Source organism: Adiantum capillus-veneris, chromosome 2, assembly GCF_014529385.1.
Source record: "Adiantum capillus-veneris isolate H3 chromosome 2, ASM1452938v2, whole genome shotgun sequence".
NCBI lineage: Eukaryota > Viridiplantae > Streptophyta > Polypodiopsida > Polypodiales > Pteridaceae > Adiantum > Adiantum capillus-veneris.
Genome location: NC_140932.1, coordinates 168694730 through 168766818, shown reverse-complemented (window position 1 = coordinate 168766818; position 72089 = coordinate 168694730). Strand labels below are relative to the sequence as shown.

The window sequence follows — 72089 nt, the reverse complement described above, 5'->3', positions numbered from 1 at the left end:
CCATAACTAGGTGGTGCCCCTATCTTGTTTTGGTTTGGCTGTGGGTTTGTTGTTGTGTTGTGTTTGCTTGTGGTTGCCCCAGCCCCAATTGAGCAGCACGGGAGCCTTGAGGGGTGTTTAGAGGTCGCCTCTCTTGTTGCCCGCCCGGACCGCCTCAATTTTGGTGCCCCCACTGAGGAAAGGCTTGTGTATCTTTTTGTGTAGGTTCAACCTTTAGCATAGTCAAGTAGGTTGCATGAATCACGAGAATTTGTATGATCCTTTCATTCCCATTGCAAGGCAAAAGGTACACATAATTGTTAGTACTAAGTTGCAATTTCAGCGAGTAATTCGTAGGATTTTAGGTCCTCTTAGGTTGGCCGAGATAAACGCTTCAGTAAACCCTTTTATTTTGCCTCTGATTAGGTACGACCTTAGTTTGGACGTCTATATTTTTGTTTTGTTTTGAGTATTAGGTCATGCATAGACCATGGATAATGGCCCAGGAATAGAGGTTTTCCCCTTCCATTTCACTCCACACATTAGAATAAACATTGCAATTAGTAGAAAAATCCATTTTCAACAACGTATGGTATTCATGTTTGGTGCCCAAAGAGTAGGAGAAATTCTCGCATCACCAAACCCTGTCATTCTACCTCTTATTGATTATCATAGGTCATTTGATGTGAATATTTTTATTTTGTTGTAGAATAGATTGCAATTTAGAAAATATTATTGTGTAAATATTTTAAAGAAAGAAAAAACAAAAACGCGTCACTTTGAAATTAATTCAATGAAGAGCCAACGCCAAATGTCTGGATATCCTCTTTTCTTTGGAGAGCCTGGAGAGGATGCAGAATTATTTCTAGCGAATTTCAAGATGTCTTGCCGTATCAAGAGGATAGTAACTGATCAAGAACGTGTAGAAATGTTTGAGGTGGTCCTTAGGAAAGATGCTAGCACTTGGTTTGACTCTTTGCCTGAGGAATTTAAAGGGAATTACACGGAAGTTTTGAATCGTTTCAAGAAATACTTCTTGGATCCCCAAAACACTCAGAAATTATGGCAAGACATTGTTTCTCATAAGCAAAAAGACTTAGATGACTACTACTTGTACAAGCAAGAGTTCCTACGTCTTTGGGCTCTATGGATACGAAATGTTGCTAACCCTGGTGATGGTGCAGAATTTCTAAAGAAGGAGAGGTTCATAGCCGGACTCTTTCCTGACCTTAAGGTAAAAGTTGAGGCGGGTGCACCTGCTACCTTTGATGCAGCTGAAACTAGGGCTGCTGAGAAATATAGGAAACTCAAGTGCTTAAGGGGGGAGGTTCCAATAGAAGGTCTTAGACCCAAAGGTAAGTCACAAGCATCAACATCTAAGGAGCTTCCTGAGGTAACGGTTGAAGTGATTGAGAAGTTAAATGAATCCTTAAGCAGCCTGTCAATTCACCTTGCACAAGCCGTAGGTCCAAAGGGACAAGCAAAGAAGTCTGAAGAGCGAGACCCACGACCTAGGAGAGTCTTGCAATGTTGGAATTGCGGAGAGTCTGGACATGGGATGTATAATTGTCCTTGGCCCCGTGGAGAGCCAGGGAGACCTAACTTGAATTACCCAGTGATGAATGCAGGAGAAGGAGCTGGTCAACAACCAAGGCTTCTACAAAGGCCAAATGGACCAAGACCACCTCCACAAGGGGTAGAAGGAGTTCCACCTTTGCCAGATCCAAATGTGCATGTGGTAGAGGTGACAAATTCAAATGAGGTTGACATGGAAGCCAATGGCATTAAGCGTGGCCGACGAAAAGGTAAAGAGAAAGAAGGAGTCACATCACAGAGTGACCATGGACAAGGCAAGAAGGCAAAGGAAACCAAGGAAACCAAGAGGACTCGACGTCGTATCAACCTCCAAGACTTCCCTCTTGGACTTGGTATGGCTCCGTACAACTTGTTGGAAGACATGAGAGGTAAGGGTCTTGATATTTCATGGCCTCAATTTCTTGCATTATGTCTACAAGTTAGGAGGGATTTAACAAGGGCAGTTAGCACTAGGAGAAAGGTAAAAGAGAGTGTGCCTGTTGTAAAAATTGCACAAGCTGAAATGAATGAGGACATTACACCAGTGCTAGACTGTTACATCAAAGGAAGATTGGTTAGGAAAGGTCTAGTGGATGGGGGTGCACAAATTTGCATCATGACAGAGGGACTCATGCAAAGACTAGGCATGCACATCCATGAGACACCTGAAATCAAAGTGAAAATGGCAAACAATAGCAAGGCTAGGTGCGTAGGAATTTGTAAAAACGTTTTTGTGGAGGCCTTTGGCATTAAGAAGGCAGTGGATTTTTATGTTATGTCGACCAAGGGAAGTGGTTATCCATTTATCCTAGGAAGACCATGGCTAATGAAAATGCGAGCTTTGCAGGATTGGGAGAGTGGGAAATTAATTTGCAGGAATGACAATAATAAGAAGGTTGCCTTTGACATGAAGGAGCAACGCCAAGAGGAGCTCCATGAAGAATCATCTCAAAGTGAGACGGAAGAAGGTTGGACCGATAGCACTTCAGAAGAAGAAAGTAGCGGCAGCATTACTGAAGAGGAGTCTTCCATCGAAGTCATGGGGGTAAGGTTTAAGCCAAGCAACCAAGAGACCTCTTGTCAAGGCTTGGAGGAGGTAGGTCCTCAAGAGAACGAAGGTGAATATCAAGATGAAGGGATGCTGGAAGGTATGCTATCAACAATACTTACAAAGGATGAAAGAGGGAGTTCAAATGTGTGCTAAGGAAGTTTCCTAGGCTTTTTGCTAAAGACTACACCGATGTGCGTGGAGTAGATGCTGTTCAACACAAAATTGAGTTGAAGCCAGAGGCCACACCTAAGGCTCAGAAGCTACGAAGGCTAGGAGTCATCAAGGAGCAGGCTTTACTCAAGGAGGTAAGAAAGCTTCTAGCAGCAGGGTTCATTTATCCAGTGGAGAATTCGGAGTGGGTCTCTCCTGTTGTTGTCACTCCTAAGAAGAACGGCAAGTGGAGGGTGTGTGTGGATTACCGTCCCCTCAATGAGGCAACAAAGAGAGATCACTTTCCCCTCCCATTCCAGGATGAGATACTAAATGAGGTAGCTGGTCATGAGAAGTACACTGTGTGCGATGGTTACTCAGGTTACTTTCAAATAGGGATTGCACTGGAGGATCAATTGAAAACAACCTTTATCACTCCTTGGGGTTGTTATGCTTTTAGAGTCATGCCATTTGGTCTGACAAATGCTCCTGCAACATTCCAACGTTTCATGAATATGGTGTTTCAAGCATTCTTTGGAAAGTCAATTAGGGTGTTCATTGATGATTTCTGTATTTATAGCTCAAAATCATTGCATCTACAAAGGGTAGAAGAAGGTTTAAAGAAGCTCTACGACATGGGAGGTCAACTCAACCCCGACAAGTGCCATATAGGTGAGGATGAAGTAATCTTGCTTGGTCATAAAGTTTCTTACAAAGGCATTGAAGTGGATCCTTCGAAGGCAAAGGCTCTTATTGAGCTACCATCACCCAAGAGTCTTAAGGAGGTCATCTCATTCATTCAAAAGGTGAAGTATATGTCACGCTTCATTCACTTAGCCTCGGAGTTACTTCACCCTTTGCAAAAGTTGACACAACAAGTAGAATTTGCATGGTCTGATGAGCTTGAAGAGTACTTTTGTAAAATTAAAGTCATTTTGTCAGAGCTACCAACACTCATGCCTCCTTGTTGGGAGTACACATTCTTTGTTAGCTCTAGTGCTGGGAAAGAAACAATTGCTGCTGTGTTGCTACAACAAGATCCCCACAGTACAAGGATGCGACCCATCTACTTTGCTAGTAGGGTCATGAATGCTTTGGAGAGAGACTACACAGAAGCAGAAATCATGATGCTTTCTCTCATGTTTGCGGTGAGAAAGTTTAGATCCTACCTGCTACCAAAACCTTTTGTAATTCTCACTGCAGAAAATTTGTTCCCTTGGGTGTCATCTCAAATGAATCTTAGTACTAGGATCTCAAAGTGGATTATGGAGTTGCAAGAGTTTCAATACTCTTTCAAGGTAGAAGATAGTGTGCGTGCACAATTGGCAGGGATTCTCACTTATAGGGTGCACGAAAAGGAGATTAAGGTGCCTGAAGTAAAGACCCTACCATTGCCACCACCAAAAAGTATTCCTAATGCTTTTACCTTGTTCTTTGATGGAGCTTTTCGTCGAGCCACAGGAAAAGCAGGGGGAGGGCTAGTGTTGCTCAACCCAAGTGGAGAGGTGGTCATGAAAGAGAAGGTCAATCTACCAGGCTCAACTAGCAACAATGAAGCAGAATACGACACACTACTTCATGGTTTGAAAATGTGCATTGGCCAAGGGATAAAACGTCTCATGGTAAAGGGAGATGCACTTCTCATTGTTAAACAGATTTTAGGCATTTGGGCATGCAAGAATGAAAGCTTAAGGACAAAAGTTCATGCCATTCGTAGGATGTTTAATCAGTTTGAAGAAGTGCAACTATATCATATTCCGAGGAAACAAAATGAAGATGCCGATTTACTTGCACAACAAGCAGTTACATGTGTTGAGAGAGAAGTGCAGGTCATCATGGTGGCAGCAGCTGTCAAGCAACCGAGATACCAGGGATTGGAGTCATTGACTCCCATTATTGGCTACATTTTGGAGGGTGAGTTTCCACAAGACTTCACGAAGGCTCAGAAGAGGAGACTCATGAAGAAGGAAAGTTTCTATCTCTTCCTAGAAGGCTCCCTCTATCAAAGAGGGAAGGATCAAGTGTGCAGAAGAGTACCAACTATCGAGGAAATTCCAGCCATTCTAAAAGGTTTGCATGAAGAGGCATGTGGTGGTCATTTTGCCCATGAATCAACTGTGAAGAAGATATTGCTTGCGGGGTATGTTTGGCCAAGCTTGCATGTGGATGTTCAACATTGGTGTAAAAGCTGTCACAATTGTCAGATAAATGGAAATAGAAGGTTGGTGCATGGCCGAGGCAAATAGTGCTTGCAAATGGACCCTTTGAAAAGTGGGGCATTGATGCTATGGGTCCTCTGCCTAGGACAAAAAATGGTAAACTCTACATTCTAGTGGCTGTAGACTATATGACTAGGTGGGTGGAAGCTCAAGTGTGGCAAGAGTGAATGAGAGGACAGTTAGCAAGTTTGTGTACACTCACATTTGTTGCAGATTTGGCACACCTTTGGAGATTGTTTTTGATAATGGTCCAGGGTTTAGGAAGGGCTTGCTCACAGAAGTTTGTGAAGAGCTTCACATTCTACATCGTCATAGCACACCATACTACCCACAGTCAAATGGTTTGGTGGAGAAGGCTAATGGTGTCATTGCAGGAATCATTAGAAAGATGGTGCAAAACAAGACAAAATTATGGGATGACTTCTTGGATGGTGCCTTGTGGGCATATCGAACCACATATAGGGAAGCCACGGAGTTCACACCATTTCACTTGGTCTATGGTCAAGAGGCTTTGCAGCCTATCGAGCTCAACATTCCAACAATGCGACTTCATGGCAAAGGAGCACAAGATGATCAAGAGGTATGGATGGATCGACTTCTTACGTTAGTGGAGCTTGAGTGGAAAAGAGAAGCAGCATACGAGTGCTACAAGAGGAAAGCCACACAAGCGAAAGAATCGCACGACAAGAAACTGAAGGACAAAGGCATCAAGGAAGGAGAGCTTGTGCTAAGGTATGACAATCGACTTGACAATCGTTTTGATGCCAAGTTTGAAACTAGATGGCAAGGGCCATACATAGTCAAGAAGGCTTTCAATTCTAGTTACTATCAGCTTATGGACTTGAATGGTAAAGAGCACTCCAGGAAGGTAAACGGGTATCGCTTGAAGCCCTATTTGAGTCGCCTTCTACCAAAGGATCTACCAAAGATCTGTCCAAAGGCCTCTGTCTCATGTAAGTATTGTTACATGAAGCATGAGTGTAACTCCAGCCAAAATTCTGAGGGGCAAACAATGAAGATCTCGTCAAGGACTCTGAAGCACTCTCTTTGGAAAAGATGCTCTATGATGGTACATGAATATACCATCATCCTGGGGAGAGGGCTATTGATAGCCGTTTTTCGGCTCTCCATAATTGCCATAGTAAGCTATCTCACCCTACCAAAATCACCCAAACACTATGGCTATCCCTACCATTTCACCGCAAATAGGCGTATGTGAGTTAGGGGCTTTTCCTATATTTTCTTAAAAACCTCAGCTAGCTAGTCACTGGGCTAGGTGAGCCAAAAAAAATAAAAAAAAATAAAAATAAAAGTATATTATGGCCTCTTTGTGTGTAAATATTTCATTGTATATATGGCCTAAATATAGGGATTTTTTATAATTATTTTGGTATTTTATTTAAATATTTCTACTTAGGTGTGTGTTTTATGAAACCTATGTACACCTTCTTTCATCCTCTTACACCATAATTATATTTTTTGCCAATATGTACATACTCTAACCTCATATTTTTCCTTTATACAAATCACTCCCACATTTTCACCCTCACCTCGTGAAAACAAAAAATTGATTTCTACTCATTGGTTACTTTTATTATATTATTTACTTGCATACCTTTTCCTCTTTCACCAAAATAATTCAAGGAGGGATCATATCATATGATTCCAATATCTTTCCATATCCATAACTTCTCCATATTTTTATTATTATTTTTACTCATTATTCTAACCATGTGCTCATTGAGCTAAAGTCCATGAATAGTCCATACACTAGTCCCACCATGTATATATTTCTTATTTCACCAATAATCCTCCTCCATGCATGGGTCAAGGGCAACTTGAATGCTTTGTATTATAATATGACAAAGGAGGGGCTCACTCTTGGATGCATTGTACAAATTCAACAAAGGAGGGGGCCACTAAAAGACTTTTGCAGGCATAAAAAACAGGCATTTTGGTGAGAATTTTGGCACCTATCTCCACTCCGAATTTGGAGCGGTGGTCAAAAGAGAAAATGTAGCCCACGCTCTGAATAATCACCTCAAATTTTTTCATGATTTTTGGAGCTACCAGCGGTGAGCTATGATTTTTTGAGTGGACCCCAGTTTGCCCACTTTTCTCACAAGTAACCCTTAGTCTTCTCTCACCCTTCCACACACCTACTCACTCTTACACATCCCTCCCTCTCCTTCCCTCACTCAAACCTGCAATTTCCATGGCTTCTCCCACCCTCTTCACCATTACCCTTCTCTCTCATCCCTATAGTTCTTTTATGAACCTCTACATACATACACCCTCTCCATGTCTCTCTCTATTGCTTCTATGTTACAATTTCATTTACCTCTCCTAAAATATCTAAAATTCAGCATCTTAACCATGATAACTTCTGCAAATTGAGGATTTTTCATCAACAAATCATCTTTTCATCGTGGTGGTCAACCGTGGCGGCGGCGTAAAGAAGCGAAGAAGAAGAAGAAGACCAACGGTCATTTTTTCCACAATCTACACAAGGGTGAGTTCAAGCTTCTTCAAAGCTTCACCATCTCAATGATTCTCTTTTAATTCACCCCTCTTCCTTCATCAAATCAACTCACTCTACCCATTGTAAATGTAACATTAACTTTCTAGTGATTACTAACGACTAACATACTAACACAAAATAGCATTGACCTAACCATAAAAGACACCTCACCTCAAGACATGTACAAAGTAACTTTCTCTCTCTCCCTCTCTCTCTCTCGTTTTCCTTAAAACTCTACTTTCACCTTATTCACCATCAATAATGCTCTCTTTTGAGCCCACACCCATGACTCAAGCAGACAAAGAAGGCCCGCAATGTTTTGATATTCAAAAAAATAATAATCCTGATTTGTTAGCTTGTAAATTAGGATTTCCAATAATCTTTATGAGGGGTCTCCAACCTATAAATAGGCCCCTCTCCTTCTTGTAAAACAACCTCCAACATCTCACATAGCACCCCAACACTCTATGCGTGAGGAGAGACTTAGGTGTAGCAACCACTTGTGAGCTTCACTCTTGGTGTGAGAGAAGCCTTCAAGCTACACATTGCAAGTGAGAGAGCATGAGTTCCACAAATCTCAAAACCACTATTTTACATGCTCCTTCATCATCAATAAATTGAGGTTTGGTGCATCAAAGGCGTGATTCGACGTTTTTTAATCTTCGTCCTTCATTTGTGCAATACGGTTTGGTAAATTCAAGGTGACTTGTGTATTTTGAGTTTTATCGGTTGATCTTGATTTTAGAAAGTGTTTTAGTGTGTTTTCCATTGCCAGTTTTGTGTCCATTGTAAGAGGGTATTGTGGTGAGAGGTCTCCCCACACCCTAAGACAGTGTGTGTGTGTTTTGGCAATGATTAGCAATCACTAAGCATTGAGTGAGTTTTGTACAAGTTCTACGATAGCATCATAACGAACCATCTCCATTTGCAAGTCACAAATAAGGTATTACGCAAGATCCTTCCCTCTCTCTCTTCCCTTTGCTCTAGCTCTCTCTGGTCCATTTCATGTGTGTTTTGGTGAGGTTGTTTGTTGTGTGTGTTGTGTGGTGCATCTTCTTGGTTGTGCCAAAATCTCTCTTGCGTCCTAGTTCGCATACCATAACTAGGTGGTGCCCCTATCTTGTTTTGGTTTGGCTGTGGGTTTGTTGTTGTGTTGTGCTTGTGGTTGCCCCAGCCCCAATTGAGCAGCACGGGAGCCTTGAGGGGTGTTTAGAGGTCGCCTCTCTTGTTGCCCGCCCCGGACCGCCTCACTACGTCACAAATGGAAGCTTTCCATAGTTGCACGACCTGTCTCCCCCTTTCATCCACACCATCCATTTGAACTACTCTTCTCCCCTTTGTTCCCTTTTAACCATTCATTCTCATTTCATTCCTAAAACAACATGCCTCTCTCTCTAACACCATAGCTCTTCTTCTTCTGGGGCTTCCATTTCAACCCCCTCTACTTCAAGGAATCCAAAGGATGAGATAGAGGCATTTTGCTTGCATAACACTAGGGACTTTGATGGGGAATGTGTGTCGCAGGTGTAAGTTTTAAAGGATCTTGGATCTTCATGCAACCTGCAGCTATTGGGCCACATCGAGTTTGAAACCGTGGCAACCTTGACGAACATTGGAAGGGGAGAATTCTTGGTTTCAAAAACCATAGAGTCAATGGCACAGTGGCCATTGTTCAACAGGTGTACTTCTTGGCGTTCCATGCGCTAATGAGAAAGAAATGGAAGCTCAAGAGATTTCCCAATACATTGTAAATCGTAAAACATTGTTGGTTTTTGCTGATTGTAAATGTAACATTTAATGGCCTAATAACTTGTGTGTAGCGGAAATTAGCATGAACATAGTGGGCATTTCATTAGAATAGATTCCTAATGAGAATTACAAGAGTGCTTGGGTGGAGAGAGCAACAAAAAGCATAACACCTAGTTAGATAGCATGAACAATACTTTCAAAAGAGAGAGAAATTAAACAATTGACAACAGTTGAGGACCGGATTTGCATGGAGCCGGTCCCCCCTCCAAAAGGCTTTGTATTATGGTTTCTCCCATCAAGAGAGACATTGTACAATACAATTCTTTGTGTTCCTTCAAGACTAGCTAGTGCAATGAAGATGAAAGCTTCATGAACCAAGCAAAACACTTAGCAAACACAACTTTAATTATCCCCGGTCTCAGACCCAAGACCTCACACACCTTCGAAGATGGTGAGAGCTAGCAAGGTATGAGAGTAGATTGAGAGGAAGGAGTATCTTACGAGAAAGATGTACATCTCCTCACATAATCACTCATATTAGCATAGCTTAGCTTAGTAATTAGCATGGTAGAGGAGATGAGCATGGTAGTAATTAGCATGGTAGAGGAGATGAGCATGCATTGAAGCTTGGCTCTTGGTTGGATTTGCATCCACATGCCAAGAGTGTGTCGATGTAGGCTTCTATCTCACAAGCTTGGAGTAGGTGATGAGCTCTCCATTAGTCTTCTTTACTTCTCACATAGGCTGTGTGAGAGTGTGTGTGTGATAATGCCTTGCAAAAATCAGCCCCCTCTCTCTCTTGGGCGAGCCCTCTTGCTATTTGCTCTTTCTATCTCCCCATTGGCCCTCCCCAAGTTAAGCCAATGATTATTAAGCAGCATAAGTGATAGACTATTGACATGTGTCCCCCTTTCCCCTTTTGTGAGAGATTTAGGTAATTTAATAATTAAACTAAACTCTCATTGTACCCCTTTGCCTCCTGGCCAATAGGAATTAGGCAAGCCATTGGGCTGCTAAATGCTCAATAGACCCCTTGGGAGACTGTCCAATAGTCTTCTAGAGGACTTAATTCTCATTGGTTATTTTATTAAGTGTTTTTAAATTAATTAAACTAGATTTACTCTAGCCTAAATCTCATTGGTCCACCTCCAAGGCCATCCAATAGGAATTGGGCACACCTTGTGGGCATCTGGGCTAGCGAGCTCACATGTGTCCTTAATTCCCTTTGTGTAAAGGGAGCCTGTGTGTGTGTGTGTGAAATTCTCTCTCATCCCCTACTCCCAAGGCTCGCCCCCTCCTATGTAGGGATTTGAAAAGACTTTTTGGTCACACACAAAGCATCCAATTTCCCTAGGTTGACCTTTGGACACAACCTTTGATTTTGGAACCTTAGCATTTTGGAAGTCTTAATGGGCTGAACCTTAGGGTCTTTTTAGCCCATGTTGCACATGGATCTTTTGCAGATGGCCCCCTTTGGATCCCTATTTTCCCTCCTTTGGATCCCTACTGTGCGGTCTGCTAGCTTAACCAATATTCTAGCTTTTTCTTCCCCTGGCACTTCCCCACATTAAATGAATAATCAGTTTAATATGAGAAAATCATTTAGGAGAATTAGATATTGATTATTATGACAGTAAACCCTTGTTATTTGTTTTTTTATTTAATAGTTTTTTGGTGTTATTATAGATATATTCCCATCCGACCTTGTTGAGGAACAACAATCAAGAGTTCAACAGGAACCTTCAATGCTCTTCATGCGGACATTGGTGTTATGATGCTTCCCAACTCGCCACCTTCGATTCGGCTGCAACGCAAAATCTTCTTCTACTCACAGACGTATGTAGTGCCGGCCTCAAAGGATGGATATGGTAAGATCATTGTTGTTGACAAACCTTCATTACGAGTCTGCAATGGCCACAACCCGATGCGCTGGTCACTTTTCTTAGTGAAGGAGAAGATGATTCTGATATTTGCTCCTCATTAAAATTTGGGAAGGCTTCCAGATCAATAGGGCTTAGTTGGTGCTTGTCCCGTTCATGTTTTTGTACAACATGTTCAAGACATTGCCATTCTGTGTCACACCTACTATGTTTTGTAGCAAGAATGTAATGTATGAGCACTAAAACTGATATTTGGAGATAATTGGAGAATGGTTGAGAGAGTGCACCAAGGAGATAAATACAAGTGTAAGGTGGGCGCGCTTCACATATAGGGATACGATATTTGAAAGTGCACACTACTTTGTACTTACGTTTTCACTATGAGTGGTGGATGTGAAAGAGTGAAAAGTGGATTTCAATCTAGTGTTGCTAATTTTGGTGAAATTTGACATGCCCGTTACTTTGTCAAATGGTGTTTCTGAGATTGTGCAATTCAGTGAACACTAAACACTCACAACATACGGGAACACTTGATTATCTTTGGCTACGAAGAAATCAAAGATGCTTACTTTTCGTCTCAATCGGCAAAGGTCAGTTTAGTATATATGTGCAATTGTTAGTCTGATTAAAATCATATTTTGTTGTTTCAGATTGGTAGGTGGATGGAGGCAACCATGAATGTTCAAGAGGAGTGGAGGGTTGGCAGCACACTATCTTTAAGTTGATCTAATAGATCAATGTAACCGGCTCTAAAGCCACGTAAAGCCTTCTATTTAATGGAAATTCAAAATTTTTTTGTCATTATAGTATCACTTCGTTGATTAATTTTTTTAGATTTTGTTTGGGTGTTTGTGTGCGCACCCATGTGTGTTTGTACGTATATCAAGAGCTTTGGGATGGTGTCTTTCTTTGCAGCAAGCAGGGGGGTGGGGAGGTATATGAAGGAGAGGGGGCTTCTTATTATTCTGTCAACACTTGAGAGAGACAGAAAGAAGACACACACACACACACACACACACACACACACACACACACACACACACACACACACACCACACACACACACCCACACACACACACACACAACACACACACACACACACACACACGCACACACACACAAAGAGCCATGGCAGCACATGCTAGTGCATCCTCCTCCCACGCAGCAGAGCAGTAGCATCGGAAGAGACACACACACCCCTTTCGGGGTCTCTTCTTTCTTTGAGGACACCGAATATGTTGAACGGAGTGATCTTCACGGCTTTTTACCCGCACAGTGGACTTTGCAAAAAACCATGCAACTCCACAATGACACTTTTCACGACATCATAGAGTATATACGTGCACATACTCAAGTATGCTGTGAGCTTTTGAAGACAACGCCATGCTGTGGTTACCATGCGATCTGCTTCGCACATCCACAAGGATGACACACATTTTCAAAAGAGACTAGCTCGCTTTGAATCGATTGCAAAAGAGGCATACCACTTCCGTCAAGCGACAAAGGAAGTTGCAGACTCCTTCAAGAAGGGAAAAAAATGGGCATCTTTCTTGTCCAATATTTCCACTCTCTTCTTCCTCCTCAATGAGGAGCCTCCTCGGAGGAGATGGAGATCCCCATTGGCAGTGGTGTGTGGGTGCTGGCGGATCGTATAGATCCCAAGGCTGCGCCTATAGTCTCCAAAGTGAGCGAAGACTGCAAGCTTCCAAATATCTCCATGGCTTGGAAAGAAGCAGTTGCAATGAGAGAGCAGATTGCTGGCATCACCTTTGAGGTGTCCGACCCCGAGTGCCGTGACCCTGCTGCAATGCTTGAAGTGGAGATTTGCCGTCTCAGAAACATAATTATAGAAGATGAGGAGTATATATTCTCATGATCTTGAAAAGGCTTCTGGTGTCCGACTAGATGAGTGTCTTAGCTTCATATGCACCAAGATGGAGTTCCCCCTTGATCCTACACCAGAAGCTCTGGATGACAAGCTGCTTCCATTGGGGGACTCTGTTGCTGACACAATTGCGCTTGTGATAGCGGACATTCTCACTGCAGAGCAGCGAGAAAAGTCACGGACGAGGAGTGTGTTGCCACACAAGCCAAATTTTTTGCCAAACAAACTCCTATCTGCTCTGATTCGCCTGGTTCGCAGAGCCCCCGCAAGGTGGATGAGAGAAAATCCTCTATCAACCTTGAAGACACACCAACAATGGATGATGAGGATAAGCAACAAGAGGTAATACTAAGCATCTTCTACGTTGATTTCAACCTTTCTTCTTTGCTTTTGGTTAATTAAAATTTTGCAAGATGTTTTGGACATGGACCTTTGGGCTAGCTGGAAGGGGGGAGAGCGCATGGTGTTTGGCCCTCAAGATGCCCTAGCACACTACCTACATAAGCAAACTACCAATGCAAGAGGTGTGCATAATTCACAAGGATTTCTCCATGAATGGCCATTTTGTTTGTTGGTGCTGAAGGCCGCAAGTAAACTCCTATGTTTAGCCATCATCCCTCAAACAGCCCATGTAATTATTCTTGCACGAAAAAATCACTGGCAACTGCCACTTCTTGCACTGGCTTCTGCGGGCAAGGTCATAACACGCACAACTCTTTGTCAAGCTTTGGGGGTTGACAATGCCTAAGCTATAGCTGCTTCTGTACTGACATCCATTCTACCCAATGTTATAGAACATCGTAGAGAGGTTGCAAAGCGCCTCTTGTCAAAAGATCGTTAAGCAAGATGTACAAGATTTTAAATGAAAATTATCTCTGTTCTCCATGATCTTTGCAAAGTTCAATTTCTTGTTTTGTTCATGTTCAGTGAATGACAAGGAAACTGTTTGAAATTTGATTTTGTACATTGAAAAATCTTTGTCAAAAAATTTGCATACAATAGCTTTTTTTGTACAAGTGTGCCCTGAATTTGACATTTCATGCAATTTCCACTGTGTCCACAAGGCAGCGAGAATTGGCCCTGCAAGACTGCTATCTAGCCAATTCTCGTTGTCTTGTGGACAACACAAATTTCTCAAGCTTTGGAAGTTTTTGGCATATACAAAGCAATATATTTACATAATGGACAATTTCAAGCCAAACAAAATAATTTGTTAGCTTTGGTTGCAGTTGATTATCCTTTTGTACAACTGATTAGCATCTCACCTTCAACCATTTAACAAAATAAATGTAGACAAATGGACAATAAAATTGGACAAAAAGAGCAGATTGTATTTGTCGCAAAGTGAAAATATATTGAGTTCTCAAGAAAACTTGAATCTAGTACAAGGGTTCCAAAGTAGATTGATTCCAATACAAAAGTTAGTTACAAAAAAAAGGTTTTGACATCAAAGGTATCAGTCCTGCCTTAGGCGACGTACAAGTTGCATGTCCTTGGCAATGATTGTTACACGCTTGGCATGGATAGCACATAAGAATGTGTCTTCAAAGAGACTGACCAAATAAACCTCTGCAGCCTCCGAATTGATCGAGGGCAATTGCAGACATCCGAAGCTCTCTGTTGTAGCTTTGTAGCACTTCTTTACATGTCCGTGCAAAAGGTGCTTTCCTAATAAGCAGGTCTGCTGTCTTCTGGTAATGCCGGATCTCAGCAATACGCTCCACAAAATCATCTTGTTTTTTGAGGTCGATGTTGTGGGGGCCTCTGAGCTCCTTGTGGCTTTGCTCTTTGCAGCTTCCTATAGAATTTAGACTTTCAACGGCGCTTGGGAGGTGGCTGGGGGGCATCTTCATCTGGATCATAATTCTCATCTTCACTGCTATGCTCATCATCGTTGTGTTGATCAGAAGGCCTGGCACCCATTCCACTAGGTAGTGACTTGCCGGCCATGGTGGGGCGACCTGGGTCAAATGGCCTCGGGCCCATTTCGCCTCGCAATGTCTTCCCGCCCACCCTATGGTTCACTGGAATGTCCTCCCCTTCCCATGGTGCACATTCATCCGACGTGTCCGTCTCATGATCTGAGTCAGCTAGCTCTTCAGGTTGTCAATTTGCATGCATCTTCTGCTTTTTGCGCACCTCAATGGTCTTAGGATTCTTCTTTACAGTTTGTTTTGTCCTTGCCATCGTGAAAGTAAGTTTGGGGGCCTTCTTAGAGCTTGTGGTGTTCGGTGAGGGAAGGAGTGTTATGTGTTTGAAAGGGGGGGGGGGGGGGGGGTATCTCTTTATATAGGGTGGCCATATAAGGGTGGGTTCACATGGTGGAAAAGAGCCGCTAAAAGCACGACAAAATAATCTTTTGAATTTTAAAACCACATGAAATTGGAGAACTATTCAAAAACATAGAACGAAACATACACTTCTAAAATTTCATAAACAATCAAACAATGAAAACAATCTCTAGCATTATGAGGGACGAACTTGGGCCAGTCAACGGGTTTCTTTTGCCAAGCGCGATGACTTTGCACGTTCAATCGACATTTTGTGTCCAAATGTGGTGCGATAAAACCACTTGAACATTTCCTAAAGATAGCATGAGTGCACTAAACCTCCTCCATGTCTTGTATTCTTGAAGTAGACACCTTTGGCACGATAGTGTGACTTTTCTATACCTTGCCTGCTCCAAAGATCCAATGTACCATACATGTTCATAAAGTATGCACCATGGGTATCGAGGATGTGCTGTCCAAAAAGCCACAACACATCGATGATCAAAACTAAAGCATAGTACAGACCAAGTCGGAATAGCAAGCACTCACCATATAGTGTGTAATGTACAACTATCTTTGTGAACTCCACCACCAAATTTTGGAATTCTTGTCGTTGCTCACTGGTTGTGCTTGCAAGTTGTACTATCTTCATCATCTTTTGAATACCGCCCAAACATGTTGTCGGCTAAGCACAACACTTGCATTGCTATCATTGTCCATTGTATACTTGTAGAGATCCTTCCACAACTCCCATCCACCTTCAGATGTTGATGTTCCGGTAGCAACACCCCTTTCCTTGGACCGAAACCTCTTCAAAAAATGCCTTGTCTTTAGTACACTCATGGACACTGGTTGGGCCACTTCCTAAGCGCTTGCATTGTTCTTCTGTGCAACAATGGAGGTGTTGGTCCCATGACAACCTATTGAATTTAAGAGCCCTTCCACTTTTGAGATAGCATCAAACGACCTCTCCATAGGATTCTTTGTAAAGGCATAATCAATATGAAGTTTTAATAAACGATCAAAGATGCGCATAAAAGCATGAAGTGTGGCACATTTTTGAGAGGGAAGTTAATTATAGGGTTCCATTCATTGTCTTTTGTAGCACGATTGGGATCCTCCAGCATAGGACATCGTAGAACCGAATGCTCCCACACACGTGTAATTTGTGAATTATCATCTTCCTCTGTTTCATCGACCATTGCGATCTTGCGTGCATTCCCCTTATAGCCCTTAATGTAAAATGGACAAGGAAATAGAGCTCCTGCCTCTTGTTTGCACTCAAGAATGCACTTGATTGTTTTCAAATCGCCACCTAAGTGCCAATCAACTTCAAACTCCCCTATGCCATCTACTTGGAGTTTTTCCCCAGTTAGTTGTGCCTTAATGACATCTATTATCCACGGAATGCATTCAAAAATACAAGCAAGGACTCCATGGGTCTCCTTGGGAACCTCAATAGCACCAAGCAACCAAATTTCTTTCTCCGACTGCACACTGAAAGATGGTGCACAATCCTCGTTTATAGCTATACGTTTTGCATGAAATAATGCCTCATTCATGAGAGTAATACTTATCCTTTCTAATCTTCGTTTATTCACAATCTGACACTCGTCTAGCTTCAGCACAAACACCAACCTTGAGCATAGCACTGAAAAATGTCCAAAATAACATAAGAAAAATCATAATTGAAAAAAAAGACTGCATTACTGTAGGCTCACCATTAGGTGGTACACCATAAAATGTATCATTACCATTTGAAGTCTTTTCAAATCAACAAAAATGTTATTTGACATTGAGTAAGGAAATCCCTTCTTGTAAGATACTCCTTCTTCCTCTCAATCTACTCTCATACCCTGCTAGCTCTCACCATCTTCGAAGGTGTGTGAGGTCTTGGGTCTGAGACCGGGGATAATTGATGTTGTGTTTGCTAAAGTGTTTTGCTTAGTGCATGAAGCTTTTATCTTCATTGCACTAGCTAGTCTTGAAGGAACACAAAGAATTGTATTGTACAATGTCTCTCTTGATGGTAGAAACCATAATACAAAGCCTTTTGGAGGGGGGACCGGCTCCATGAAAATCCGGTCCTCAATTGTTGTCAATAGCTTAATTTCTCTCTCTTTTGAAAGTATTGTTCATGCTATCCAACTAGGTGTTATGATTTTTGTTGCTCTCTCCACCCAAGCACTCTTGTAATTCTCATTACGAATCTATTCTAATGAAATGCCCACTATGTTCATGTTAATTTCCGCTACACACAAGTTTTTAGGCCATTAAATGCTACAAAGGAGGTAGGTGTGAACTGAAAATTAGGAGAGAGAAGAGATAGAGAGGAGTGAGAGACAAAAGAGTGACTTTGGAGGAAAATAAAAAAAGGTGGGAAGTTTCATATTTTGCAGGTCTAGCTGTGATATTTTGAGCTCGGGGGGTGCACTATGTAATCATGTTAATGTATAACGTGAGTTCAAAAGGAGGAGTTTGAAAATGCAAAAAATTTAGGCAATTTAACAGAAATACATTAAAATAAGGGGTTTTTATATTCAATTTTGGGAAAATTTACTGAAATAAGGGGTCATTTTATTCATTCACACACGTTAAAAGAGGGATTTTTTTAATACCCCACGAACGCACGTTATATAGTCGGGTACTAAATGGTGAACCCCCCGAGATTTTGAGAGAGAAAATTGATTTTTGAGTAAATATATAGTTTGGGGAGAAGTTTGACTAAAAGTGAGGTTTTTTTGGATTTTTTTGAAAAAAAGTGTTTTTTTGGGTTGAGGCTATGGACCCCCTTGATGATGTGACAAAAGAAAGGGGAGAGGGTAGTTATTGTCATAAAGACCACCACTCTTTTGGGTAGAGAGAGAATGTACCTATCCTCCCTCCTTAGCCTCTATTTCAACCTACAAAAAGCCTATGAAAGCCTAAAAAAAAACCTATGAGAATACCCTCATTCAATGGCCTTGTCTCAACCACACACATTTTTAACTTTAATCCCTTAAAATTAGGGATCCTTACAAGGCCCTTTTGAGATTTATATTTTTCCTAATGAGTTGAGAGCCTACACCAACACTCTTGGCTATGAAATGCAAATCCAACCAAGAGCCATGCTTCAATGCTTAAGCTTGTCATCCTCTCCATCTTCATTATTATGATATTATGCTATGCTAAGCAAGAAGAGGGATGATAAGTGAGTAACTATTTCTTTGTCCTATGAATGATTCTTCTTCCTCTTCCCTACCCTCGTAGGCTCGCTAGCTCTCTTCACCTTGGAAGGTGTTTGAGGCCTTGAGACTGAGGTCGGGGATGGTTAATGCTTATACAAAGTTTATGTTATGCTTGTGATGCATGAAGATTTCCATCTTCATAGCATCACCAAGGTCACAAGGAACACAAAGATTGTATTATACCAAGTCTCTCTTTATCATGAGAGAATCTATAATACAAAAAGGCTACTGGAGGGGGGACCCGCTCCACATAAATCCAGTCCTCAATTGTTGTCAAGTTCTCTAATTCTCTCTCTCTCTCTTGAAAAATTATTATTCATGCCCAGTTAATTAATTATAATGGTTACGTTGCTACCGCTAATTAAGTTTACTTCTATGTTCTCAAAGTAGTCTCACAAAAATGCTCTCTTAATTCTCCTAATTCTGCTATTCTCAAAGTTCATGGGCCATTTCCATTACACTTCTTATCAATCATATATCTAAACTAATCTATACCTTACTACCTAGTCATGAATATACTAGCTCTCTCATCCAAGAATGTGCCTTACTCCCAAATGTGTCTATTAATACCACTCAAAGAGACAACACAACTCTGTTCTATATGCACACACAAGTACATGTATTTTTAAATAGTGTATATCCTCCACAAATGTACATAGAATACATCACTACTCTTTTTCATATTTTGTTTGTTTGTATTATCTTATACGCTATGAAATCAAACATTCCTCACATGTTGGCTCCTACTTACATTGAATGACATTTTTTGTGGAAATGATTTGTAATTAAGCCCTGTAGCTCCTCACATCAGCTCAGGTATTTTGGATTCATGAACAACAGTTTGTAAGTACTTTGCTATACTCCAAGGTGGTGTCAAACAGATAGTACATATTTTTCTCTTTTATGTCTTGTGTGGTACACTGGTCACATGTATACATATTTTCCAATTTAGGCAATGTGCCAATGCTCATTTTGGTGTAGGTTCGCCGATTAGGCAACACCACGTCACTGCAGATCTGTCAATTTAGGCAACACAACAACAAACTACAAATTCACAATTTTTAAACAATACCAAATGCAAATTCGCCGATTTAGACAGTATTAGTGCAGATTCTTGCTGATTAACTAGGCAGACATCTTATTGGTGTAGATTCGTCGATTTAGGCAACACCGATCACGAAATCATGCTGCACTGGCTGGCCACCACTGTCCCTAGCATGGTTTTGTTACTTGGGTATACAAAATGACGGATATTCGGATTTGGATTTCAAATGGTTATATGTTGACGGATATTTGGATTTGGACTTGGTATATAACAACTTCCTGTCGTAGCAGTTTTTATTAAATTGGACTTGATATTGATGCAAATTGATTATTGGATGATAAGTGTGACCAATGATATCTTGATACATTAGGGTATAACATATATGTAAGGTCTCTGACCCCGACCAAAAAGAGCACCATTGTACCATGGAATGAACATAATGGAAAAAGTTACTATTTTTAGCAGTTTTCCAAATTCTGACAGTGCCATGATATTTAGAATAATTTAAAGATTCAAAATGTGAGTTAAAATATTTTTTGTGAAAATTTTCTAAAAATAGTAAGTTTTTGGTCACCTGACCACCTGTCTACTTTTGACCGTTTCGAAAAGATGCACCCGTACCTCGAATTTGAAAAAAAATGCATTTTCTGACCCCAGGGACTGCTAAACATGGTAGGTACTCGGACAAATACACCTTAGTTAGAGCTTAGTATAGCAATTTACGGCATTAAAATCCGACTCGTATGGCCCGTTTTAGCCTAAAACCAGAATTTCCTAAGGTTGTGCGGGGAGGCACCGGGGGTGGGAACAGGTCCCAGGCCACGCAGAGCTTGCTTTAGCAGCTAGGGGGCGCCCTCTCTTCTTTTGGGAGTTGTCGGAGAGTTTCCATTCTTGAGAGTGAGTGTGAGAGTCAGTTACACTAGCTAATTGGACACTTGGTATGCATGTAACTGGACTTGCCATGCATAAGTGGAGTAGCTCTCAGATGCAAATAGCAAGCCAAGTCGATTTTCAGCATGGAGAGGCCTATTTAAGAGTGTGCTCTCACACACACAGACACATGCTCACACACCCACTCAGTACACACACACTTGCACACACACCTTGGGGAGGTGTTGCCGACACATAGTTTTTGGAGAAGAAGCAAAAGAGGGAAGTGCTGCCCAATTTTTGTGTTGAGAACTCCATTGGACCAGAAATTTGAGTAGATTTCAGCCCCTAATCACGGTAATATCGATTTAATTTATGTTTTGCTGCAAATCTGTCCATCATTCTCTTAACTCCTCAATTATTATGCTTAATCATAGCTATATTTCTTAATAGCTGCTCTCTAATTCTCCATATCATTATTCTATTACATAATCATCATCCAATAGTTAATTATGCAAGCCATCAATCTCTCCTAATCATAGATTAATGCATGATTAATAAGAAGAAATCTCCCGCTAGTCAGCATAGTAATTAATTGTCAAGCCGGTAATGATGTGGATTTGGTCAATTTCATTCTATTACCACACAATATTGGAGTAACTAAGTTGGATTCAATTTATTCATAGATTAGGATGTAATTAAGAAAATTAATCTGTCATTAATCCACTAGGAAGGGAATATCCTCTTACCTATGTATATGATGATTCTACATTTCTCTACTTACTCTAGGAAGGTGATTGAGTATGTTTAATTCACCTCTCTAGTAATTTAATTAGTAAAAATCTGAAATTCTTAATTACCTAGGCTAAGTATTTAAATTTTAGAGCCAGTTCCCATAGAACAAGTAAGGTGTTATCCCTAAAATTGCTATGTCTTAAAGAAAATCTAGCCCCTCGTACAAGAGGGATTGTTCAGTGATTCTAATCTGTCATCTTGATTATTATGGCACTCTCGGACATTAGTTCTTTTCTCCAAGTTGTCAATTAATTAGTGAGTATAAAATGGCCCCGGTAAAGAGAACTCGCTTCGTTGGTACCCACGACGGCGAGGCGGGAATAAGAAACATGAATGGGAAAAGGAAAAGCTCCCATGGACGACCAAGTACCGGCCATCTCACGGTCCATTGACGAGGAAGTGGAGAAGGTAGGTCACATTTTCATTCAAGTTGTTTAATTTAACATTGCATACGATAAGTTAGGAAAGAACATATCCCTCACATGTTGGAGAATCCGACGAAAACTTCGGCATTTTAATTCAATTGTATATTAAAGTCTAAGTAGGAAAGAATGGTTGATGGATATATTCTTTGAAATAGGAAAGAATGTCTGCTAGGGAAAATTTAGCTCGGCATGTTCATTCTATTTCCAATGTTGAACTAATCCTGATCCCCCTACTGATCACAGGGGTCGGCTCGCGACGATTTCACAGTAGCTAGAGTTACTGCTTAGGGCCTCTACCCATGAGTTTCTTTCTATGCGGTGGGAACCCACGTCTTGCTTTCTATACAGTGGGAATGTCCATGTCGTATTGTCTATGCGATCGACATACCTAGTTGTATGGGCAGCTAGGCGACAACAGGAGGACTAAACTCCCGCTGGAGGGGGGATGTTGTACCTCCAAAACATTGGAATTTTAATGAATAAGTTTGAGTAGAATTTTTACTAGAATTACTGTCTTGGTGCCGCTTTGCAATATTGATTGAAGGGCTGTCTTAACGAACCTTGTGATTCAGAAGCTAATCAAGGAACTTTTATGTTGAACAACCATTGTGGTAGTAATTAGGATACACAAGGAAGTGTGAGTGTGGGATGGAAAGTGGGGGATTAACTGAGGTTGTGAATGCCTATGAGAAGGGTGGTCCCGATTGGTCGGTAACTCTCCGTCCCCATAATGTTTAAATTGACACTAGTATTACTCATTGTCCCTAGAGTGGCGAAGTCTTAAGTGTACGTGCCTCTGAAACATGGGGAAAAAGGCACTCGGAATTTCTCTCCTCTTGGAAGGTGGGTCTTAGGATCGCTAGATAAGTTAAACATGCTTCCCCTGCGAGGTGGAGCTAGATCTCGTTGCTGGTAGGCTCGAACTCGACTCACTTTGTGATGAGAGATCGTCTGCGAGATGAACCCTCGACCACTTTGTTTGCTTCCGCTATAGATCTAGTGGACACCAGGTTTACCATCAGATCCACCGTTTGAGACGGCGGGGTGGGGACCTCACACCTGGTATCAGAGCCAAGGTTAGGTTAGACTGAGAAATAAAGTCGTATTGTTCAAATATTTAAAGGAACTAAGGGTATATAGGTATCTGATCCGAATTCCTTGCATTGGTTTTGCAGGAAGACCCCGTGCTAGAATATAGAAAGTTCCATGTGTTTGAGCTTATTTACGAACAAGCTCGACGATCCCCAATTTACCAATTCAGGCGAGATGTCATGGAGATGTTTCTAAAGGCTCATACACCGCACTCCACTCGCATCGATCAAGGATGGGGGCTTGACTGGACACTTGCAGGAGGGGTTTACTATATCAACGCTCAAAAGCTAGGATGCATGGCTACCGATTTGAAGAAGATACATTGGGGAGAAGAATTGAGGGTGTTGCAGATATTCTACTTGCTACCTACACGAATGGACATGACTGTCTCTGACAACACCAATCAAAACCTCAACGAGTGGCTTTTGGAGAAGGTCACCAATGTAATCCCAACAAACATAGTTAGAACTTTTGGAGTACGTGGAAGGATGAAGAGAGGGCAAGGGCATGAAGCTACCGCTAGAGTGAATGCCGCAGTGGTACAACCAACTGTAGGTGATGAAGCAGTGGAGAGAGCAACCTTGCATGCTGCAATTGATAACCCCAATGGTTGCGAGCAATACGAAGTCATTCATACGCCACGATCTCTCAGAGGTGAACAAGTTAACTTCCTTATAGATTGTGGTAGCACTCTTTCATTTCTTTCACCCAGATGCATGAGGAAGCTAAAGCTAGACAAGTATCCAACAAGCAAGCTAGTTGTAGAGTTAGCAAACGGCAAGGAAGTAGTATTCAACACTCTGCAGGAAAAATCGACTTTGATTTAGGGGGACACCCAACCTCTGCCCAATTTCGAACCCACTCTTAGGATTCTTTGATGGGATACTAGGGATGGACCGGTTAAAGCAAAATAAGGCCCACATCCATTGTGCACAAGGGAACTTTATCTTTACAGATAACTTGGGTAATGAAGTCTTAATCCAGGGGGGAAATGGGAGACCTAGGGCTACTCTAGTTAAGGCCAGCAAACTTTTGAAGGGATTGAGAAAGGGGCAGCAAATTTATGCAATAAAGCTCAACAAGGTGGACCAATCAGATACCTCACTTTGACCAAATTGGTTGAGGGAGTATGATGATGTATTCCCTGAAGACCTCACCAATCTTCCTCCACATAGAGAGGTAGATCATGAGATTGAGACTATCCCTGGATGTGAACCTATCTCAAAAAGACCTTATAAAATGTCACTTCCAGAGGCCATCGAACTCAAGGAACAACTAAGGCAACTCATTGAGCAAGGATTCATTCGACCCAGTACTTCTCCTTGGGGTGCACCAGTTCTTTTTCAGAAGAAGAAGGATGGAACCTTAAGGCGATGCATAGATTACCGTGGACTGAACCAGATAACTGTCAAAAATAAGTATCCAATTCCAAGCATTGACAAACTCTTGGACAGGCTCCACGGTGCCAAAATGTTTACAAAGATTGATCTAACGTCAGTACCATATCAGGATCAAGGAATCAGATATTCCAAAGACAGCTTTCAAGACTAGGTATGGACCCTACGAATTCACAGTAATGTCTTTTGGTCTAACAAATGCTCCTGCAAGCTTCAATCGACTTATGTAGGATATTTTCAGACCTTATCTGGATGATTTTGTCCTGGTTTTCTTTGATGACATTTTGATCTATTCTAAGAACGAGGCAGATCATGAAGAACATGTTTGTAAAGTATGATCTTTTTTGAGAACACCAACTTTACGCTAAAGCGAGCAAGTGTACCTTCTGCTCACCTAAGGTCATTATCTTGGATTTGTCATATCGGCCGAAGGGATTTCAATGGACCCAGATAAAGTCAAGGATATCATTGATTTGCCTCAACCATCTACCGTCAGCGAAGTAAGAGGATTTCTTGGGATAACGGGATGGTACAGGATTTTTGTCAATGACTATGCACGTATTGCTGCGCCTTTAACGGAACTCCTGAAGAAAGGAATGAGGATCAAATGGAAGACCGAGCATGAGTTTAGTTTTGCTAAGCTAAAAGAATTCTTGGTCTCGGCTCCTATCTTAAAGCTTCTCGTTTTCAGTAAAGAATTTGAAGTAGCGACCGATGCTAGCAAGTTTGCCTTAGGTGGAGTTCTTACTCAAGAAGGAAGACCGGTGGCGTATACTTCACGAAAGTTGAGGGATCATGAGAAGAATTATCCTACTCATGATTTGGAACTATTAGCGGTTATTCATGCGCTGAAGTTATGGAGACATTATCTTCTCGGGCGCAAGTTGCAGCTAGTAACAGACCACAAGAGCTTAAAATGGATTTTTACTCAACCTGTTCTCAATATGCGACAACGGTGATGGATAGAGCTTTTACAAGAATATGACCTTGACATAAAGTATAGACCAGGGAAGAAAAATGCAGTTGTAGATGGACTTAGCCGAAAATCTTTTCTCGGAGCTATCTCTATTCCAAATAACCCTATCTGGGATAAAATCAAAGAAGCATCTTTGGTAGATCTAGAGTACCAATGTATAGCATCAATAGTCTAGAAAAATAAGATGCCTGAAGCTAAGGATTACTCTCTTATGGAAGGGGTGTCTTTACTACAGACATAGACTCTGTGTACCCACAGACCCAGCTCTAAAGAAGGCTATTCTGTATGAAGCACACGATAGCCCTACATCTGGACATCCAGGCTATGCTAAGACTCTTCATGCTGTCAGGAGGAGTTTTTTTGGTCTTGAATGAAAGGAGACATACTTCGCTATGTGAGGCAATGTCTTTCTTGTCAACGGATAAAAGATGAAAGGATCAAGTTACCAGGGCAACTTCAACCTCTTGACATACCCCAGATGTCACGTGACATATCCCAACCCTATGTGTCCGTGGGCAAGCTACACCACAGCAGGGTTCAGTCAGTTTATTCAAGTCTAGATTAGCAGTGATCTGGCACTTTTGTGAGTCTATTCGTAGACCGTACATGCCCAATCACTTAGCATAGATGCATATCCGCCGGTTTCACACAGCATGATCATCTGAATTTCCATCAGAATCCATTAGCATCAGTTAGGGAAATTTTCCAGTGTTTAGCCTATATTTCCTATTTATTGGTATTTTCACTTATTATTTTTAAGTGACTTTCCAACAAAAATAGGTAGGCCAAATTTTCTAAGTTAATCTATAAGAAAACCCAAGTTAGCACTTTCTGGCAGAAGAGGCAGCAAGAGCTTCCCGCTCAACAGGCAACTTCTCAGCAGTACCCTCCCTCAGCATCAGATACATCGCCATCACCACCCCTCCCTTGGCGTTTTTCATAGGATCAGTCTCGTCTTGAAGCTCCCCCTTCTGGCGACAGTTCCCCTTGAACATCAGCCCTATCCTCGATGTTTTCCCATGACAGAATCACCTCAGCCTTCAACATTTTTGTCATAGCCTTGCAGCGTTTTACTAACGCTAGGCCTTTGCATCAGATTAGCCGATTTCAGCCCTTCCAGAGCAGCGTTATTCAATAGGTGTTCCTCAGCTTGGGCATCGTTTTCAGCAGGTGCAATTCAGTATAAAAACGTAGCTTAGCAGACATAGCACTTCAGCGTTTTTGTCTCTAGCATGACCCCCGACACAAACAATCATTTTCAGCCAGTAAAGCAACAAGAAAAATAGTCATTTTCAGCCTCGAAAAAGCCACCGAATTCAGCCCATAGAAGATCACAGTTTCCAGCCGTGAAGTCTTCGTCGTCGTCGTCGTCATCGGCATAGCCCCATTGCATCAGTCCATTGCATACGCATTGTAGACCTTTGTGCAATCAAAGTTAGACCACTCTCGCCGACGATAGTGGGGCCTTCGGAGGAGGGTTTTACAACCTCTCGGTGTCGTATCTCTTCTCTCTCCTTCTCTAAGTCTCATTCACTTGCACACACAATATCCACTCACTTTATTCGTGACCACAACACTCTACAAGACGGAAAGATCTCTCTTTACCTAAAGAACTAAACGGAACCTTGAGCAATAAAGATCACTAATCTTGAGAAAATACAACATTCATTCCGCTACACCTAACACTGGATGAAATGGGAATACATCAGTATGGACGTTGTTAGAGGATTACCTTCTACAAGAGCTTATGACTCTGTTTTTGTGGTTGTTGATATGCTCACAAAAGTGGCTTATCTAATACCTGTAAAGACAACCTTTACTGCTTTCAATATTAGCCGGGTATTCATTAAGGAGATTTTTAGGTTACATGGTTTACCCAAGCGTATGGTCAGTGATAGAGATACCAAGTTTACATCAAAATTTTGGACTTCGCTTTTCCAATCTATTGGGTCACAATTAACCTTCAGTACAACGTATCATCCGCAGACAGATGGGCAGACTGAAAGAGTTAATCAAGTTATTGAGGACATTCTCAGGGTCTATTGTTCGCAAGAGCCAAAGAAGTGGTTACAATATCTTCCTTTGGTAGAATATGCTTATAATTCTTCCGAACACAGAAGCATTGGAATGTCACCCTTTAAAGCTCTTTATGGACAGGACTGTTTAGCACCATTGAACTTCTCGAATCCAACCATCAGGATAGAAGCCTCTAGGAAGATGTTAGAAGATATGGAAGCTTAGACTAGAGCTTTTCGCCAAGACATTCGGGCAGCTCAGGATAGAAAAAAGCACCTTGCAGATAAGAACCGTTCGGAAAGAACTTTCAAAGAAGGAGAAAGGTTTTTCTGCGAGTCCGACCGAAGAAAATCAACTTATCACTAGGCATATACAACTTATCACGAGGAAGATACAAGAAGCTAAGCCCAAGGTATTGTGGACCATTCAAGATCGTTAAGGTTGTGAGTGACCAGGCCTACAAGCTAAAGTTACCTACAAACTTGAAGGTTCATGATGTATTCCACGTCAGTTTACTCAAACCCTACATCCCTAATCCTGATCAACTCTTGGATTCAAATCAGATAGTCATGCCAGCACAAGGAGTTCTCGAGCTCCAACTGGACTATGTACTCGAAACAAGGGAAAGGAAGTTACACAACAGAACAATCACGTAGCATCTAGTAAAGTGGAAGGATTACCCAGAAGAAGATGCAACTTGGGAGGACGAACCAACGCTCATAAAAGATTACCCAAGCACATTCTTGAAATGAGGACATCTCAAATTCTTCACGTTGGGGAGGTTGTAAAGTCTCTGACCCCGAACAGAAAGAGCACCATTGTACCATGGAATGAACATAATGAAAAAAGTTACTATTTTTGGTAGTTTTTCAAATTCTGACAGTGCCATGATGTTTAGAATGTTCTAAAGCTTCAAAATGTGAATTGAAATAATTTTTGTGAAAATTTTTCAAAAATGGTAAGATTTTGGTCACCCGATCCGTTTAGTTTTGACCGTCTCGAAAAACCACACCCGTACCCCGAATTTGAAAAAAATACATTTTCGGACCTCGAGGGTTGCTAAATATGGCAGGTATTCGGACAGATACACCTTAGTTAGAACTTAGTATAGCAATTTACGACATTAAAATCCGACTCGTATGGCCCGTTTTAGCCTAAAACCAAAATTTCCTAAGGTTGTGTGTGGAGGCACCGGGGGTCGAGGCTGTGTGGGAACAGGTCCCAGGCCACTCAGAGCTTGCTTTAGTAGCTAGGGGGCGCCCTCTCTTCTTTTGGGAGTTGTGGGAGAGTTTCCATGCTTGAGAGTGAGTGTGAGAGTCAGTTACACTAGCTAACTGGAAACTTGGTAGGCATGTAACTGGACTTGCCATGCATAAGTGGAGTAGCTCTCAGATGCAAATAGCAAGCCAGGTCGATTTTCAGCATGGAGAGGCCTATTAAGAGTGTGCTCACACACACACACACACACACACTTGCACACACACACACACACACACTTGGACACACACCTTGGGGAGATGCTGCCGGCACACATAGTTTTTGGAGAAGAAGCAAAGGAGGGAAGTGCTACCCAATTTTCATCTTGAGAACTCCATTGGATAAGAAATTCGAGTAGATTTTTCAACCCCTAATCACGGTAATATCGATTTAATTTATGTTTTGCTGCAAATCTCTCCATCATTCTCTTAATTCCTCAACTATTATGCTTAATCATAGCTATATTTCTTAATAGCTGCTCTCTAATTCTCCATATCATTATTCTATTACATAATCATCATCCAATAGTTAATTATGCAAGCCATTAATCTCTCCTAATCATAGATAAATGCATGATTAGTAAGAAAAAATCTCCCGCTAGTCAGCATAGTAATTAATTGTCAAGCCAGTAATGATGTGGATTTGGTCAATTTCATTCTATTACCACACAATATTGGAGTAACTAAGTTGGATTCAATTTATTCATAGATTAGGATGTAATTAAGGAATATTAATCCGTCATTAATCCACTAGGAAGGGAATATCCTCTCACCTATGCATATGATGATTTTACATTTCTCTACTTACTTTAGCAGGGTGATTAAGCATGTCTAATTCACCTCTCTAGTAATATAATTAGTAAAAATCTGAAATTCTTAATTACCTAAGCTAAGTATTTAAATTTTGGAGCCAGTTCCCATAGAACAAGTAAGGTGTTATCCCAAAAATTGCTATGTCTTAAAGAAAATCTAACCCCTCGTACAAGAGTGATTGTTCAGTGATTCTAATCTGTCATCTTGATTGTTATGGTACTCTCGGACATTAGTTCTTTTCTCCAAGTTGTCAATTAATTAGTGAGTATAAAATGACCCCGGTTAAGAGAACTCGCTTCGGTGGTACCACAACCACGAGGCGGGAAGAAGCAACGTGAATGGTAAAGGAAAAGCTCCCATGGACGACCAAGTACCGGCCATCTCACGGGCCATTGATGAGGAAGTAGGAGGTAGGTCACATTTTCATTCGAGTTGTTTAATTTAACATTGCATATGATAAGTTGGGAAAGAGCATATCCCTAACATGTAGGACAAATCCGACGGAAACCTCGGCATTTTAATTCAATTGTATATTAAAGTCTAAGTAGGAAAGAACGGTTGATGGATATACTGTTTGAAATAGGAAAGAATGTCTACTAGGAAAAAGTTAGCTCGGCATGTTCTATTTCCAATGTTGAACTAGTCCTGATCGCGTTGCTAGTAGGCTCGAACTCAACTCACTTTGTGATGAGAGATCGTCCGCTAGATGAACCCTGAACCACTTTGTTTGCTTCCACTATAGATCTAGTGGCCACCAGGTTTACCATCAGATCCGCCGGCGGGGTGGGGACCTCACAATATACTGCATATTCTAGTGGTATGGGACACTAGAATAGGTACTATATAGATGACGACATTATATTTATTTTTATTATAAGATTTTTTATTTATGTTACATAAAAATACTAATCACTATCTTTGACCAATATAGTTTGCAAATTCTTATCTTTGCAACTGGAGGATAGTGCTTCCCAACAAAGAGGTATGTAATGGAATTGATATTTTACTACTTATTGTAGCTGACATGTGGAAAAGACTTTACCAATCTAGGCCTATGTAAACGGATATATATTTCATACATTCTATTATTCAAGTGCTCTTTTATAAGCTTTGGCCATTTATGACCGGTCGGCCAGTTTGTACTCACTTTGACCATTCAAGAAGTCTATTAAGTAAATACATGCAAGAGAGAAATGGTCACTCTTGCACCGGGGGAGATTGCACTCAGTATACGCATTATTCTTCATCTCTTCTCTCTCGCCATACTGGTGTGGCACTCCACTCTAGGAGGTGTGTTGTACGCACCCTCTTGCTCTCTTTCCCTCATTGTTCGTATATAGCAACGATTAGTGAGCATAGGTTATTCGTCAGGTATAGAGTTTTATCAATTATGGCTTGCATTATGTTGTTTTCTTGCTATTTTGCAGGGCCTTCCACGCCTTCATTTGTAGCAAGTCTAGAGGTGCTCGAAGATCAAGACCACCGGATAATAATCTGGTTTTTGATTTTTCAATGCCTATATATTAGGGTTTGACATAAGTTTGTTATTGAAATCTATTTGCGTTTTTTAAATCTATGTGCGCTATTGTAGTCCAATTGCGTTATTTTACATCGTTTGTTGAAGTCCTTTTACTGCTAACACTAAGCGGTTAGTCCTAAGCGTATAACCTTCAACGATCTAAATACGAAGAAGTCCGTCCTGAGCGGTAAGCGATTAAATACCTAAGCGGTTACCTTTAAGCGGCGAGCCCTAGTAAACTGTTTGAATACCAATTAAACTTACACGACTAGCCCTAAATCGCTAAGTGACTAAATAACAAAACTAGACGAGCCGCGTGTAGGACTAAGCGGGTTCGGCTAAACAATTTAGTACATAAGCAACTAAGAGCTCTAATTAAGAAACGTCTAACCTTCATCGATCTAAATGCGAACCAATCCTAAGCGATGAAACCACTTATTACTTAAACGGTTAGTGTTAAAGGACTAAACCTAATTAATCGAATAGCCTACGATAAGTCTCAATTACAAAAATAGTAATGTAATTTTTTAATTTCTAAATTTATTTATACAAAAATAATAAAAATAATTATAAAATAACATAAATCAAAATAAATCTTTCTTTTAATGATAAAATATTGTTATCTTTTTTAGTTGATGATGATTTTTAATTAATATTATTTACAAAATAACCGAAAAAAATGAATTGAAAAATGTGTGTATGCGTCATATATAGTTATGTTTATTTTTATTTACTTGCGTGTATGTTTATATCAATGTGTGTGTGTATTTGTGTATGCAACAAAAAAGAATGTTAAAGCACTCACATGCGGCCTATAATTTGAGCAAGAAACAATTGGCAAAATGTTCTCAAACCTGCAAACACACACACACACACACACACACACACACACACACACACACACACACACTATGTTACACAAAACACAAAAGTAAACAAATCCACAAGGAAACTTGAGAAGAAGCTTACCTTGTTGATGGGGAGCAGCATACAAGTGAAAATCTCAACTCCAACAAATCGTGAGGCAGCAGATCTGCAGAAAGTGAGCAGGAGGAGGGTAAGAGAGGAAGAGAAGAAAGGCACAAAATACGCAAGAGAAACTTGCGGTTCTATTTTTGCAGGATTCACCGATGTAGATGTCAGTATGTGTATCGGTACAAGCGTCGGTATACGCACCAGTATAGACATCGACTTGCACATCGGTGTGCACTGTTTACACGTCAAAAATCTGAATTTTTTTTATAAAAAAAAACTTGATTTTCCTCCAGATTTATCTACACATATATCCGACGCCCGCCATTGTCGACGTCAATAATCTGACGTCAAAATTTAAGTGATCTCTTGTAGTGTGCTCAATCATTTATATCAATTAGTGCTAGATCAGATTGTTCCCTTTCAAAGGCCCGTGGTGCTTTCACACGGTCATGCTCAATAAGTGAAAATTGTATAATTGCATGTCCATTGTATTTGTACAAAGTATGGCCACTAGCTACAAATTGCTTTCTCTAAGGATGTATAGCTTTAGTGTACAGATTGATGCCTCTCAAGTCATGTTCAACAATTAATAGTTTTGACAAGATTTAATGTTATCACGGTCTAAAATGTCGAAGAATGATAGGCACACCATGCTTAGGTTGCAAGGTGAGGATACAAATAGGAGCATGTCTATACGAAGGAGAGAGATGAAATGTGAATTGTGAAAGGAGCATGCAAAGAACAATCTTAGCCTCCATCATTGCAAAGTTTTGTCCAACACAATTTCGAGGTCCAAAAGAGAAGGGCATAAAGGCCATTTGATTTTTGCAAGCTTTCGCTACTCCCTCTGAAAAACGCTCCGGCTTGAACTCATCAGCATCCTCTCCCCATATGGTCTTGTCATGGTGGATTGCAAGCACAGGTACCCACACCGATAACCCCTTTGGAATTTCAAGATCTCCAACCTTTATACTTGAGAAAGCCTCTCTTGCAAGAAGTGTGGCAGGCGTGTAAAGTCGTAGGGACTCCAATAGAATCATACCTAACTGCACATAAAAATACACTATGTTAGAAACTTTCTTGACCTCTATTAAAAACTTTGAGAAGCTTTGAGATACTCTTTCTTGAACCTGATAACACTCACCTGCTTCAAACAAAGTAGATATGTCCTCCAACTTACATCCCAAGTTATGTTTATACTCAATTAGCTCGATGAAACACAAGACTATTTTAGAAACACATTAGGTCATAACTTATAGGACCACAGCCATGTACTAGTACATGAGAAGAAACTCTTTATGTATTTACTGTTATATATACAATATCAAATATCTATGACGTCCACTACTTTTTGTTTTCAAGCTTTCAAAAATAGTTCCAAAGAACAATAGAGTCAGGCAGGCATCGTTGTCTTGATGCTTTTGCCCCAAGTCTTAAGTAGTTTTCTAATATAGCTGATGATCTCCTTAAAAGACCCACAATTCATCAAGTTTCTCTTTTCATTTTACAATATATAGTAAAATATATATTTACTATATAGTAAAATAGAACCCTTGGCCATATTTACAACCTTATGGTCAGAAGGCCCTTGGCCATATTTACAACCTTATGGTCAGAAGGCCAAGGGTTCACCTTAAAATATATAAGTGTAGCACGTGAGTTTGGTTGGAGGGGTTTTTATATTTCAAAGTGTTAAAAAATTGTATATACAAGAGGGAACGTGTAAAAGTGATTTATTTATTTATTTTAAGTACAGGTTTATGGAATAAAAGGGGTCCTTTAATTCATAGTGTGTAGAGGGGTTTTATGAATATCTTTTGTCAAAGAAAACTTTCAATCCCTAGAGAATTCCCAGTGTACCTAATTATGTCATTCTATACCAACTTAGAGCAGACAAGTTTCCAGGATTTAACGTCAAGCATGTTAGATGTTTCATACCTTGCTTTAATGGGTACATCTCTCTCTCTCTCTCTCTCTCTCTCTCTCTCTCTCTCTCTCTCTCTCTCTCTCTCTCTCTCTCTGGGTCTAGGCTGTCTTCAAACAACTTATCCCTGATGAGCTTCCTAGGCAAAGCGAGACTGCAAAAGTTGTGCCCATCAAACAAAGCAGAGTTTCTGGAAATCCACAAAAAAGAAAGCATCCATACTCTGAGAAAACCAATACATATACAAGTCCAAGCAAGGGATGAAGTTTGGATTGCACCAAATAAAAGCATGAACTTTGTAACTTTAATCTTTCAATAAAAGATATATATATCATATAAACATCCCCACCAGGCAAGGCATGCAGTACAGGGCAATTCCGAAACAGGTGTTTAGTTGTTTCTAGTTGCAGACATCCTCTTCCTTGCTAAGTGCTCTCCAAGAGGGAGGCCCCCTGTCCAAATCCTCCAAAGGAAAACTTTATTCTTGAAAGGTAAGTAGACTCTCTCTGTGTGTGTGTGTGTGTGTGTGTGTGTGTGTGTGTGTGTGACAGTGCTTACCACTTTAAGCCTGCTAAGCATGTCGAAGTCGGGCATGTCGCCATGCTGGTGCAGGAAGAGCAGAGCCTCCTGGCGGGCACGATGCTGCCAAGTGGGGTTGGAGGCCAAGAGCATGAACGTCCATGTCAGCAACAGCCACGTCGTCTCGTGGCCGGTGAAGAAGAAAGTCTTGCATTCGTCCATTAGCTGCCGAGAGGTATACATCCGGCCCAGCTGCTGACGCCAACGACGCTGGCCGCACAGTGGAGCCGCAGCTTCTAGCTTGGCCGCTTCCATCTCTGCCAGCATCAGCCCTAACAGGTCCTGCCCATAATAATCATTCTTCTGCTGCCCATCCTCATCATCAATATGTCATGCCATGGCTTGCAGTGCTGCTGCCCGGCGACCCTCGATGATTTCCATGAACAACGACTCCACCTCCTCCTTCAGCTTCCGTATCCTGCACATATAAAATATAGCATAGCATTCTCTATTCATCCAGCCACACACACACACACACACACACACACAGAACTTGTTTGAAAAAACGGTTCATGCGAAAGATCAAAATAGGACAATTAAAGCATTCAAACCCCGACGCATATATTACAAGAAGTTTTGGACAATTTCCCACATTGTGATTTATCTCAACATCATGAGCTTCTCTGAGGCTGAAGGTGTGACGGAGGCGCCGGATACTTAGCTAGGTATGATTGGGGCAAGGGACCACCGGTCCAGTGTAGGGCCGGTGGTCCCCTACCCCCACTCGTACCTAACTAGGTATGCGGTCCTCGTCACTATATGGCACGGTTCTAGGCCAGAGGGGATGTAGGGCTCAAATGTGAAGGCGCGAGGAAGCTTTAATCTCCGCCGTCGGATCATAAAGTGAACTAGGGGTGAACTGGGGATGGGTGAACTAGGGGTGAACTGAGGGTGAACTAGGGGCGGATAAGCTAGGGGTGGGTGAACTAGGGGTGCTTAAACTAGGGTGTGATCATGTGTCATGCCAACATGGACATCGACGCGCGCTAGCGTGGTGATAGAGCATTCGTGTGACAACCGAGACGTTCGAGGTTCGACCCACACCCCACGAGGCAGGTGAACTAGGGGTGGGTGAACTAGGAGTGAACTTGGGGCGCCATTTTTGCCCCGAGTTCACCCCTAGTTTATCCCTAGTTCACCCCCAGTTCACTGCGTGATCCAACGACCGAGATTAAAGCCACCTCACGTCCCCAAACTTGGGCCCTAGATCTCCTCTGGCTTAGAACCGCGCCATATACTGACGAGGATATGTATGCGGTGCCTCTTGAGCAAAAGCTCATGATGTTATGCATTGTATGAAAAACAGTGAGAAAGACCGTTTTCCTACATGAGAAAATATTTAAATCTTCTTGTGATATAATTACGGAAGAACAACTCTCCTACTTCAGTTGTTTCCTAGCTGTGGGTATGACCAATTAGGGTATTAGGGGACAATGATTAGTTAAATGATGTATGACAACCTTCCCAAACCAAGGCACAAGAAGATTCATAAATTTTCATATGTAGGAAAACGGAGTCTTTTACAATGTTTTTCATACAATGCACAACGTCATGAGCTTTTGCTCGAGAGGCACTGCATACCTAGCTAGGTACGATTGGGGGTAGGGAGGTCGGGGACACCCCCCCCCCCCCCCCCAACCCCCCAAACAGGGCCAACGGTCCCCTGTCCCCAATCGTATTAAGCTAGGTATGCAGTGCCTCGATCCTTCACCGAAGCTCATGATGTTGAGGTAAGTCACATTGTAGGAATTATTGCGAGAATTTGTCCAAAACTTCTTGTGAGGGTCACACGCCCCAAATCTCTAGTGCCATCGCCTAGACATTTACTGGCCATCATGGATGTAATTGAAGCTCACTAATTTATCTAGTTGTAGTTGAAACTTTTTAATTGATCGCTCACAAAATACTACTAGGAAGTTCTCAAATTTATTAGGAAGCACTGATATAACATTTTTTTAGCTTCTAGTCCACAAACAGAAAAGGCTTATGTGAAGCTAAACTGAGTTTAATTGGAGTCAAGGCATCATGTACAACGTGTACAATGAGGGTGCCAAGTTGCAGAGTTCAATCTACATTAGAGACAAGACTACAATGTTTTACTAGATGCCTTTGCCTCTTTGTACAGAGTGTTTGATTGTAGTCAGAAGCATCATGTGCAATGTTGAATGTGTAAGTTGCAGCATTCAATCCACATCGAAGCAGTGTTCGGGAAAAATGATTTCGGGAAAAATCATTTTTCCAAACATACAAATTTCCTTTCCTTGAGTTTGCCAAGATGAAGTTTTAGAAAATTAGTGGTATTTTTTGGGGTTTTACACTATTTTTCTCTATTTTGGGCCAGAATTTTTCCTTTTCCCCTTGCCATCAACCGGCATTATTGAAATTGAAAATGGCACGATATTAAGCTGAGACACATTTTTCCCGAACACTGCATCGAGGCATTATACAATGAGGATGTCAAGATCAATGCTTTTTTATGCTAGTTGGTGGACAATTAGTTTTTCAACCATGCACAAGCATAAAGCATGCAAAAAAATTTAACGGCATTAAATAGGTTAATACTCTGAGTTTGACAACTCTAGAGGAGATAGAGTATTTTAATTGCCCAAGCACATGAGGCACCCTACCAACTAAATCTATCAAATCACATACATTAGACCTTGGCCATGAGAAAATCTTTGCTTGGGAATTTTATTCTAATGTATTTATTATTTTTACTATATTCATTCACATGTATTTACTATTTTTAGTGTGTTTACAACATTTCAAATCTGTGAAAACTTAAATCCACAAATTAATTATATATTAGTGCAAGTTTTTTATTTTGGTATAGAACATAACACAAATTAATAATTATGTGAGGATATCTTTACAAGTTTTAGGAAACAACCTCCCCTAAGTGGGTTTGTGGTTATATTCAAACACTCTCCAAATTACATTACATTAAATGCAGTTATGAAAGCTATTGTGCATAAATGATTAATTTGCACAAAAATCAAAGAGTACATTCAAGCTAGCATGTTTATTGTCATGCCGTCAGCACTAAGTAACACCCACATTTATTAAGGAGCGGTAAAGGGATCCACAATGGGGAAGTTCACGCACGAAAGCCAAGGTGATTGCAACCACACAAACTATTTAAAATCTAAACACGGACACGAATTAAACCTCAAAAACCTGGGTAGCTTGCGTTAACTCACAATATAACCTCATAAAAACGTGAGGGGTTACACAACGTGCACGCGGGTGAGTTGGTCAGCCTTGTGACACAAAACCCGATGCGCGAGGTCATGGTTCAAATTTGGGTCGTGAGAGGGTAGTGGAGTTTCCATGCCGCCTTGATTTTTGCGCTCGCCAGGTTTAGTGTGCCTCGAGGTCGTCCTTCACTTTCCGCTTGTCGATCCCTTAACCCCCCCTAATAAATGCACGGTCCCACTTAGTGTCAAGGTTGTCCACTTGAGTCTTGAGCCAATTCAGTATACTAGGTAAGGAAACTACAATGATGTATCATGTATTGCAAGAACATACTGGGTCTACCCGAGCGTTCATTAATTAATTATACGCTCAGATCCCTACTCCCACTCTTCTCAAACTAAAGCTACAGTTTTCGCCTCCGAATTTGCGTCGGTTCCCATGCACGACTTCTCTTGCTTCGCTAGTGCCACTCTTGTTCCCGTCCCAGATAGAATCCTTATTATCAACCTACTCTTAAGACTTTCTCACCCTAATATCTGCAAAATTTAGTTAGGTTTTTCAAATTCTATAAAAACTTGGTAAGGTCCATGCACTCTAGCAATAGGTCCAAAAAGGGAGCTTGTTTTACATCCCAATAGAGGGAAGCTGATCCCATGGCTTCCCTCTCGCATCCACACCCATACACGTGAACTTGGAAAGGGTGTCCATGGTGCTCGCTTCCTTATCTTACTTGAAGGCAAATTGCATAGACATGACATTTGCTTCAAGTTAAAGAAGAAGATGATGCCCTGCTGTCACCATGCTTGCACTCAACTCAACAATCATCAATGTGGAGTCATGACGTTACAAGAGAGAGTGAGCAACCTCCATCGCACCAATAGTATCGCCAATCCCTAAGGACTAAAGCATATGTGGACATTATCATACAAAAAATTAGTATCGAATGATACGAATACTCTTGTGCATCAAAGACATTCAAGACCATGAAAGACCAAAATTTTCTCTTAGATATGGTCATACGGGACTAAAGCATATGTGGGCATTATCATGCAAAAATTTAGTATCCAATGATACGAATACTCTTGTGCATCAAAGACATTCAGGACCATGAAAGACCAAAATTTTCTCTTAGATATGGTCATACTCCGATAGTATTAGAGAAGATAATTTGGTGATGTTCCATACAAAATATTTTAATAATAATAACTTTGGACATTAACCCAAATAGTCATGCGAATGAATTGTATATGGGAGTAGAATATCATAATGTTGACTTGAAAGTTTTTGGTAGAATTCGCAAACGCACTCTCTTTTTTACATGTGTCAAAGTATATGTTGTGTTACCAAGATTAGCATATATACATAATGTCTATAGAGAACCGATTGTTAAGTGAAACCGCAAGACCATACAAAGCTTCTATCCAAGTTCATCCCAAGAAAGTACTTGATAGCTATCCATAAATATTTTCTTCAACAAAGAAAAGAACGTCCTGGAGGGGGGGTTTTATGTAATCATGTTAATGTATAATGTGTGAGTTCGAAAGGAGGGGCTTTGAAATGCAAAAAATTCAGGTAATTTAACAAAGATACATTAAAATAATGGGTTTTTATTCAATTTTGAAAAAAAAAATCTAAAATAAAAAATCATTTTATTCATTCAAACATATTAAAAGAGAGATTATTTTAATACCCATGAACGCACATTATATAGGGGGTATTGAATGATGAACCTCCGGAGATAACGTCATAGCCACATTAGAGCTAGGTGTAGATACCAAATGTAAGTATGCTTTTAAGGTGACTTCGATTCACCAAGGGATCTAGGAAAGGGTTGAGACAAAGGAGACAATGGAGATGGCCTAGTTTAATTAAGCATTAGGTATGAAGGCTACCTTGTAAATTCTCTCAACATAAAAATCACTCCTTAAATTAGCCTATATCACATATGTTCAAGAGATTATTAATACCTTTGAATCATGCTTAATTTACACGATGGGTGCACTCTTTCAAGAAACCTTACCCAATTTGATACATACACAAATAAAATAGATACAATCCTTTCCCATTAACCCACTTGATCTAGTACAAATTTGTGGAAATGATACCCTGATATTAAAGCTCTACATGATGAAAAACAACTATATCTTATAGAGTCTTCCTCTTTCAGAAAGATTACAATGAAGTCATAGCTTGATAATTTAAGGCTTACCCAAAGATAACTTTTAAGGTATATTCTATCTTCAAAATTTAATTAATAAATATATCTATTCACCCATTTTAAATAATTACAAGTCCTAAAAATATCGTATAAAATACCAATTTTCAATTTGATTCTTATCTGATATAAAGGGGAGATCAGATTGAATCTTTCATGGATGCTTTGATTCTAGAATAGTAACTTATAAATTGCATGGTGTACAATGAACAATTAGAAGCACTAAGATGACTAAAAAGGCCACAATTCATAGTATCGAAGATAACTACAATTTACATTCATAGTCATAGGAATCATGTGGTTGAATTAGCTTGGAATGGTAGTTTATCAAACCAAAAAAAGAAACATATCTCAAAAAATGCAAAATAACGTAGCATGGAAACTTAGGAAAAAATAAACTCTTACTAAAATAAAATTTTATTATCATTAACTTGAAAATAGAAAAGGTAACAAATTTTGAAATGTACAGTGCTTAAAATCCAAGAAATTAATTACTTTAAAATACTACAAGCAAGTCAACTTGACGATCTCAATTGTGGGAGAAAAAGAGAATCAAATGTCAAGTTTATTTATGCTTTAACTTTCTTTAAGAGCAACAGTGAAACCGTTTTGATAGAGCCACATGTCATTCAAAAATTTAATTTTCCTAGATTCAATTTTTGTTTCTAGGTGTTTACTTCATTCACATTTTCTTTAGTATTCAATAACTTATCATTTATTTATTTGATGGTTCATGAGTCAAAATTTGTAAGGAAATTGTACAAGAAATGACACAGACATTAAGAATAAGTATAGATTATCATGAAAAATATTGTTCATTTTTCAGCACACATAATTGTTCCACTCGACATTTATGTTCAAAGAATTTAACCTTCATAATTAATAGGAGCTATATATGGGTGAAAGCGTGGTTTGTGGTAAAAAAGAAGGACCTATTTTACTTATACCAATGAAAAAGTGGGGACTGGTAAATTTTTTGTAGTTTAGGTCAAAATTTCGGACCTTATGTTTTTAGATTCTTCTTTTGTAGACCTATCCACTGATATATATTATGATAGGTAGTTTTTCATGTGACATGTAGAAATTGTAACTCATAGATTTGTCAAGGGTTTGTCAAGGACGGTCTTTTTGTACTCACCAAGCATGCTTTTAGTATATCCGAGAATATCTAGGGTTTTGATAATAAAAAGCTCAAAGAATTGTCTAAGAGGTATAGGCTTGATATGTCACTTGGTGAAAGATATTAGTAGGTGATAAGATCTATATATCCTAGAATATCTTTACCTCATACTATAGCTTTATAGGAAAATTTCTAAAATTGCACTAGAAGCCACACAATATAATGACATTTAAACATTTTATTATTGGTTTAATTATCTTATGCATCCTTCATGATGAAATTTTTTGTGTTATTGAGTCACATTGTTGACTATAAATTGTCTAAAGAACTTTCAAATTACTTAATTTTGCTAATATGATTTTGGAAAATCAAGATTGTATGCGAACCCTATGCAAGAAGAAATGGTATATCCACAAAATCACAAACATGGTGACAATCTAAAGATATTTTTAAAAAATACTACATATGCTACATTACAAATATTTGAGAATCAATTTAGAATTTCTATATAATGTATACCAATATCAACCCCAAGATAGGGTTAGAACAAGTGTCTTACTTCCATTGTTGATGGCATATAGAATCTAATGGATACTTATAACAAAATTTATACAAACACATACATAGAATGTTTTGAAACAATAAATTATCTTTATATTTCCTTAAATCTTTCAAGCTATTGGTCGTAGTAATGCGGTCTTGTTTGTGTAAAGGAAGTTTGTTTGTTTATATCTCTACTGCATGCTTTTATGGTCATATTAAACAAAGGAGTAATCTATAACCACAAGTCATGGTTTTGATACAACCAATGGTACCAATGTCAAAAAGTTTGTTTACCTTTTAGGGCCTGGTGATTTTTTTTTTGGTATTTATGCTATAGCTCTAGTTAATTTTGTCAATGAAACCAAAATATTGTATGTACTTCCTTAAGATCTTCATGTTCCATTTAACTGTATATACTACATAGCACCCCTACCCTCCCCATATTTTCCAATTTGGTGAGACAGTAGTATATTCTAAATCTCTTGTTATCTAGAAAAAACCTTTTTGTCATGAAATATTGTTAAGAGCTCGAGAAGGGGGGGGGGGGGGGTTGTCACTATGTATGAAATGTGTATGCCATGTGCGTTCAAAGACTATTTTAAAACTTCTTATCTATATATTGTTGATAAATAAAATACATTCTTTATTTATTCATCTTTAAGTAAAATTTTCAATTCTATTTTATGATACCCTTTTGTATATGAAATTATGAGAAAATATAAAATTTAATAATCCCTTCCGCTACACTCACATGATAGTCACATGACTATTAAGTGACCTCCCCATGATTGAGAAGATGGTTATTTCCTACCAAAATTTGTGAGAGACTTCAACCTATTTCTAACACATACTAGAATAAATAAATAAAAGCTTTTTATTTTAACTCTTAATGTTTTGATGTTATTATAGACAAGAAAGTATGGTATTGAAATCTTCTAAACAAAATAACTAACCTTTGAAGATTCGAGCCAAATCTGGAAGAAGAATGTATGGAAAGTTTTTGAAGCGCACTTAGTTTCAAGAATATAAGCTTTCCTTTCTGGTGGCTGCTACTAAACTCCGTTTTTGCAATTATGTCTCCTGCTAGTTGACTCATATGTTCACTTATTTCTATTTCCACTCGTTCTTCTTTGGATTCACAAAGCATTTTATTCCAAAGTACATTCCACTATGTGCTCCAACTGGTGTTGGAAAAGACATAAAAGAAAAATAAAATTGCTTAAATTTAATCTCAAAATATCGCTCAAATTTATAAAAGATAAAATTTCTTAAGCAACCTCATTTCACTTTCCAACCTACTAGCTAAGGAAATTGATGACGATTTCTATACATTTCAAAGTTACCTATTAGAGCTATAAAAATGAACATTACACTCATAAGAATTGGAAGATAGTCAACCTTAGCACTTCGTGAAAACATCTACAATGAAACATGCTAAATCCTTATTACAAATACTCTTTCCCATTATATTAAAGAAAACATTTCTTTGATCTACAATATTGGGCAAGAAGTTCTGGGTTTTTCTTAAATGCATCATATTGAGCACACCATATAAACAAACTAGTGGAATGATCTCATGTTTAGTCACTACATAGATGAACGATTTTAAGAACATAATACCATTAAACTTGTAGTATATTTTTTTTTATATATATAAAATCATGCTTAGTCACTACATTGATGAACGATTTTAACAACATAATATCATTAGATTGCAGTAGAAAACTTCTTAAAACTTCTTAAACAAATTAGTGGAATGATCTCATATCGTGTCACTACATAGATGAACCATTTTGAGAACACAATATCATTAAGTTGTTGTATAAAACTTCTTAAATTTTATCCAAATTATATATATACACCAATCCTTGATGCATTTGACATTCTTAGTCATTGCACTCTTGTCAATAATAAATGTTGAAATCAAATACTTATGTCACATACATAGTGAAATTTGTGGGCCCCTATGGCACAATTTATACTAGGGTCCCAACAAGAATTAATTTTATTTCAGGCAAGGAGTAGATAGTAGACAAGGGTAATGAAAACAATCAAGAAAATCAAGGTAAGATGGTAGATAAATACAATAAAACATGAAGGTGTATCAACATCCATAGATATTTACAACTAAATAAAGAAAACAGTGAGGTGAAAGAAGTAGCCAAAGAGGGGTGTTTTTGGTCATATATTAGTGAGAATGCATTCATTGATATATTTTAATACTATTCAAAGTACATCTAAAATATGCACTCTCACACACATGTGCATGCAAACATAAAGCATGTATGTGCACATGCATTCACTCATTTGAGAAAAATAAGCACATATCTAAGCAGCTTGCACACATGTACACACATGAAAGCATACACATTCATTAGATGCACATACATGAGACAAAAAAATTCATAAAAGACATGCACAAACATAATCAACACCTAAAACATTTACGTACAACATGCAAAAACATGCACCGCAAGCACATTCTTGTGTGAAAATTGTCACACACACTCAAACATGCATACACACAAGAAATCTACACAGTAAACATGTATACAGATATTCATACACTCACCTAAAGAACAAAAATATTCACATCCAACGAAGACACACATGAATGTAATGAAATGTAATCATACATTTACCAAATACTTACACACACCAAGGACACACATACATATTTATATGCACACATAAAATCCAAAAAAGAAATTTATTGACATGTGCATATAGCAAGCACACACAAACATGCACAAGCACACACAAACATGTACATATGACAAGCACACAAAAACATGCACAAGCATGAGAAAAAGAGGAGACTTAAAAGAAGAGGGAGGAAGCAGTGCTACACATGGGACTCACATACACTATGCATGTGTGTGTGTGTGTGTGTGTGTGTGTGTGTGTGTGTGTGTGAGAGAGAGAGAGAGAGAGAGAGAGAGAGAGAGAGAGAGAGAGAGAGAGAGAGAGGAAGGAGATAACTGGGAGAGGGAGAGCGATAGGGAGTTAAAGGGGTAGATGAAGTTATAGATAGCACTAGGTAGAGAACAAGAGGTAAATATAAACATAGAGAAATAGAGAATGACAATTAGATTGAGATAGAGATAAAGGGTAAGCACAACATAGAGTTCGAGGAAGAGAGGGAGAGAGCAAAAGACAAAGATGGAATGAAATAAATAGAGGAGAGAAAGATAGAGATGGGGTGCCAGATAGAAAGAGGTGTAACAAGGAGATCAATTGAGAGGGAGAGAGATAGGGTAAGAAGTAGATAGAGAGGAACATAAATACATACAAGGAAAAAGCAAGATATATATATATATATATATATATATATATATATATATATATATATATATATATATATATATATATATATATATATATATATATATAGAGAGAGAGAGAGAGAGAGAGTATATGTGTGTAGAAGGTGGGGGAACTAACTTCAGAGATAAATTGCACAAGGGTTTATCTAGACAAGTTATCTAAAAAATTATCGGTAGTTACTAGACCGTATATGATTGTGCAACCAGTCAAACCCTAGTGCAGGCACCTATAAATAGGACCCATTGATTCCAATTTTGAAATCAATGAACTCGAACTCTTGCAACTCTAGTCGCTAGATGTTTTATAGTTCTTTTGGATACTAAGTGCTATACACTTGTACTTTTGAAGTTTTTACTTCTAAACTAGCCTATGAATCTAAATCTACATTTCAAGTTATCTTAGTTTATGGCATTTGAAGTCTTTCATTTCAGTTCAATTGTTTGTCTCAATTCTCAATCTCATCTTTTGAAGTTTGATTTTGGTAACCTAATCTGACTTCATATATGGCATCTGAATCTGACATTCTGACCCTAAAATAGTTTCAGATGACTAGCTCATTCCATTTTGATGATCATGGTGATGAGCTAAAGCTCTTGACAAGAACCAATCTCCTACTTAGAATTCACAGTCAATCAGCCATTCACAATGCCTCCACATCATCTAGTACGAGGAAAGAATGCCACTATAATGTTTACTATGAATCAGGACAATATTAGCACACTAGCTAAGGAATCAAAGTAGGACTTTGATAAAAAAATCACACTTTTAGACTGAAGAAATTGATGCCAATTCAAGGAGAAGAGGGGCCCGTAAGGAGCATTGAGCCTCTCAACAGTCAACACATTCAAGAAGACAACATTGAGACAAAGTTGAAAGACACTCTGTTAGTTTCTCAGCTAACAAGAGAAAAAGAAGAGCATCAAGCAGGACCCCACACATTTTTTCAAGCGTAATCATTGTAATCAAACCCATTTTATTATTGAAAAATCCTGCAAGTCCAAAGACGTAGTAATGTTATTGAGTACTAGTGAGTCTAAAGGGGCCAATGGCTTCCATGTTTGTAATTCTTTGCAGTCTCTTACCCTTATACTAAGCCCCAATTAGTGAGAAATACTTTTTTACACCTTGGCTAAGGTAAGAAGCCAATTTTTATAACTTTAAGACCTAAGTTTTAGATAATAAAGAGTAAGCGTTGCTGTAGCAGCTCAACGATTTTCTACTGTTTCTTCAATCTCTCGTCTCTCTCGCGTACGTATTGCATTGATGTTCAGACCAACAATTCTTGTTCAAGTGATGACTAGAGCCCAAGATAAGGAGAACAAGCAAAAAAAACGCAAGTGTATCTGACAAATCCAATAAATCCTCTAAAAATTCCAGGAAAGAAATATGCAAGAGGTACGAACTTAAGAGACAAAAATAACGAAAAGAGAGTGAAGAAAAGATACGGAAGGAAATAGAAGAAAAAATTCAGACTCCTTCAACCAAATTCAAGGAACCAAAATTGAATCGGTTGGATTAGTACTAGTCGACCGAATCTACGAGCCAATATATGTAGCTTTGGAGGCTTTCCAAGCTGGTTTGAAAGCAGGTCAAATCCTAGAAAATCAATAGAAAAATTATCGAGCACTTGATATGGAAGCAGTTAGACTAGAAGCTTACAGAAACCTTGTATACAAATCACACAAACCATGATGGAAAAATAAAATCCACAACAGGAGGTTGCAAAAAAAACGGCTAAAAATGAGACTGAAACCATGAAGGAAGAAGTTCAAGAAAAGGACGAGTTGAGAAACATGGCAAATGATAAAGCACCATCACCTAAATTAAAAGTTCCTGATAATGAGGAAGGATGGAACAAGGTGCCGATAGTTGAAGGAGATTGGTTGAACTACCTATGGAAAAGAGACAGAGAAGAAAAATATGGGATTATAACCTTGAAATCAGCTCCAATTGAGGAAGTTCAGTTTGAGAGGTTCCCCTTGGAACTGGATAAACAATCGATGAGGAGCGCACCATTTCAACAATAAAAATGAGCCCCATGCACTCACACCGCCTAAACTCTCCACGAGAATACTTCCTACCCAAACTGGCTTCCAAGTGGATAGACAACCAAGGAAGGTAACTATTGTTAAGTATGGAGCCTGATTTACCCTTGTAATTTTCTGTGGTAAACGCGCACATGTGTAAGGCCCCCATTATGAGGAGAAGCCATCGTGCGTGAAGGAAAATCACTCACCGGAAACCAAAATTTTCACGGACAAGAATCAGGGGCAACTTTAGAGGCCTCAGGGGCGGAGGCCCCCGAGACTTTTTTTTTCGCCGGAATATTATGGCCGGACGGTGGCCGGAAAGTGGTCGGAAGTCAATGGCCGGTGGCCGGTGGCCGGATTCAACGGCCAGTGGCCGAATTCAAAAGCGGACTTGTCTTCTCAAGGGCGGCCACACATGGGTGGATTGGAAGGTCCGATTTGGACTTATTCGCACAAGAGCGGCTACACATGGCTGTCACTCATAAGAGAGGGCAGCCCTTTTGGGCTATAAAAGGAGGCCATTTCTACACACATTTCATAGTGTGAAGTTGATGCAACAAGGTGAGCGTGAGGTGGTGAGAGTGAAGCAAGGCGGGAGCTCTATCAAGGGTTTAATCCTTTTGTAAACTACTTCTTCTTTTGAAGTGCTAAAGCCATTGAGTGGCTGCTTTCCCGTGGACGTAGCCCACATTGGGTGAACCACGTATATCGTGTGTACTCTCTCTCTCTCTCTCTCTACTCTATAATCTCTTGTGTGTGAAATCTATCTCTCTCCATTAAGTAATCTACTCAAAAATTTATTTAGCTACGTCTTATTTCCTAACAACTATAAGTGGGCGTTTTTATTAGGGAAAAAAGGTGCAAAAAGTTTACATGATAAAGCTCAAGCATAAACCTCAAGTTTTAGCTCTAGTGAGGACTCTAGAGAGTGCGCCAAAAGGGGTGTTTGAGAGGATGGGCCATTGTTTATATAGGCCCCTTCAAACTTGGCGGCGCGCTCTCTAAAAATTTGGAGGAAATTTTGAGCCCACTGGGCTGCGAAGGGGTCCCGCTGGGCAAATCAAATATCCCGTCAGGCAAACAGGAACTCTTAGTTTCAACAGGTCAATGTGAGTTTGGTGTTATTTACACTCCTATGGGATGTTAATGCAATGAGTTATTACCACTTCACACTTCACGTGAAGACGTAATTGAAATCCCTATGCAAAGTCATGACCTTCAAACCATGAGTCCTAGTTATGGTCTTCGAACCATGAGCCTAGAGAATCTTTGAAGAATCTTTGCAAAGTAATGACCTTCGAACCATGAGCCTTAGTTATGGTCTTCAAACCATGAGCCCTGGAGAATCTTTGAAGAACTTGAAGTATTTATTGCAATGTAGAGATATTAGGTACTGAGATAATAGTAGTAATACATAGCACTCGCAAGAGCACGATATGGAGGGACCTCACGGTACGTGTGAAGAAACTCAGTGGATCGTGATGAGGGAGCTTATATGCGACATACACGTATGAGAGAGAGAGAGAGAGAGAGAGAGAGAGAGAGAGAGAGAGAGACTTGTAGATCAAGAACTAGTAGTGCTACCAGGTATTATGCAGCTAAAAGAAATGTTTAGTAGTACCTTGAGCTTCTCCACATGGAATGCCGGTGCCACAACTCGTCGTTGATGAGTCCACGTGTCACCGTTTGCCATCAACAGTCCCTTCCCAATGAAGTGCATCACCCCTTCTTGTTGTAGCCGAGACCGCCCCAGTGAGTACATGTGTTTGCTAGATAGTAGCTCCTTGATATGTTCCAAGTCGTATATAGCTAGCCGAGGCTCAATGCCCCACCAGAACACAAAGCTCTTACCTTGTTACAATACACAGGTCAGTTAGAATATATAAGAGTCTATATGAGAGAGAATGAGAGAGAGAGAGAGAGAGAGAGAGAGAGAGAGAGAGAGAGAGAGAGAGAGAGAGAGAGAAGATGGTTTGCTAATAATGAAAAAAATGAGAACATGGTAGCCTAAAGACAAAGAACTTTTAAGTACTTGAGAGAGAGAGAGAGAGAGAGAGAGAGAGAGAATTGTCAACTCAAGACAAAGAACATACTCTTTTGGCATCATTACACAAGATAATAACATAATGTGTGTGTGTGTGTGTGTGTGTGTGAGAGAGAGAGAGAGAGAGAGAGTACTCTCAATAAAGTTATTAGCTATAAATACAAAACAAAGAGTGTACCATAGGTTTGGGACCACTGCACATAATCAGGCATGAGACGAGGTACAATGTCGTGGGAAAGACTTTGCATGTCATGGAGCATGGCCTCCTTACGAAGATTGTTGCGCTCTTGAAGGTTTCCGCCAAAGAAGCTGGGCGATGGTCCACTGATTCCTTGCCTGCGCATCCAGCACCTGATCTTCCAAGGCCTCGACCAGTGGACGTGCAGGAACACCCACAATTGGTGGCATGCAGCAATAATAAGTAGCAAGAGGCACCCAACCCCCACTACTAGAGTGCTCATCCTCATCAAATTTTGCAGCTTATAATCTCCCCCAACTAGGCCCTCTCCTTAGTATCTCACTCCCCTTCCTTGCTTAGAACGTGGCCATCCTCACCCCCTTCATATATTAGTTCCTGAAGAGCCGACTAACTAGCTGGCATGGATTCCTTGACGTTTGATCACCTGCCAACAATAGCTTACTATTTTAGTAAATATACTAGACGTAGAGAATCTGTTCTTTAGTCGTAGAAATAATTGTGAGCTTGTTAGTCTTTGACTTAAAAACAATGTGTAACCAGCTAAGCTTGAGTTTGTTTTTTTTCCCCTCAGTAAGTAACCTGACAAATACCACAAGAAGTTTTGGACAAATTCTTGAATAATTCCCACATTAACCTACCTCAACATCATGAGCTTCTGTGAGGGAGGCACTGCATACCTAGCGAGGTACGATTGGGGGAAGGGGATCACCGCCTGCCCGTTGGGGGCCGACGGTCCCCGCCCCCAATCGTACCTAGCTAGGTATGCACCACCGGGCCGGCGGTCCCCTGCCCCCAATCATACCTAGCTAGGTATGTAGTCCCTCTCGAGCAGAAGCTCATGATGTTATGTAGTGTATGAAAAAACACTGAAGAAAATTTAGTTTTCGTAATTTCCAAATCTGCTTGTGTATATACCGAGGCAAAGCTGACATTGTTAAAGAGGCATACACAATACAAGAAAGTTAAGAGGAGATGACCTTTTTCTTATTGCATACACGTACAACACAGGTAAAATCATTATTGACTCTTTCACAAAGCATGAAGAGCTAGCGCATATATATATATATATAGCATGCAATTACATTTTGTAAAGCCCTAGCGAGAGCTAGTGGTCCCCAACTATAGGTTTGCATGATGGATTGAGACACATATCCTATCAAGTGACTCGGAAACACCCCTCTACTACTACTCCTCCCCTAACGCGAATGGAAGGATTGTGGAGACTACTATTGAAGCTATGAAAGGTTCCGCCGTGTTTTTGAAGGAGGATTTGACGTGGCAAGCTTCGCAGAAATTATACAGGAAAGCAAAGTTCTAATATGGGCACTCGGGCAAGCATCACTCGGAGGATTGGTCTAGGACTACTTGTGCCTTGTTGTCAGCAGACGGAATACCAGGGACGGCGGCAAACCTTGGCCATCGGTAGGAGTGGCTGCCCTAATAGCCGTTGTAATTAGGATTCCTGGATGTTGTCATGGCTTAACATGAGCATGACAAAACCTTGTAACTTTTTCGGCTGTTCAATATAATTCACTCACAATTGTGAGTTAAAAAAAAAAAAAAAAGAGTATATTGTTACTCTTTGAAGGATGGAAACATGTATTGTTACTTTACTCCCTGTAAAGCCGGACTATGCGATGTCTGTTGCATCCATGTCTCGATACGAGCATGTATTTTATGTGACTCTTTTGGTATTCTGTGAGTTTTGCAAAAAAAGAGGGAAAAATATATCATTGCACCTAAAAAGGAACAATGAATTTCATGGTTAATTTTTATTATTGTATGGAATTTTTATAGTGATTGCAAGGTTTTTTGCTACCGTAAGCACTCGTTGTATGTAAAGATCTAGGTCGTGTGGGTTAATTAGGCTACTCGTTATCCTTCATTTGATACAGAAGGGAGTCTAATCTCTTTTTACCTTTTTTTTATGTTCTTTTGCACATGACAGAGAAGTGGGGGCCGTCTAATCCCTCGGACTGTCTATTAACGAAGAATGGATGGAGATGTGGGTTTAGGATAAGGTGCGGTGAATTTAGATTAAGATGAGTAGTAATAAGGATGTGTTGGGGGATTTGTCGGTGAATTGGATATTTACTTTCAAGAAAGAAAGCTCTACACTTTCTTTAAGAAAGGTAAGTACACAACAGCCTTCCCGCTTGCATTCCATATTGTACGTGACCCCTTGTCATTTCATGACCCTTTTTTGCTTATGCTAGCTCACTTGTAGTACCAAAGAATATCCTCGGTGCCTTTGATACGTGGATTGGAGCTCTTCCTCTTATTGTGGAAGGTGAAGGTTGCACTTCCATGCGAGCTATATTAAAGAGTAAGGTGAGACAAAATTCTTTACCAAACAAGGAAACTTTTGAGCACATTATGTGGGTCCTCCATATGTACTAGATTGCAATGCTGGCCTTTTGCTTTTACATTAATTGGAGCACCCTTGTATGCTCCGTTCTAAGCTATGTAGTATATGCATGACTCCATACATATATATATATGTATGTCGGTGTCCAACTATTACAGCTTTCTCCCATCTAACTATTACAACTATTACAGTATGCATGACTCCACACACACACACACACACACACACACACACACACACACACATATATATATATATATATATATATATATATATATATATATATGTCGGTGTCCAACTATTACAGCTTTCTCCCATCCAACTATTACAACTATTACAGTATGCATGACTCCATACACACACACATACCATGTACTTTCCTTTCGCTTGGTGTGCCATTTTTGTTGTTGTGCATATTATAACTGCCACCTTCTTAACCATATTCTTTGTAAAGATTGACACCTATCTTGTTTTTTTGGGCCCATGCTCATACTTGACTAAGACTATGGTAGGGATTATTAGTGCTATTATAGGAGATGTTTTGTTAGTGGGATTGCAAGATGTGGAGAGAGAGGATGCTTCATGACATAGACCTAGGGAAAGCGAGATTTTCAAGAGGGTATAAGGTTGCTCAAAATTCATGGGAAAGATATGACATTGCATTGAATTCACGGGGTGTATGAGGTAGGAGAGGCTGCATGTTGTAGAGAAGCTATGGAGAGTAGGGAAGCTCGAAGAGAGAGGTGACATGTTTTGTAGCTTTTCTACAACATTGCCACAACGATTGCCCGTATCTGTTTCAAGGCCATGCTCGAATGGGCTAGTTGAAAGGAGTAGGAGGGGGAGTTCTACCTTTGTTGGTATGTATTTAGGGTAAGGCGTGTGGTACTTAGACTCTTCGAACTTGAAGTGCGCGTATAGTGCAGAGTTGATTTGACTCTTCTTCATTGCCCCATTGCCTTGCCTCACATCAAAAGAAAGGGGAGCGGAGGCGAATATCTGCAATAGTGCGTATCGCCAACAAGGGATATGCTTGAGGATATAACGATGAGTGCGTTTCCTCTTTGGCAAAGAATTGACACAACACCTATTTATATACATGAGTAGGAGTTGATTGTGGATGGTAGTTAGAGCTAGCTAGGGCTCAAACGTAGGAGGTGATTGAGGAGAAAATGATGGACCTAAATTAGGTGAGGAGTGAGGTGGAGTGCACTCCCACTTATGATTTTAACATCCCCCCTTAAGTGGGAAAATATGCCAATCAAAGAAAAATAAGATGTGTGAGGAGAGATCCCCGTGGAGATTACATTCAAGAGAGGAGACCAAGCATCTGACATGATGCATAAAACTTGGCTTGATCAGTAGTCTTGGTGAGACAATCAGCCCAATTATCTGATGTAGGAGACTAGGAGTGTAGCTGAGAGAAATGAAACCATGCTCCACCAATTCCTTCAAAGCATGATAGGCAATGCAGATGTGCCGCATTTTTTAGGTGAGCTGAGGAGCAAAAACCAAGTCAATAGCTGATTGGTCGCAATAGAGGGAAATAGGGCTCCGATCCATGGGGATGAAGTTGCAAGGGGAGAAGTACCGGAGTCAAGGTTTGAGGCTTGACTTCAGAGAGGGTGGGGCGAGTGAAGTTGTTGGGAGTAAGAGCAACTGAAGGTGGAGGGGAGAGTGCATCTTGAATGTGTGTGGGCCGGCTAAGATGATGAATACGTTGTGAGGGAGAGGGGGAGGAGGGAGCTGGGCTGCGAGCCATAATGTGTGAATGGTCAAGGAGAACGGCAGCAAGGGGTGTGGCCAATCAACGGCGAAGGTATGTGCAAAGATGAGTAGTAGAGTGGTTTGATATAGGCATAGTTGAGGCTACAAGGAGGGAAGCCATGATTGCAGGGAAGGTTGGGTGAGTAGCAACTGATTTAAACGAGAGGCAGATTGAGCCCGTTTACGTGAGGAGATTGAGCCATAATTTAAGTGATGACATGGCTTTGAAAGGGGGCTTGATAGAGTTGATTGAGCCATAACTTGGGTGGAAGGTAAAGGAGCAAATGAGGTGACATGGGTGAGGGAATTGCAACCGAGATTGAGGGAACAGAAAGAGAATCCTCATGTGCAGCAGGGGAAATCACAGCTAGAAGTGAGGGAGCAGGGAGCGCATCTACACAAACAGGGGCAATAGCAGGTGAATGGGCAGCCATGAGGTTCTCGGAAGAAGCTGGTGTAGGCGAGCGAGGAGATGTGGATAAAGAGGAAGTATTAGAACCCTAGGAGGAGGAAGCACCTCGTAGTGGGGAGATTGGGGAGAGCAGGTGTGGGCAGGTCGGCTGTTGAAGGAAATGGTGCATGTGTCGATGTAGAGGGAGGGGTGGAGGTAGGAGAAGAAGCTCTTCAAAGAGGACGACAGAATGACTATAGAGAAAAGTGTTGGTACCTGGATTCAAAAGCTTGTAAGATTTTATGCCGATGGGGTCATCATAGCCGACAAAGATGTGGCGAGTACTCCGAGGTGCCAACTAATTAATTAGAGGGCGGATGGATGTCAAAGGCATATGCAAGGCACCCGAAGATACGTAAGTAACAAAGAGTGGGTGGAGCATCAAACCAATGAGCATAGGGTGTATCACCTTAAAGTGCACAGTTGTAGCTGTGATTTTGAAGATAGCAAGTCATAGAAATTGCCTCTTCCCAGTATATGGGAGACAATTGCGCTTGAGCAAGCATGGTGCGAGCAGCATTGAGCAAAGTGAAATTTTAACGCTCTATGATGCCATTTTGTTGCGGGTGGTTGGGGATGCTAAAATCATAAAGTATGCCACTTGTGTGCCAAAAATTGGGGAAAGCATTGGAAGTGTACCCACCACCTTGGTCGAAGTGAAATCGTTGAATGAGTAGTATAGTGTGATTCTCAACTTGAGCTTTATGGTACTAAAAGTGGTAGAGTGTGGAGGATTCTTTTGATAGAAAATAAATAAAGGTGAAGCGGAAATAATTATCTATAAATGTAAGGGAATATTTATGACTTGTGAGAGATTGGACAGGGAGAGGGCCATAGAGATCTGAGTGAATAAGAGCAAGCGGATGTGAAGTGCGAGATAAAGAGTTAGGAAAGGGTTGGTGAGTAGCTTCACCAATGATGCAACCTTCACAGAGGTTGAAAGATGGCAATTCTTTGGGAAGACCAAGAGCTAGTTTTCGGAGAGCGTGCTGAGAGATGTGGCCAAGCCAATAGTGCCGCTTGAGGGTTTCTGTTTTCCTAGCAGTGTTGGATATTGTGGCAAAAGCATAAGCCGCGGTAGATGAATTCTCAAGAGGGTAAAATTTACCTTGCTGAGGACAAGTGATAGTAAAAATATGGCCACTAGGAGCACGAGCATGGATATGACAGCTGAGACGAGATAATTCCATCTTCAAGCCTTGATTGATAAGCTTAGACACAGAGATGATATGTTTGCGTAGACCTGGAACATAGTAGACTCGAGGTACAATGACTTTGTGACCTTCAGGCAAAGTGATCTCGACATCAACATAAGCTTGCACAAATTGGGTGTTATCATCACCTAAGCTAACTTCTAATGGGATAGAGAGAGAGGTAAGATTCTTGAGCCATTCCTGGTGATATGTCATATGATGGGTGGCACCAATATTGAGAAACCACATGTTAGCAAAGGTAGAGGGGGCACCTATGAAATTGGCATACAGCTACATGGGCAAGTGGGCGGCATGAGAAGAGGTTGTCTAGTGCCATCATAGGGTGATAGCTCAGTAATGAGCTTGGACTTGAGGATATGGGCTGAAGTTGCTCACATTGAACCTTTGGTGGACGAATCTTGGAGAAGTCCTCCACTTGCTTGATTCATCTTTTTCTGATGACAATCTTTTTCTAGGTGTCCATGTTTGTGACAAAAGTTGAAAGTCAACATGTTGATTTCTCTTGCCGCCATGACACGGTCGTTCGACCACCATGATTGGAGTTTCAATGGTGCTGGCAAGGAGGTTTCTTATTGTTGTTGAAGGAGCCTTGGCGGTCGGACTTGTTGCCACAAGGATTGGCAATGGTTGGGTGCCCGTAGATTGACCACGGGGAGACTCTTCTTAGTGGCTTTTGCTCACCAAGGGTTGCAATTGCATATCCACACTTGAGGCTTGTGTGATGATGAATGCCCACCAAGAGGATGGAAGGGCTACCAGCAAAATCATGGTTTGTAATGTCTCAGGGATGGCCTATCCCGAGATAATGACTTCATCAAGAAGAGGCTGCCAAGTATATACAAACTTGGTAGTGCTTTGTCCTTCTTGCATGTTGGTGTTTACCGGTCTCTTGATCAGGGAGACTTGGTAAACTAAGTCAATATGCTCATACGTCTTTTGAAATAAAAATCATATAGTTTTTGCTCATTTAAGGGATTGTACCATTTGCACTTGTCGATATCTGCAATGGAGGATGATCTCCATATGAGCAGTGTTATCTTTTGTCATCCCACTCAGCTGGCACAGGACTTGGAGCCGAAGTGGAGATAACATCCCATAGTTGACGCTCCTTGAGGTAGAGCTACATTTTCACCTTCTAGACTTAATAGTTGTTGCCATTAAGCTTGTCTATGGTGTGATACCTAGCTTTAAGAGAAGGGGTAGAAGAGCTCTCTGCCACGTCGCAAGGTTCCAGGTGTCTTGGAAGAGAGGAGCGAGTAGCAAGATAAATGTTGTAGGGGATTAAGGATCTAATTTCTTGAAAGCTTGAGTAGGTTTTTAAGCTAATAAAGCTCCGATGGGCCATGAAGGAATAATCAAACAAACACTAATACATATGTTAAGCTAATCACTAATGCGCATAGTGAGATAAAAACAAAGTACTCAGGTGAATGTGGCTAAATTGCATGATAAAATGAACTGACACCGCACCTGTTTATATACATGGGTGGTAGCTAGAGCTAACTAGGGCTCAAATGTAGGAGGTGATTGAGGAGAAAATGGTGGACCTAAATTAGGCGAGGAGTGAAGGTGGAGTGCACTCCCACTCACGATTTTAATAGTGTCAAGTGCTCTTCTAATGCTTCCAAGGAGAGCTTTTCATTTTGTTGTACTTCCATTGAAGTTCACAAAATATGGTGCTATGTTCATGTCTCTCATGCAATGTCCAAAGGTTCCTGACATCTTTGAAGCTCCACGCTACTAAGCCCAATGTTATCCACATGTGACTCCCCTTCTCTATAAAGTATGAAGGCATGCATTTTTCCATCTCTTTATTGGCTTTGTAGCTCCCTAATAAAGAGCATCTTATTAGAATCTTGAGGGGATGTTGATGGGGGGTCTTTTTGAGCAATGGGACTACATCTTGGCACTTGAGTAGAGAGCCTTCTTTTTTGTTACACCCTTTGCATGGGTCCTCATCACATTGAATTAAATAAAGTATTTTTGAGTGGGTTCTTTGGTGACACTGAGTTTCCAAAAAGAGGCATCTAGTATTAAAAAATTGCACAACCCCCTCGAGTCTTGAGAGAGTTTGCAGTTTTAGAACCAAGCCTACTCTTCAAGGACTATCTGCTAGTGCTTGGGTTGATAGGGTTTGGCATTCGAACGAGAGAGGTAGGTCAAAGATTCTCTTTTTCCTTAAAAGATCTATATGTAACTTCGTGGTCCTAACCGTATTGCCCACTAATGCAGTGTTCAGGAAATTTCTTTGTCCCAAACATACATAAATCCCTTTAATGCAATTCTCAAAGGAGAAAAATGCCTCATAACCTCCATCCTTGCCATTTTTACACTATTTTATGCCAAATTTTTACCAAAATTTTTCCTCTTCCCTATTATCTTAATCAGCTAGTTTCAATTTCCAACCAAGTTGAGGCACACTTTTCTCGAACACTGCATTGATGCATAGCTCTTGGAGAACACTGTCAAAAAATGCGTACCCCCAAGATTGAAGGGGCTCATTTGTAAACAATTTACCGACATGACCATGTCTCACTTTTTTAGGGCATTTATTTGGCAAACTTCCTTACAAAACCCCCTGCTTGACCTCCAGAATTTTCAAAAGCCCTTCTCTCTACATTGTCACTTCAAAGAAGTTCAAAAGAAAGTGAAGGAGTTTGAGGGGGCTAGGGTGATGTCGATGCTGCCTATCCTTTCAAACCTACCATTGGTCTAGCTTCAAAATCCAACTCATGCACTTTAATACAAAAAGAAGGCAAAGAAATGGAGGGATGGAAAAATGGAGGAGGTTAAGAGATAAGGCCACATCATCTAGGATAACATCATCTTTTTTTTTAATGGTTAAGGGCACCCCAAAGGACACCGTAGGCATGTAGCCTAACGGTTAAACGTGAACCTAATTCTCTGTACGTAATGAGGTCAAATCCTACAAAATTAGAGTTGAATTAGAAATGATTTTGTATTGTGAGTGGAATGGAAATCTTAAAGCATCTTGGAAAGATTCTGTGTAATGAAAAGAGAAAGCGGAGCCATTTATTAAAAGCATTAGAAGCGGCATGATGTTCTTCTAGCCTCAAACTCCACAACTCATGATTAAAAGAATGGCAAAGGCACCATGTAATTTTAGATGGGGAAAGCTGTAATAGTTGGACACCGATATATATATTTATATATATATGTGTGTGTGTGTGTGTGTGTGTGTGTGTGTGTGTGTGTGTGTGTGTGTGTGTGTGTGTGTGGAGTCATGCATACTGTAATAGTTGTAATAGTTGGATGGGAGAAAGCTGTAATTAGTTGGACACAGACATTGTGTGTGTGTGTGTGTGTGTGTGTGTGTGTGTGTGTGTGTATGGAGTCATGCATACTGTAATAGTTGTAATAGTTGGATGGGAGAAAGCTGTAATAGTTGGACACCGACATACATATATATATATATTTATATATATATATATATATATATATATATATATTTATATGTGTGTGTGTGTGTGTGTGTGTGTGTGTGTGTGTGGAGTCATGCATACTGTAATAGTTGTATGGGAGAAAGCTGTAATAGTTGGACACCGACATACATATATATATATATGTATGGAGTCATGCATATACTACATAGCTTAGAACGGAGCATACATAGTATGGAGTCATGCATATATACTACATAGCTTAGAACGGAGCATACAAGGGTGCTCCAATTAATGTAAAAGCAAAAGGCCAGCATTGCAATCTAGTACATATGGAGGACCACATAATGTGCTCAAAAGTTTCCTTGTTTGGTAAAGAATTTTGTCTCACCTTACTCTTTATTATAGCTCGCAGGAAGTGCAACCTTCACCTTCCACATTAGAGGAAGAGCTCCAATCCACGTATCAAAGGCACCGAGGATATTCTTTGGTACTACAAGTGAGCTAGCATAAGCAATAAAGGGTCATGAAATGACAAGGGGTCACGTACAATATGGGAATGCAAGCGGGAAGGCTGTTGTGTACTTACCTTTCCTAAAGAAAGTGTTGAGCTTTCTTTCTTGAAAGTAAATATCCAATTCACGACAAATCCCCCAACACATCCTTATTACTACTCATCTTAATCTAAATTCACCGCACCTTATCCTAAACCCACATCTCCATCCATTCTTCGTTAATAGACAGTCCGAGGGATTAGACGGCCCCCACTTCTCTTTCATGCGCAAAGAACATAGAAAAAAGGTTAAAAAAGAGATTTAGACTCCCTTCTGTATCAAATGAAGGATAACGAGTTGCCTAATTAACCACACGACCTAGATCTTTACATACAACGAGTGCTTATGGTAGCAAAAAACCTTGCAATCACTATAAATATCAACATTCATAATAATAATTAATTACCATGAAATTCATTGTTCCTTTTTAGGTGCAATGGTATATTTTTCCCTCTTTTTTTGGAAAACTCACAGAATGTGAGTGGATTAAATTAAAATACCAAAAGAGTCACATAAATACATGCTCGTATCGAGACTGGATGCAACAGACATCGCATAGTCCGGCTTTACAGGGAGTAAAGTAACAATACATGTTTCCATCCTTCAAAGAGTAACAATATACTCTTTTTTTTTTTTTTTAACTCACAATTGTGAGTGATTATATTGAACAGCCGAAAAAGTTACAAGGTTTTGTCTTGCTCATGTTAAGCCATGACAACATCCAGGAATCCTAATTACAGCGGCTATTAGGGCAGCCACTCCTACGATGGCCAAGGTTTGCCGCCGTCCTTGGTATTCCGTCTGCTGACAACAAGGCACAAGTAGTCCTAGACCAATCCTCCGAGTGATGCTTGCGCCTGAGTGCCCATATTAGAACTTTGCTTTCCTGTATAAATTCTGCGAAGCTTGCCACGTCAAATCCTCCTTCAAAAACACGGCGGTTCCTTGTTTGCCATACGTTATGAAAGAAGAAGTATCTGACATTATAAGTGCTGACGAGGAGTGCAGGACTACCTGAGTTTTTACATCCAAAGCATAGGTCAGTCTTGAAAAAATTATTTTCCATGTTCTCTGGACCCACTTGCATACTTTCCCTGCAAGGCCTTTTATAGATGGGCAGTCATGAAAAGGTGGGCCAGATCTTCACTAGTCAACCTGCACCCCGAGCATCAATCTGACCCAATCCTCTCTCCTGAATCTTCACCCCCTTCGATAGAGCACCCCAAATAACCTTCCATAAGAAAACCTTTATGTATTGTGGAACCTTTGGCTTCCATATGTTCTCCATTACATGCTCCCACCTTTCCTCTGGCCATTGCTTTTTCCATAGCTTATTAAGGGGGCTAGACTAATTCTTCTTTTGCATCATTATCTGATAAATGATTTTAGTATGGGGTTTCCACAAGAGACTGCTTTCGGGCCATTTCCAGGCTTTCCAGTCAAACTCCAAGTCACACATTGGCATCACTAGATTGTCAAGTTCTTTCATCAGTTTTGTGGACAAGCAAGACCTCCAAGCTATTGAGTTGGTATTGGGCCATCATACGGTCAATGGTTTTCCAACTCTTGTTGACACTGTCCCAAAAGTGCTCAAGTCGGATCAGACCCTTATATTCAGCTTCCTTGTTGTCTCATCCAATAGGGAGTTTGTGGCGGGTCTACAACTTTGGAGAGCCAGGGGGCCAATGTAGGATGGAGTTCTTGAAGTATCTGGCTTCTTCCCCCCACTTTAAGACTCTTGCTACTCTATTGCATTTTTCTTACCAATTCTCCTGAGCTGCCCCCCAGTCTTAAGGTAGACCACGCCGGGGGAAGCAGCTTGTCATGAACCTCCACCCCTCTCACTTTCCTCCCTTCGAGCCAAGTTTAGCTGCTTCTATCATATCTCTGATCATAACTGCCCAAACTTAATCCTGTCTAGCAAGGAAACAACAAAATTTGCCAACGCAAAAAGCTTCTGCATGGATCACAGGGTTAAGAATCCCGAGGCCTCCTTGATTCCCCGTGGAGCAAACCGATTCCCAACTGGCCCATTTCCATAGCCTGGAAGATTTCGTGTTTATTTTTCCATAAAAATGTTTTTACTTGTTTTAAGAACTCTTTCCAGTGACACTTTGCCATCTTGAGAAGCGGGCTAGTGAAGGCAATATAAGGAGTCATGAAGGCCTTCATCACTTTTATCCGACTTGGGAATGGGAGAAGAGCATACTCCCACTACTCATTTTTGTTTTGATTTTTTCAAGCACCAACTCGAATCTTTGCTTGTGAGTTACATCCACCCCCAAGGGGCCTCCAGATGTCTAAAGATCTTACTTTTGTGACAATCTCCCTGACCATACAGAAGGATCAAATGAGTCATTTTCTGATAGGGAAATCATCCTTGACTTCTCTATATTACACTGGACCCTGAGCTACCGAGAACATTTGTACAATCTCCAGATCTTTCATGATGACCTAGGCGCACGCCTTCAGGAAGAGGAGAGAATCATCAGCAAAAAATTTTGCAGGAGTTGTCTATTTCCTGGTAAAACAAGCCTTGCACCTCCCCACACGTTTAGCACTATCTTCGAGCGTCGTGATTAGAGGATGTGATCCTATGGCGAAAAGTAGGGGGCAAGAGGGCATCCTGTTTAATAGACCTTTTAACCTCAAAAAAGAGCCCACATTTTACCGTTAAATAGGATCTCTGACTGGCTTCCCAGCCTCCATCACATGAACCATCTGACAGAGGGCGGCCCCAAAGCCTAGAGCTTCCATGATGGCTTCTAGATATGTCCATGTTATTATGTCATAGGCCTTGTCCAGGTCCAACTACAGCAAAATGCACTCCTGCTTTGTGACAATTGGGTATTCTATGACCACCATTGCTGCCAAGATGTTATCGTATATGGACCTTCCTTTAATGAAATCGTGTTGATGGGGGGAGATGATCTTGGTTAGTAAGGGAGCTAGTATGGGCCACTGCTTTAGCTATAATTTTGTAGGCCACCGACATCATCGTTATAGGGTGCCAATGTTGTAGTTTAGAGCAGTAGATCTGTTTTGGAATGGGCTTGATAACCCCTCTCTTCACACTTGTCTCCAACGAACCTTCGACTTGGCTTTATTGGCAAACTTTGTGATTGGGGCCTTGAGGTCTTCCCAGAATTCTGCATAGATTTCCTCCGTCATCCCCATCCCAACAGGGGACTTTTCCTTGCAAGGGCTTGCAATGCTAGTTAACACTCGTCTTCGGAAAATGCCCGTTCAAGTTATTAGCTTCTGATTGGGGAATTTCCTTTTTAACACTCTGTAGCAAGGTCCCTCTGCTTTCTCCACCTCTTGGGACTGGGTCTCCAGCCATCCAATGATTTGACTGAGATAGCTCAGCATCATACAAGCCATTTCATCCTGGTTATGAACTGATGTCACTTTCTCATCATCAAGCGAGCGGACGTGGCCTCGGCTCTTCTTGATTTTTTAGAGCCCTAAAAAATTGAGCTTGATTGGAGGGCCTCCGGTTGCAAATAAATCTCCCTAGAGAGAAGTCTAACCTTTTTTATATCTTCTACCTGCTCATTAACGAGGTTCGATTTGGCTTCAAGCCATCGTTTGTGTTCGCCCTCGTAGCATGCCCATTGGATTTTATTGCGGTAAGCAATTGTACCTCCGCTGAAAGATCCAACAGGTGATCCTCCCTAGCTTTCTTGATTCGGGGGCCTGAGGTTTTGATTGCTTTCTAGATGGTCGAGCAAAGAGGTCCACGCTTGTGCTTGTTGAGGTCGCATCTTTTTTTAGCTTACCAAGTGCTTTCTTGGCTAGATTCCTGAAAAGAGAGGGTCTTTGATAGGTGTGCCCCTGTTACCAACAGTTTTTTTTTTTAATTTCTTGGGGTCTGCTCCTCCTCTTTATTCTTTCTTAAATTGAATGTGCAGAGGAATGTGATCCAAGACGATTGTTGTTGGGACTACCTTCATTTCCATCAGCGTCGATATCCAGTCAGCTTGGCGCGAGCAATAGCATATGTCCATCTGGAGGCAGTGCGGGCGTACTGAAGGCTTGTGTAGGTGAACCCAAGCGTGCTATTCCATGGGCCAATATACTCTTACCCCAATGTGGTTGGTGTAAAGTATAAATTGTATGCCACCACCATTGGTGTAGCCTCAAAATCCAGCTCATGGATTTTATGACGAAGAGAGAACTTACAGTGCTAGAAAAAGACGTAGGTTTAGTGTAATTCCACCTTCAAAATTTGAAACTTACCTTTGAAAATAAAATTTGAAGGTGCAAAAAATGGCGGCGTCGTTGAAGAGCACGGATTGAAACCATGACCTCATGCCCCAATGCCTTTTGAGGCTTGAGCTAACTACGTCGCCCATCCGCATGCATGTGAAAGTAATGCCATTTTACATGGTGTTATAAACGATAAACTTGGACTGACTTAGAACTAAACCCGAACAGACCCATGTCTGGGTTCAGTTCTTGGGCGGGTTTGATTTTAACAAGCAATCTACGATACAAATCACCTCGATGATTGCGCGTGGAGTTCTCATCCATTGATCCCTTCAACACACACACACCCCCCTCCCCCAAAATCCTCTTATGTCACTTAGTCGTGAGGTAAGACGACGCTCCTCGCTTCTTCTAGGTTTTCATTACTTTTAAAAATGTTAGGTAGGTGGCCAAAAAACGTTCCTTTTAGGAATCTGATTTAGGTCTTAGAAGGGGCACCATGCTCTTCTAGGTGTGTTTGTGGCCAGAAAAAACTAATGATGGAGAGAAAGCTCTAAATAGTTGGACACCGACATAATATATATATAATATATATATATATATATTTATTATTATATATATATACATATATATATATACATATATATATATATATAATATATTTATGTGTATATATATATATGGAGTCATGCATATACTACATAGCTTGAACGGAGAATACAAGGGTGCTCCAAATACTGTAAAATCAAAAGTCAAAGACTCGATCATTGGAAATCTGGTGCTAATGGAGGACCCATATAATTATATGTGCTCAAAGTTTCCTATTGTTGGTTGTTGGTACAGAATTTTGTATCACCTTACCTTTAATATAGCTCGCATGGAATTGCAACATGCGCCTTCCACAATATGAGGAAGAGCTCCCATCGGCTAGAAAAATACATTTTTCCTAACCGAACAAAATAAGGGGAAACTTGAAATTCTCCGGTTTTTAGGCCAAATTTCAAGATTCTCCGGTAATTACACTAAAACTTGTGTAAAATTTGCCGGTTTCTTAAAGGCAAGCTCAAAATCTAACCGGGATTTTATAATTTCAGCCGGCTACAATCACTAGACCCCGGTTGTTTTCTAACACTGCTCCCATCCACGTATCAAGGCGCCTAGGATATGCACTGGAACTACAAGTGAGCTAGCATAAGCAAAAAGGGTCATGAAATGACAGAGGGGGTCTCACGACAGGACTTTTGATGGCTTGTGGGGGAGAAAGGGAGTGGTCAGTGGTGGGGGATGAATGGCAAAAAGGGCAAGTATGGGCTCTTTTCTTTCCATTTTTTTGAGTTGCACAAGGTACCTAACCTCAAAAAAGAAAAAAAAGGGGGTCCGTTTAGGTGCAAGTCAAGACATAAGGCTAGAAAGTCACATGTGTGAAAAAGAAGGAAAGGAGGGGGGGGGGGGGGGGGGGGGGGGTGTGGGTGTGGGTGTGGGTGTGGGTGGGGGTTTTGGGGTTTTACATACAATATGGAATGCAAACGGGAAGGTTGTTTTGTACTTACCTTTCTGGGAAAGGCAATTGATCAAGGGTACCTAAAAGCACAAGAGCGCGCACTTGATCCTGGTCATCGCATGTAGAGCTCTACGCTCGCCTTTTTTTCTCATCTTTGAAGACTCTCCATCACCTTACCACAACACCGCTATATTTGACATCATTAACGCTACCTCACCCTTTCCATTCGACGTCATCGATTGGCTCAATTTTCATAATCCATTCCAAGCTCTCTCTCTCTCTCTCTCTCTCTCTCTCTCTCTCTCAGTCGACTGCCTTGCATGTCTTTTCCTAAGAATTGTGTAGCAACGTGGATGGTCATACACACGATCGTTCCCTCTGCCTCTCTCTCTCTCTCTCTCTCTCTCTCTCTCTCTCTCATAGTCGACTGCCTTGCATGTATTTTCTAAGAATTGTAGCAACGTGGATGGTCATACAACACCCCTACCTTACCAGATTCCACAAGAAGGTAGGCCAGAAGGGGGAAGAGAGAGCAAGAGACACAAAGGTCTCGCAGGCATTGGCAAGACTCCATTCTGTGGAGAAAGAAACACAAAAATTTAAACATTGACTTTCCTTCTCATGCCATAAATTTTAAAAATTAAAATACACTAAATAAAGTGTAGAGCTTTCTTTCTTAAGAGTAAATATCCAAGTCGCCTGACTTGCTCAAACCGAGCCAAGCCACAACGGTACAGACCATACCGTTTATTAATCTAATCTTTCCACCCACCTATTGTGGTTTTTGCTATTAAAAAAAAAAAGAGAGTAAATATCCAATTCACCGACAAATCCCTCAAACACATCCTTAATACTATGAATTCGCCACACCTTACCCTAGACCCACATCTCCATTCATTTTTTGTTAAAAGAAGTCCAAGGGATTAGACGCTCCCATTTCTCTTTCACATGCAAAAAAGGTGTAAGAGATTAGAGTCCGTTCTCTATCAATGAACAATAACGAGTAGCCTAATAGCCTAATTAACCCACACAACCTAGATCTTTACATCTATATCTATACTATATATTATGCAGCTTAACCTAGATCTTTACATCTATATCTATATCTATACTATATATTATGCAGCTTAAAATTTTCAAGGAAGGAGAGACTCTCGAGGTGTCACTCACTGCTTCAATTCAAATGAAACCTTACAAAATGTACCATTTCTTTAAAGCTTGGAATCTAGGAATTGTGAAACTTCTAAGAGCCTTTAATTTTTAAAATTTCAAAGTATAACAAAAAGGTTTGACTCTACTTTTCCACTTTACTTTTCCTTAATGAAGGGTGGCTAATTGCCATAAAATTTTAGTATTTAAGAAATTGTTCGTATATACATTAGCAAAATTTTGCCGATTTATTTTCAAGGTGAACTTGGAATCTAACTTTGATTTTTTGATTAATACACTAAATCTCAATTAATAGACTAACTATGATCTCAAATAGCCTCAAAATGGAAGGGTGTATGTAAGTGTGTGTGTGTGTGTGTGTGTGTGTGTGTGTGTGTGAGAGAGAGAGAGAGAGAGAGAGAGAGAGAGAAAGGTCTCAAAGAGTGTTAATTTTTTTTTCTTGATCGAAATAATTTTAAAGTAAATCTATACATATATAATGAAGTTTAAATTTTTCAAGCAAGGAGAGACCTTCCACATGTCATCCATTGCAACTTGCACACAATAATCCATGTTTTGAACTCCATGATATAACGTTGTAGCCTGACGATCTCAATGCTTGAAGGTCTCGAATAGCCCCAAAATGGAAGGGTGTGTGTGTGTGTGTGTGAGAGAGAGAGAGAGAGAGAGAGATAGATAGATAGATAGATAGTTCTATTATCGTCCTGGGAGGTCAAATATGACCTATGGGACCAAATGAACATGTCACGTTGTGTGTGAGTGGAGTTCATAAGTGACTCTCGATGCTCAAAAATGGCTGAATGAGCGTCGCAATAGAGAGTCCACATCGTGGTTGGGAGAGGAAGGTATGTAGGGAGAGCTCATGGCTGAATATATGGGGAAAGAGGACTAATGTGGTCAAAAGTGAGCACTCAAGTAGTGTGTGGTACTCACTCTCTCGCACTTGACGAGGGCATAAGGTGCAAAGTCGATGACACTCCTCGCCAGTGCCCAAGTCCTGTCTCGCAGCGTAGAGAATGGGAGCTAAGACGAATGGAGGCAATGGTGCGGATCGCACTCAACGGGATGGCTCAAGGATGTAGGAATGGGTTCGGTTACCTCGTTCGAGAAGAAGAGAGATTTGTAGTTTGGGGCAACGTGTGTGGTGTAAAGCTGAAGCGAGAACCTCCGGATTTCTCCCAAGCATGATACATTGGCGTTGTAAGAAGGCCTCATTAACTTGGGAGTCGATCGACGCATCCTTGACCAAGTGACATGCATCCCATCTTCCAAACCATTTTCTTGATATCAAGCATCCACCCCGAACTTAGTATTTGCTCTTGCATGTCTTTGGAACCTTTTGACTTGCTTCATATGCGATTCTAGGAAGTCGATGCAAAGGGCTACGTTGTGTCTTACGCATGTACTCCACAACCCTTTCCATGACCAAGACCTCAATGGGAAGCGATCCGGACTCAAGAAGTACGAGCATGTAGGGTTGGTGTTTTGTGTCTTGACTTGGAGAAAGTTGGTGAGAAAACGCTTTTGGACATTCTCAAATTCTTTCCAAGTAGAACTTCCAGATGCTTCCACCCACACCTCAACTCCATAAGAAGCACCGGTGTCACCAATGTGTCAAAGAGGTACTTTTTGAGAGCCCAACACTTGATCTCTCTCTGCATTGCACATGTTCTCAATGCATTATAAGCCCTCTTTCCGGGCTTCATAGCGACGCTTGCAACAATCCTTCCATTTATGATTGGATGGAACCTCAAGGCCAAGGTACTTGAAGTGATCTACCACTTCAAGTTTCTTCATTGTTGTATACAATGCATGGATTTTGGTCATTGAGGGTCTTTACAAGCATTACCTTGGTTTTGGATCCATTCACAATCAGCCCGCTATGTAGGCAAAAGCGTTCCAAGACACTCATAAGCTTTTGTGCATCTTCTAAGGTATGTGCCAAGAGCACTACATCATCGGCATAAAGCAAAAGCATGATCACCGCATTTCCAATCTTAACCTCTTCTATGCCTTCTTGTGCATAAAATCAAGTACCATGTATTCAATTCATCATTGAGTTGCCCAAAGAGGGTTGGGGAATAGTGCGCATCCTTGTTTGACACCAATAGTGCTTGCAAAAAATTCTGAAATTCCATCTCCATACGTAATCGACATATCACTTTTTGGTAGATGCGAAAGACTGCATGCATAAATTCTCTCGGCACTTGAAGGCTTTGCATTACGTCTCCAAAGATTTTCTCGCGGTACCATGTTCAAAAGCTTTCTTGAAATCCACAAAGCAACAATACAACTTTTTTCCTTTCAATCGAGACGCTTCCATAAGAACTCGAAGAGTGACAAGGTGATCAATAGTGCTATGATGCTTTCGAAAACCTGCTTGGCCAAGCGCACGTTTGCCATTCTTTTCAGCCCATTCACTTATCTTCATCTCCATGATACATCCAAATAACTTTGCCATCAAAGAACCAACCATTATGTGCGATAGTTGTTCACTTTTGTTACATCTCCTCTTTGTGCAAAGGTTTGATCCAATTTGCACTCCAATCATGAGGCATGCCATACTGAAGTGCAAGGTTAAATATCGCATATCCAATATCGTGTTGTCTTGCTTGTCCATTTAATCATTTCAAGCCTTGACACCTTGAAGGTACCTGCCTTGCGAGTAGCAAGTTTCTAAAGCGCGCGGCATACATCTTCAATGGTAAAGAAGGGAGACATAATGGAAGGGAGCTACAACCCTCCATCTTATCAACATTGGGTTGCTCATAGAGGTTCTTACAATGCATATACATATCCTCAAAGTTCAAGTCACCAAAGGCTCTCAACGCGCTTGCCTTTTAGATTTTGCCCAAAACTGCCACATGCATGTGCTTTCTCTTGTGCTAAAAGAAGTTGTTTTTCGACTTCCCACCTTCTCCTCTTCTTTTGAACAAGTGCTTTGTATGTGTGTGAACATTCAAGTAAACTTCCTTGTCTTTGATTGCATCCAATCTTAGCAAGTGTTTTCGGGCTTGACTACATTCCATGTCAACCATTTCTTCTTGGTGCTACCCTTCTTTGACCTTTTGCAAGACATGTGTTTCGTCGAAAAGCATTCCTTCGCACAAGAGAAAATTACTTCTTTGAAAACTTTCCACTTGCATTCTAATGTTGGGCTCCCTTGATGCTCTATCATGCTTACATTTGGTCCACCATATCAGCATATATAAGTGCTCGTTTGAAGTCTAGACGTAGGTACAAATGATTCACATCATGATTGGAGGCTACATGCTCGGGTCGTTTACCACACTTGAGGTCAATACATAACATCCTATGATCCGATTCCGGATTCCATTCACCAAGTGTAAGATTGTGTATGCATTCTAGAGTGGCTTCTGAGAACAACATATAGTCAATCACGCTAGCAACATTGTGCTTTCTACATGTAAAGTCATTGGTGCCTTGCCATAGAGATACTCCATTTGCAATGAGCATTCCGGTACTATTGCACATATGTAGAAGTGACTTTTCCATAGTGATCCACTTCTTTTGCATCCTTAGAACTTCGATTATACATGTATGAGTCATCCACTCTTCTTGAGACATGCGGCATGTCGACTTGTTGTGTGTCGTGTTGTAACATATTTGTGCGAGCATTCATGTCTATCAAAAACAATGACTTCACCTTGATCCTTGTAATGAGCAATGTCTTTTTCTAGTTCAACAAAGGGCTGATCTCTATCCATATTCAAGCGAGCATAAAAGTTGGAGTCATAGTGAGGAATGTAGCAGCCGGCCACAAACATGATTTGACCATTTGGTGGGCTGATTTTCAGCCATAAGTAGCGTTTATACTTATCTTCTTTGACAATGGAAACATCTTTCAAACCTTTTTGGTCATACATGCTACGCCTCCTTGGCCTTTTCGTTGCTTTTGCATTTTTGGCCCACATCAAAGAATGCACATCGTATTTGTCAAATCAAGAATTCGTTGCGCATCATGCTCCCATGTTTCGACAAGAAGTATCACATCGGAGTCATTGGTAAGCTCATCAATGCCAATTCCGCATTCCATGGATACCCGTTACAATTCCAAAAGCTTATTCGCAAGCGTGAGTTGGTCTCATAGATCATGTGTCCCTATTTGTTGGGTGGACTTGCATCCTCCTCAAGTGCCTTTTCTTCTTGAGATGATACCTTAACCTTCTTGCTTCTTTCCTCGTATGCTTTGCGACGTACATTTTGTTGCATAAGAGTGCGATCCTCATATACATTACAAACGTTCCTTTGAGGTAGATCCAACCATTGTCAAGGATGATCTTTCTCTTTACCTCATCAACCATGGTACATACAATAGGTCTTTCTCCAGAGCGAGGGACTCCTTGTTTTCCAAACTCGATGTGCACCATAAGCCATGATTCCTGACATGCCAAAGTGTTGTAGCAAAAAACTCTTCAATAGCAACCGCAAGAGATTGGGGTGTTTCCATGCTTTCCTCCTTGATTCCCGGAATGACGATGTTCTTTGAGCGTTTTTGTCGTTCTTGCAATTCTTGAGTGTCCACATTCTCTACATTCTTCGCTTGGACAACGGCTTGCGTGATAGGAGATGTAGAAACCACATTATCCTTACATATATCAGCTCATGATTGGATGCATTTCTCATCTCACATACATCATGTCGTATTGTATCTATCGTTTCCTCTTTCAATACATGATCACTCTCAACTTTGCTCAAGCGCTCTTTTCACTACATTTCATGTCAACAAGAGAGCGTTTACATTCTTGAAACTTCATTCTCAAGATGCATCAAGCGTGTTGTTTGCATTTTCAAGAACCTTCTTGAGGTGCTCATTCTCCACAACAAGAACTCTTAAAGTACCATTCTCAATTGCAAGTGCGCGCAACTCTTCAACCTTGCTTGTTGACGGTTTCTTGTACGAGATCAAGTAAGCCATGATCATTGCTTCCGTTGTTGTAGACGATGTGGTTGGATTAGCATCAAATTCCTTGGAGATTTTGCTCATTCTCCATGGCGAGTGTGGATTTTCCACCCTTGCGAGTTTTGTCTGACATTGCCTTCAAGTCGGCAACAAAAACGCAAAGTTTTGACAGTTTTTTCAGTTCTGAGATGTTGTTACAGCAAAGCCTTCCATTACACAGAAAATTTCTGTCTTACATCATTGCGTAGAGGGCTTCGTGCTCTTCGATTGAGGCTATAGATCACCTAAATCGGAGTTCGGATGAGCAAATTATGGTCAAAGAGTGAACTGCTGTCTACTAGGTCAAAAAACGGCTGAAGGGGGGAGAGAGAGAGAGAGAGAGAGAGAGAGGGAAAGAGAGAGAGCGAGAGAGAGAGAGAGAGAGAGAGAGAGAGAGAGTTCTCAAAGAGAGTGCCAAAAAGAATTTTCTTGATCAAAATAATATTAAAGTAAATCTATATATACATAATGGAGCTTAAATTTTCCAAGCAAGGAGAGGCCTTCCACGTGTCATCCATTGGAGCTTGAACAAATTCCACGTTGGAAACTCTATGAAATAACCTGCAGCCTAACGACTCAGTGCTTGAAGTTTTTAATCCAATCTCCACCTGCAAACAGCAGCTCGTGCATGCATTCGTGTCCATGATGTGTGTATGTGGTGTTCATGTGTGTATGTTGTGTGTGTGTGTGTGTGTGTGAGAGAGAGAGGAGAGAGTGGTTGAGAGAGAGAGGAGAGAGAGAGAGAAGGAGAAGAAGAAGAAGAAGCAGAACAAGAAGAAGAAATGCAATTAGACTGGAATCTCAACCTACAGTGGGATATGGGCATTCTTGGTGGTGTGTGTGAGAGAGAGTCCAATCTAGCTAAGCGAGCCTATGCGCACACCCAAGTTTGTTTGTGCGTGTGTGTGTGTGTGTGTGAGTGTTGTGTGTGTGTGTGTGTGTGTGTGAGAGAGAGAGAGAGAGAGAGTGAGTAGCTAGAGTGCTCACTCTTTGTGTGTGTGTGTGTGTATGTGTGTGTGTGTCTGAGAGAGAGAACACAGTATCGCAGTTGCCCGTTGTCTACGCAGTGTGTGTTGTGTGTGTGTATGTGTGTGTGTGTGTGTGTGTGGGTGTGTGTGTGTGTGTGTGTGAGAGAGGAGAGAGAGAGAGAGAGAGAGAGAGAGAGAGAGAATGTGAGATCACAATTGTCCGTAGACTCTATGTGTGTGTGTGTGTGTGTGGGGGGGGGGGGACATAGAGAGAGAGAGAGAGAGAGAGAGAGAGAGAGAATGTGAGATCACAATTGTCCGCATCCTCTATGTGTGTGTGTGTGTGTGTGTGTGTGTGTGTGTGTGTGTGTGTGTGTGTGAGAGAGTGGAGAGAGGTGTCTTACTCAGTGGTGAGAGAGAATGACAGAATATGTGGGGATTTAATGGCAAGAGAGAAAATAGTGAGTACTTTGGAAGAGAGAGAGAGAGAGAGAGAGAGAGAGGAGAGAGAGAAGAGAGAGAGAGAGAGGATGCAATTGGTACCATAGCCAATGACGAACAAAATCGAGTAAGCAAATGATTAACGAATCTAGACATGAAAAAATGTAGGATGGGTGGCGAGCAATTGCAAGTTGACAACGACAGAAAGGCCACAGTA

At 40.6% G+C, this 72089-nt stretch overlaps 3 protein-coding genes across 3 annotated transcripts; 1 reads left to right on the top strand and 2 right to left on the bottom strand.

The window, feature by feature from the left end:
- Nucleotides 1-32267: 32267 nt before the first annotated feature.
- On the bottom strand, nucleotides 32268-34471 carry LOC147464047 (cytokinin hydroxylase-like). The gene is made up of 2 exons (XM_086530105.1): nucleotides 34169-34471; nucleotides 32268-32732 (listed from the first exon to the last, which is right to left on the bottom strand). The coding sequence occupies exons 1-2, from the start codon at nucleotides 34454-34456 to the stop codon at nucleotides 32301-32303; spliced, it is 720 nt and encodes a 239-aa protein (XP_086386231.1). The 5' UTR covers nucleotides 34457-34471; the 3' UTR covers nucleotides 32268-32300.
- A 13712-nt stretch (nucleotides 34472-48183) lies between these two features.
- LOC147464046 (cytokinin hydroxylase-like) lies at nucleotides 48184-49184 on the bottom strand. The gene is made up of 2 exons (XM_086530115.1): nucleotides 48842-49184; nucleotides 48184-48470 (listed from the first exon to the last, which is right to left on the bottom strand). The coding sequence occupies exons 1-2, from the start codon at nucleotides 49128-49130 to the stop codon at nucleotides 48184-48186; spliced, it is 576 nt and encodes a 191-aa protein (XP_086386241.1). The 5' UTR covers nucleotides 49131-49184.
- Nucleotides 49185-53291: 4107 nt separating this feature from the next.
- Nucleotides 53292-53501, top strand: LOC147464045 (uncharacterized). Its single transcript, XM_086530092.1, has one exon. It carries the CDS (start codon nucleotides 53292-53294, stop codon nucleotides 53499-53501), a length of 210 nt encoding a protein of 69 aa, XP_086386218.1.
- The last annotated feature ends 18588 nt before the right edge of the window (nucleotides 53502-72089 follow it).

Bases quoted from the DNA above. Each gene is read 5' to 3' on its own strand.
- LOC147464046 (XM_086530115.1), bottom strand. From the start codon at position 49,130: ATGAGGATGAGCACTCTAGTAGTGGGGGTTGGGTGCCTCTTGCTACTT. The intron at 48,471-48,841 runs GTACACTCTTTG...TATTGTAACAAG, and splicing joins GCAGTGGTCCCAAACCTATG to GTAAGAGCTTTGTGTTCTGG.
- LOC147464047 (XM_086530105.1), bottom strand. From the start codon at position 34,456: ATGCTGGCAGAGATGGAAGCGGCCAAGCTAGAAGCTGCGGCTCCACTG. The intron at 32,733-34,168 runs GTAAGCACTGTC...TTTTATGTGCAG, and splicing joins TGCTTAGCAGGCTTAAAGTG to TTAGGTATGATTCTATTGGA.
- LOC147464045 (XM_086530092.1), top strand. From the start codon at position 53,292: ATGGGTGAGGGAATTGCAACCGAGATTGAGGGAACAGAAAGAGAATCC.